The sequence below is a fragment of the Hibiscus syriacus genome, unplaced genomic scaffold (genome assembly GCF_006381635.1).
Source record: "Hibiscus syriacus cultivar Baekdansim isolate YM2019G1 unplaced genomic scaffold, ASM638163v2 tig00111650_pilon, whole genome shotgun sequence".
Taxonomy (NCBI): Eukaryota; Viridiplantae; Streptophyta; class Magnoliopsida; order Malvales; family Malvaceae; genus Hibiscus; species Hibiscus syriacus.
Window position 1 is genome coordinate 730,273 of NW_024063146.1, and position 72,089 is coordinate 802,361.

The window sequence follows — 72,089 nt, forward strand, 5'->3', positions numbered from 1 at the left end:
TAAGCGATTATACGTCATTTAAATATTGAAATTGGCAAATTCAAATATACATTTAAATTAGATCCTTTTTAGAAAAAAATATAACGGTAGTTATTTTGTAAAAAATTCTCGAAAATACATTCCTTGTTAGTTAAGGGAGCATTTCCATAGATTCCCCATATAAAATAATATTACCCAAATTTTTAGATAAAATACATATATATATTATATAAAAAACAAGTTCATTCGAATATATAAAAGGTATTATTTTGTTCGAACAATTCTTGGAAACACACTCCTTGTCAGTTAAGGCGTGTTTCTATAAATTCCTAGAGTAAAATAATATTTAAAAAAATATTACAAATAGCAAGAAATTAACAAATATGTAAATGATGGGTCAAAATTCATGATGGACAAAGAAATCAATATGAAAATAAATATAAAAATGAAATAAACCAAGGTATACGACTCAAAAATATACACATATTATGCTTTAATCCAAAACACAAAACAATGTATACATAGGCGTAAATAATACTTTATAAATCGAAAGAAAGAAAGTTAAACATAGTTGCGCATATACATGTGAAATCAAGAAAGCATTAATGGGCATAAATATATATACTATAAATGCGCTAAACATGTTACCATATATACATACATAAACCTATATTCAAAGCAAATTACCAAATATAAGAAATGGAATTTACTGTATGCGCAATACATTTAAAAATGACATATAATAATACATAAAGGACATTAATGTAAATATGTACATATGAAAAATCAAAGTTACAAATTACAACAACTAAATAGGCATAAATGCAAATTTAGTTCAAAATAAAAATAAAAGCGTAAACAATAGAAATATGGATACTGAAAACACGAATAATCCATAAATAATAAAGAGGACTAAAATGAAATCATTCAAAATTATATATCAAATGTAAAACAAAAATAAAACAAATGAATAAGTACATAGGACTAAAATATAATACGGATAAAAAAGAAATGCTCGAAGTAAAAGGAATAAAATTTCATTTGGTGGCTAAAGGTAAGGTTACAAGGATAGAGGGACTGAAAATGCTATTAACCCCTTTTCTCAAAACACTCAACTTTACCCTAGGCCAAAACGGCATCGTTTTGGGGGGTTTAAATGCCCCCTTTATGTGATTTTTACTTTAAACCCTTCTCTCTCTTCTTTTTTTTTTCGGTCGCTCTCCCTTCTTCTCCCTCTTATTTATTTTTTCTTTTTCGTTTTCTTCACAAAACCCAACGGCCACCGCCTCTATCGGCCCCGACGATGGGTCGATAACCCCCTAAAACTAAACCAACCTTTCCTAATTCAAAACCGAGACACAAATCACTCGAAATCACACAAACCGACCCTAAAAGTAAAAGAACAATCTACCTTCGATGTTAAACCAAGCCTCCTCGTCGCCGGCGAAGTAAACTCAAGGTAAGCTCCTTCTTTTTTTCTTTATTATTTAGTTTTTTTTCAAAAGCTTTTCAAATGGTTTTTTCTTTTTTCTCCCTTTTTAGGCCAAACCCGAATGCTCCATCTGTTTCTTTTTTTTTCCTTTTTCTGAACCTACTTTTTCTTGCTTTATGGTCATTGCTACACTTTTAAAAATGATGACGTGTTTGGTAAAGATTGGCAGTGAAAAATCGGCCATGGTTCCTGTGATTTGAGTAGGTAAAAATCTTGAAAAATTGGGGTTTCTCTTATTTTTTTAATGGGTTTCTAATTTTCTTGGATTTTTATTTCTTTGGATTATTTTTTGCCACTATTTGGTCGGATTAATGACGACGGTGGTATCTCACGTGGCTGGGGAAGTGACCAGTGAAGCTAACACGCCGGTTGGGAGATGAAAAGTTGGGCGCGTGTACCACACGCGCAAGATCGGACGACCAAACTTCTTTTCGGCGACGACTAATTACACATTAGGAGCTAAGGTTTTGAAACCCTAGCTGAATGGATTAGGTCGGTTGCAACCGGTTCAGATCTATTGGGTTGAGTTATTTGGGTTTGTTGATTGGGCCTCTGGTCTTGGGTTGGTAATTGTTGGGCCTGGTTCTACTGGGGCGATTGGGTTACTTGGGGCAGGTTGTATGTGGGCCCAATTTGGGTAACTGTAGGGTCTGTAAAAAAGATAATAATAATTAATAATAATAATATTTTTATTATTAAATATTAATAATAACCCAAAGAAAAATGGGTATCTACAGCTGCATCTCTTGCCCATGCTTGAGTTAACAAGAATAGGGCAAAGATAAAAAGACTACACATTTTTGTCTAGTTTCGTCCTGACTCTGTCTCAAGTGAGACCGAAAAATAATTTGAAGGATTTAATCATCATGCTCGAAAGACTTACTGATGGTCCGAAGGACTTACTAACTTTGGAAATAATTTACTAGGTAAGAAACTTTGGAAATCGCTTTCTTACTTTTTCAAAAATTTCATTTTCAGAAAAGATTTAAATGAGAAACTTTGGAAATCGCTTTCTCATTTTCAAAACAACTTAATGGTCGGGTAACATGCCCCTCTTCAAAGTAATGCTTCTTCTGTGGATTGGGCACACCTGTTCTTCAAGTTTTATCTACCTAAACATGATTCCCTGCATTTGAGGTTTGAATTCTAGCTTCTACTTTTTGGGATTTTGACATTATGAATCTTCTCTTTTTCATTGGAAGATCTGTAAAAATTACACGTTTATGTGTGAAATGTGAATGCAATTAAATGTATCAACGTAATGCCTTTTCTTTTATGCAAATGATGTTCTCATGAATGCATAAATGTTGATTCAAACTTCATTTGACTCCAAAGTGGAGAAGTCGGTCTTCTTCCACTTAATCACTCTTCTCTATGGTTTACTCAAATATCAGTGTAACAACTTATTATTTCAAGCTTGCAACTTTGAATAGCCATGTGATCATCTTCTTTATTTCCATCTTCTTTGCCTCTCATCTGCGTTAAACTCACAGAATAGTTGTTTCCTGAATTCTTGCTATAGTCAGTAATATGATCTTGATGCCCGTTTCTATCCTTGACTTATTTACTGTCAGAGTTGTTCTTCTAAGACCTTACAGTTGATTGATACTCGGCTGGTTTGATTTTCAAGGTAAGCTCTACATAAAATCATGGTCTGCCTCTGACACTCTAAGTCATGAGACTCACTCTCAATGCTTTGGTCTAAATTTTGTTATCTTAACGTGATCTGGGTTTTTGGTCATGCCCCAAGGTGGGTAGTTTCATGGCTCATCCCTACTTTGGTGCAAAAATTCATCATTGACTGGTCACATTCTTGCATTTTTGCTATGCGCTGATATATGTGCCCCTTTCAAATAGGGTGATTATATGCTTCTCGACAGGATACCGAGAACGACACATGGAAGTGTTACAAGTTCTATCCTCTATCCCTTCTTGTAGTATTCCAAATATCAAGTTAGTGACTATATTGAAAGGATTTAAATTTTTGGACGATTTAATTGAATAAATGGTTAAGTATAAGAAAATGATTTAGAAATTGTGATTCAGACCAATTAATAAGAATGGAAGAATGAAAGGGTATTTTGGTACTTTAGAGGGAAATGGGTTTAAAATTCATTTTTTTAATTTATAATATTTAAGAAGAGGAAAAAGGAGAAAAGTGAGAAAACAAGTTAAGTTCTCTTCTTCTTCCCCGTGACTGTGCTCTCCCCATATCCAAATATGAGTTTCTTCCAAGCTGATTTTTCCTTTAGTGTAATGTTGGTATTGAAACCTTGAATGTTATAGAGGCTTAAGGAAGGGTTAAGCAGGATTAAAAATAAGAAATGGATTATTTATTTGAGATTGAAGAAAATCGATTTTTGGGTGATATATTGGAATATGAGTTTTTATTTATGTTTACAAGTATATTTGACTTGTCAAAAAAGTAAATAAGAGATTAGAAACATTTGATGTGATTAAAAACATGTATGAAAAGTAGTATGATTTTTAGTTTGGGAAGTTCTTTGGAGATTGTAGATGTTATAAACAGCTTAATCAAGGAAAGTTAGTTGGGATAAGTGATCGCTTGTAAATGTATATGCTAAGGTAAGCAATTATGTGCAAGTATACACAATTGATTCAAGTAATATAGGATAAGTGAGTATCGTCTCCTCATGGATTGGTTTAGAAATTTAATTTCACCACAACTAGAACTAGTGTCACAAACTAATTCCTACTAGGTTGTCAACTTAAAATTTACTAGTAATAAAACAAAGAAATGATATAATGATTGCAGAAAAGTTTAGTCGAGGCAAAATAAGTATGTAGAATGCTGGAATAAATTAAAACAAGTGTTGATTTAAATATAATGCAAACAACCTCACATATTCAGGCTTATCACACAGAACTTATGCTAAACTTCTGTATTGACAACAATTATTCTAAGTCTAGAATGCATTATTATGACTTACTTAAGCCGCCCGACAGGATTACTAGGTTAGACGGTTGCTATGGCAATACTCCTCAGTGTTATCTACAACCCTTTGTTTGTTAGACTGTTTACGTAGTAATACCTCTCAGTGTGAACTGTAGGTGTTATCTATCATACTCTAGCATTTATCCCTTTTAGTCGATTGAAACTCACTCCTTATCTCTAAGGTAAAAAATGTTAGACCTTCACCATCCCAGATTCATTCTATTGCTCACTTGGATCTATCTTAATTCTCTCGAATCTAAGAATCACTATCTAGACAAAAGGTGATATCTCGATGCTCTTACATTGCCAAGACATATTTTACCAAAACCCCAATCGATCTCTCGATTCTCTTACAATGTCGAGGTAAAATATACATACAATAAACAAAACAGTCATGAGCAAAAGCATAATTCATAAAACATAAAGTAATTGTTTAGGCAAAACAAAGTTTAACACCAAGTAAGACAGTCATCGTGCTATAAAAAATCATCCAAGTTCAACGTTTAATACAACCCCAAACATATAAAGAGATTAAGAACAAAGGAAGAACGACTCCCAAAAACCAGGAGCTCTATCACGAAAATTATGATCAACACCACGCCTGTCTTGGTGATCAGCCTCTCTCGAGACCTGATCACCGCTCTGCTACAGCCTGGCTATGGAGGACACCAAGGAAGGTTGGTTGGTAAATGGTGAGAAAGCACTGTAGTTGCTCGGTCACAGCTTGGGTAAAGTTTTTATCTCTTCTTCCTTGCCTCCTCTTTTTGGCGGCTACGGCTGGTTATTTATAAAGAAGGATCTCCTAGGGCTTTTGCATAATTTGGAGATTCCTTAAATAAATGTTATATTTCCCATGCTTAAAAAGGAAAGGCGGCTGGTGGCTGTCAGAATGTTTAAGGCTTGCTTGCACGTGAAGTAGGTCATCCAGCTGGTGTGAGACATAGGCAATTTTTTCATACCCGCTTTAGACTCCTTAGATAAACCTTGCCTCGTCGAGATAAATCTACTCCTCACGTTCTTATTTGTTCCGTTGGCCCTTGCAAATTTCATTATCGCGACTTAAATGTTCTTCCTCTGTAAGTTTCCTACACAAACATAATCTACATAACCCTTCCTCCTTAGCAGCATCAGTCATACCAAATAAATCTTACCTAAGCAGAACTTATCCACAACAAGCTAACATAACCTATATGCAACTAAATGCAACAAAAATGTTGTGCATACTTGTTTTAGACAAGCAATAACTTAAGTGAAAAGACTAGAAATTGAGTCTTTTTACGGAGTTATCAATAAGTAAATAAGAGTTTAATAGTATTGTTGGAGGTAAAATTAAGGGAATTTGAAGAAATTTGGGTGAAAATCAAGTTGAAAAGTGGGAAATCTAGGTAAGGGTATTTGTATTGAAAGAACATTACTAATATTATAGTTTTAAATTTAAAGAAATTCGATGAACAATAGTGATACTGATGCAATTAGCATCGATACTGATGTGGGTATTGATACCATGGATTCTAGAATACAGAAATGGTATCGATACTGCAAGGGAGTATCGGTACCATAGTATAGAAGTATCGATACCATAAGAGGGGTGTCGATACCAGTCGACCCGAAATTTTAAGATACAATGGAATTTAATAGAATTTGGAAATAATAGTATTTTTGAGTATTATTAAAGTATAAATGTTAGAAAGTATAATGACATTTGTATTATGTGTGTAATTATGGATGCTTGTGTAGATCAAAATCAAGCTCCTGAATATAGTAAGAAAAAGGACAAAGATAAAGTTGTCAATTAGTCGGACGTCAGTAAGGCATTCTATTGAGGCACACAAGGTGAGTGCATTTCTTATGTACTTATATGTTATGAAAATCGTAGATGCATTTTTGCTTAATGTATGTATTATATTTACCGAATAACAAGGTGAGTGCATTTCTTATTTACTTAAGAAATTAATAATAAGTTTATGAATTTCCATATTGGCACTATGTGTGCAACCTAATAAATTCATAATAAGTTTATGAATTTCCGTTTGGCACTATGTGTGCAACCTAAGAAATTCATTATAAGTTTATGAATTTTCGTATTGACACTATGTGTGCAACCTAAGAAATTCATAATAAGTTTATGAATTTCCGGATTGGCACTATGTGTGCAACCTAAGAAATTCATAATTAGTTTATGAATTTTCGTATTGGCACTATGTGCGCAACCTAAGAAATTCATAATTAGTTTATGATTTTTGTATTGGCACTATGTGTGCAACTTAAGAAATTCATAATAAGCTTATGAATTTCCGTATTGGCACTATGTGTACAACCCACGTAGTTCATAATAAGTTATTAATTACTGTATTTGCACTATGTGTGAGAAACCCATTGAATTTATAGAAAGTTGAAATATCAATTTATATTTGATAGTTATGGTATATTTATGTTTTATAAGAACATTTACCTCATTGTTATTACGCCTCACTAAGTGATTACTTAGCGTGTGTTGATTTCATGCGTAGGTTAGCTCGAGTGGAGTAAGAAGTGCATCTGACATCGCAAAGCAAGGGTCGCATCATCAGTAACTGTACGACAACCATATCTACTTTTGATGTATTTAGTTGGCATGTAATAGACATATGCATATGCTCTGAAAAGTATTTTGACATATGATGATGTAATAATTAAAGATGTTCAAGCCTTTAAGATTTGTTTACATATTATAATTAAATGAATGCTTTGTTTTTATTAAATTAAAAGATTTATGATTTGAAACGAAAATATTTAATGGATTTTCAAAAATGGAAAGCTTTTAAAAGTGATGTGACATTTATGACTCGTGTACGTAAACGTATACGGGAATTGAGTGTTATATTTATTGGTATCATAGCTATAGGTTTAGCCAATTCTTGGCTGAAACCAGGTGTATTATTATTGTAAAAAGGGTTTACATGCCACTAAGATGTCAATGTTACTTATATGGTGTAGATAGAATATGATTGATGTCACTCCTTACTAACTTGAGTGTTATCATTATGTATGTTCTATTAGATGTCGGATTCTACGAATACGCAGAGAGTGACTGTTCAAGAAATTATAGAAGGGTCGGGAAGCGAGACCTATGAAGCTAATAGTGAGCTCCTGGTTTCGTCAGAAAATGCTAGTGCACCGATACATCAGGGTATGCCAGTGCCAGAGTTTGGAGCTTTCATGCAGGCACTCGATGCAATCTTGACTCGTTTTCAACCTCCTTCGCCTCCCCTATTCCACCAGCCCCGCAGATGTTAATCCTAAAAGAGTTGAGAAGTTTTGGAGCTCCTGAGTTCCGGGGAGAATAGGAAAAAGGTCTGATGGATGCTGATTTATGGTTAAACGACATTATGGTGATGCTGGAAAATCTACAGTGCTCAGATTCTGAAAAGCTGGGCGGAGCTGTATCTTTACTTCGAGAATTAGCTCGGGTGTGGTGGATAAACACTACAATGTATGCTCCACCTGAATAGGTGACATGAAAATTCTTTCAAGACGAGTTTAAGAACAAGTACATCGGGGAGCAATTTATGAGGGTGATGTTGTTAAAGTTTCCTGATATAAAACAAGGTGATCGAGCAGTACATGAGTACAAGGTTGAGTAAAACAAGCTTAGTTGTTTTACTACTAAGGTAGTTTCCAATGACAAAGCTCGACGTGATTGGTTTATCAAGAGCTTGAGACCTAAATTAAAAGAAATGATGTTGGCTTTAAATTTTCCTAGCATACAAGAAGTTATTAACCGAGTTAAGGCCATTGAAAGAGCTCAAGAGGAGACTCTAGCAGCGGAGCAAGGTTTGCAGACGGGAAAAAGAGTTGGAATCTCTTCAACTTCCCATTAGGCAAAGAGGGGTAAGGGTTCAAGTTCCCGATATACTGACAGAGTTTGTTCTGCTGCAGCTTCGCAGAAAACTAAACAATCCCAGTCTTTTTCTGCTAGCTCAGATAGAGCATTTGGAGAGAGAACTCCATGCCAGACATGTGGCAACACCGGGGAGTATGTAGAGTGCTCTCTGGCGGTTGTTTTCATTGTGGTGAATCTGGTCACTATGCTCGAAATTGTCCAAAGAGATATGGAGATAGATCAATGAAAACTAAGAGATCAGTAGTAGCATCTAATAGAATAAGAGTAAGAGGAAGATCCGGCGGACAATCTGAGTCAAACCAGCGATAAGAGATCCAGGGAGTCGCCAGAATTTACAACATTAAGACCAATGAAGATCGGGATGACCCGGAGATCATAACAGGTACATTTCATTTTTTTGATAAGTCTGTATTTGTTTTAGTTAACCCTGGTTATACACACTCATACATTAGTACATAGTTGGTTAGAGCTAGAGGAAATCCTTTAGAACCAGTTTTTAGTGAGATGATAGCGATAAACCCTATGGGTCATAGTGCGAGAATAACGCGGGTATGTACAAATGCCTGATAAAGATTCAGGGGATGGTGTTTCTGGCAAACTTAATGGAATTGCATTTCGAGGAGTTTGAAATCATTTTGGGCATGGATCGGTTGTCTCCACATCAAGGATGGGTCGATTACCGCAAGAAGTGATTATTTTTGAAGGATGCGGAAGGCTCCGAATTAGTAGTGATTGGCGAAAAACCGAAATCACCATCTAAAGTAATATCAGCCATGATTACAAAGAATATGATGTCAAAATGATGTATAGGTTTCCTAGCTAATGTAATAGACACTCGAGTACCGGAAGCGAGATTGAATGATATCCCAACAGTTAATGAGTTTCTAGAGGTTTTTTCGGAAGAATTATCGGGTTTACCTCCAGGCCGTGTAGTAGAATTCAAGATTGAGGTTTACCTGGGTATCGAACCTGTTTCTATGGCTCCATATCAAATGGCTTCAATGGATTTAAGAGAATTAAAAGCCCAATTGCAAGAGCTACTCGATAAGGGATTTGTGAGACCCCGTGTTTCTCCTTGGGAACACCTGTGTTGTTTGTGAAAAAGAATGATGGGTCTATGCGATTATGCATCGACTACCATCAGTTAAATAAAGTAACGATAAAGAATAAGTATCCTCTTCTGAGGATTGATGATCTATTCGATCAACTGAAAGGCGCAACAGTGTTCTCTAAGGTAGACCTGAGGTCGGGGTACCACTAATTAAAGATAAATGAGGATGACATTTCAAAGACAGCGTAAATAATACTTTATACATCGACTAAATATATTATTTACCCCAAAACGACGTCGTTTTGGTGAAGGGTGTCTGTGTAAATTCGAGAATGGGTAAACTATGTTCGTAGTCCCTCTGAGTCCTGTAATCTTTCAATTTCGTCACTAAAATCAATTTATGTTCCTTCTAATTTAGTCTTCAAATTTTGTTTTATTTTTTTAGTCCCTCCAGTATGTTCATATATTTTGGGGTAAATAACATATATAGTCCTTTTAATTTTAATAATATTTTAATCTTGAATAATTAATTATCGTTAAATTACACTAATAGAACTTATATTTCATAATATTTCAAATTAGGGCTATTAATTTAGATATTTTGCAATTTAATCCTATAGTTTTAATTTTCTTTATTTGGTCACTGTTTAATTGCAATTTTATTTTATTATTACCTTTTATGTTTCAATATTTTAACACTTTAATTAATACTTTTTATTTTATTTTAGTCATATTAATATTTATATGAAATATTTATCGGAATAACTTGACCTATTTTATAATTTGAGTAAAATAATAATAATATTTATTTATTTTTAAATATTAAAGAAGTGATTGTCTTAAAGTAACTCGATGTCCTATTCTGATATTTTAAAATAAATAAATATCATGTTTATAACAACCTAAAAATATACTTACTTTAGTTTTGGTTATATCAAATTATTTCTTGGGAAGAATTAGCACATTCTTATTATTTCAGTCGGAAAGAGAAATATTCGTCCTAAAACATTTTAGGGATTAGTTTCTCTTTGATTAGAAATATTGGAATATTTTGTATTTTCCTTAGAATTTGCTTTAAATAAAATTATGCAATTGAATCTGAAATAATAGGATCGTAAATTAGATTTATATTTGAATTCTTAGACTTTCACTACCAGAGACAATTTATAATCGACATGTACTAATTTTAGGCGTTGTGGGGGTGCTAATCCTTCCCCAAATGTAATCGACCACAAATCCCTTTTTATTACTAAAAAAATGAACTTTTAGTTACAAACAGACTGGTTTATCTTTTAAATAGTTTTTTCTTAAAAACTCTTTTAAAAGATGAATTTTAGGTATTCAACCTACCTAACCCAAAAGGTCGATGGCAAATCCAAAACATTTCCTTTCAATAAAAACCATTTATTTATTCACTTACTTTTCCGCCAAGGAAATTCGTACCCGGGCGAAAACCGGTTACGACATCTTGACGACTCCGCTGGGGATACTGGTCAACCTTAAATCGATTATATATTGTCTCTATAATTAGAAATTGAGAATTCAGTTTTATTTAATTTATGATACTTTTGATTTCTTTTAATTTTTTATATTATATCCTTGTATATTAATGTTTATATTTGATTGATTTTCAGATATTAGGTTTCATTTTTTTTAAAGTGGTTGTTTGTCAAAGGTTTGAGAATTTCTCCTCACACACAATACTTGCATTGCATAACATAAGGAACTGAAACCATCTCGAATTGAACTCGATCCATTTAAGTCTATAATGAGCCATGATTGAGGGTTTGGTAGCCTAAAGGGGGCACCAACAAGGTCAATTCGAGTACCTTTACTCCTAGAACTGAAACCCTACATATAATAAATCGTAGAAATTAACCTGATCTAAGACAATGCTGAAACTATGTCCATAGATACCCAAATAGGTGTACACAAAGGAGAAATAAACTCTAACTTTCGTCTTTTAATTTATTTGATTTTTTTCTAAATAAATGTATGTGAACTAGTAATCATGCAGTTAGGTTTATTTTTCCAAATAAAGCATGAAACTAGAAAACATGAGGTTAGGATATATATATACCATGATGAATAAGATTTTTTCTTTCCATTAATTGTTACTAACCATTTTATTGTTTTCTTATTTTTTATTTATTTTTTATATGCATTTTATTTTGTTCTAACTTTTTTATATTGATTTCTTTTGTTTGCATTGCATGATCATGACATGATTAGAAGGTATTGATTCGAGAGTGGTCATCAAAATAAAAGGTTTTTCATATATGGACAAATTGTTTTATGATCAAGTAAACTATGACGTAGCCAAGGAATGGCATCTCGAGGAAGCTCTTAAAATAGTGGAAAACTATGCACACAAAGATCCTGTTAGATTGATACCAAAAGTATTCAACGGTAAGAGTATTAGTATGGGCATTCAGAATGAAGGAGGTTTTAATAAAGCTCAAACACTTTATTTTAAGGATGAAAACAAGAAATTGAGTACAAAGATGAAAACCATGCATGAGGATTTCCAAAAGATCAGTCAAGCCTTTCAAAATGCTGGCATAAGAAACACCCAGAAGAATGGATAACAGGGGTCATTAAATTGAAAAATAATGCCGAGCAATGGAAAATAAATGTCAAAATACATAAAGGTCGAGCCAAGAAGTTTTCTCATGATTTAAGGGTTGCAGAAGAAAAGCACAATATAACCATCATCAATTTGGAAAAATATCAAGATGAAAATTAAATGTTAAGTAGGGTTATAGCCAATATGGAAGCCTCATATCAGATCCAACATGAGTTTGATACTGAATTAAAAGTCACTAAAGCCAAGAATAATACATTGATGAAGATGGTAGATGATTATGGAGATCTTGTACAAGAACTTCTTGAACACAAAGGTTCTCTTACAAGGGAGAATGAGCAACATTGTCTTCAACTCCGAAAGATGGCATATAAGATACAGGAAAAAGACAAAGTCATGGAAGGAGCTGATGCCCAAGCAAATAATGTGGCTCATAAGATGGTTGACTTAACTGGCTTTACAAGGGAATTGAAGCAGATTGACAACTCAACTCTTGAGCATGAATGGAAATTAACTTGGCTTTTTAAGGAGATAGAGAAGTTAGGAGTGAAAGCTATCCCTTATATGTAGAGTTTTGTTTGATGTATCAAAACTTTTGTGTTCAATGAAAGTTGTTTTAAGATGATCACTCTTGATTAACACCTTTTTCATACATACATTTGCATTGCACAATTTTCATTCTTATTTTTGCATTTCTGCATTTTTTGAATTTACATTTTTAACATTCACGTTTATAAGTCATACATTGCATAACATATTAACATCATGAAAATGTGGGAATAACCTGTGGAGGATTCCATGACAGAATTTTTGAAATCAAATTGGAGCTAACTTGGTCTTCCTAGAGAAGGATAAGAGGCATGAATGAGATTTTAGCAAGGATTGGTAGAATCGAGAAACTCCAAGAACAACTCATAAAGACCCAACAAGAGATGATTGATCAAGCAAACAAATTTCAGGATGATTCAAAAGAGAAAATGACCAAATTTATGGACATGGTGAATGTTGTGATCCATGAAGAGAACCCCTTAGAGGATCCTGATGTAAAAGATTTGGATGAGATTATGAATATTAGTGGTGTAGCCGATGCAATAAAAACAAATGACCAAGAACTTGTCAGGGAATATGGAAATACAATAAGGCTCCAAAAATCGGATATGATCCCAGAAAAGGAGACAGAGATCAAGTTGAAGAGAAGTATGGAAGAGGTTCAAGTGCCATTGAAGAAAGCTAAAAAAAGCAAAGGATATCTCTCATTCCAATTCCAATCTCATATTCAGACTTATTACCCTTTCCTTTTAAAAGTGACCACATAATGCCAATTCCTCCAGGGCCTAATACTTATTTGCATCCAGATTGGAAAGGTGTCAAAAGATCATGCAGCTATCATTCTGAATATTTTAGTCAGTCTACGGAGAATTGTACGGCTATAAAATTAAAAGTTTAATATCTTATCACAGAAGGGTTGTTATACTTTGAAGATGGAAAACCTAAGATCAATAGAACCTCAAAACTTGTCGAGGAAGAGAGATCTTCAAATCATTGTCTCTCTCATGACAGTGGTTAAAGAAAAAATCTAGATGATCATTCACAAGGTTTTCAAGAGGATGGAAAGGAGAAAATTAGGTCAAAAGAATTTCTACCCAATTTTCCTTTTGTTTTGTACATCAAGTTATATCACAAGTTACTCCAAGCCCAGCTTATTGCTCCATGTTGGGCTAAGCCTTTGTTGCTTCCTTACCTAAATTGGTATAATGAGAAAGTTTCTTGTGAATATCATGCTGGAGCCCGAGGACACTTCATCGAGAATTGTGATAATTTCAAACAACGTGTTCAATACCTTTTGGTTCGTGGAATCATAGAAATGGATGTTAATAATTTGTCTGTTTTGGTCAAACAATTAGGATTCAAACCCTAAAATAGAGTTGATAGTATCAAAACAAGTGAAGTACATAAAACAGATGATGTTAAAAGAGAAAACGGTAAAATCAAGGAAAGCAAGGTATGTGCGCCAAAGATAAAAGATTCAACTCCCAATACCTCTCTGATTATAAATGATAAAAAAGTAAAAGGAGAGGTAATTTGAGACTGACCAATAGGTTTAAGAATAAATGGGGCAGATACAACCCTGAAGAAACCTCAAACACCTACAATTTTTCTAAGGACAAGTAAGACAGTGGGCATTTTAGAGAATCTAGTGAATACTAAGCCAATCACAGCTACAACATGTGTTCAAAATCAGGACAAAACTATCATCCCCAAGGAAAGTTATTCTGGATCTAAATTTGTGCCCAATTTCTAGTTAAGAAAAAAAAGATGATGATGGAATTTTACCAATAAACTGCTAAGGAGGAAGCAGTGATTTGTGCATCTGAAGGTTTATCCAAAGAAGTTACCCAAGAAATAATCAAGAATGATAGGATAAGTGGCTCTGACAGTACTAACGTCGAGATCAATACAATGAGGTCTTATTCAGCTAATCATGGGACCAAGCCTTATAGAATGACCGGAGAGAAGACTCCTACCGGTGAAATTCCAATTATACACCCCATATTCTAGAAGTAATGGGGCAAGCTAAATAAACAAGTGGAAGTTGTTATATACCACTATAGTACCTTTCATTTTCAATATCTTGTTTGAACTTGTTTTTTGTTCCTTTCTCCGCCTTTTTTGTAATAAATAATTTATGTTGCTTTTAAGGTTATGAGCATTGAATCAATTTTACAATCTTGTAGTTCTTTAAATATCAACGAGATTAAAAACTCTTTATGATTAGGGTTACAAATCTTTGACAAAGTATCAAGATTGAAAACTGGTAAAACACGGACCCTTGACCTTACCTCGGAAGAAATACACTCATACCATCCTCTTACAAATATGAGATAGCCTTCCCCTATTGCAAGGAATTAAACAAAAGGCTTGGTATTTATATATGGGAGCGTAGAACATGGGGCATCATTTGTGTATTACATTACAAAACCAACTAGACTACTTTTCTATTGATGACGTTCAATGATAAACTTAATCTTCATAAATAGGTAAATCTAGTTTAAGTCAGTTGCTCGAGTATTGAACTCTAACGAAGAATTTTTTTTCTAACTTCCACCAAAACACCTAGACTATAACAGGTTCTTCATAACAAGCTTAAGAGGTTGAAGATGTATACCCAAGCTTGAGTTGTCCCTCTAGAGCAATTGGTTAATCGCCCTGGCTTTATGGATAATATTCAGCTAGCCTATTATACTATTATATGCAATAAAGCTTGAGTTGTCCCTCTAAAGCAATCGGTTAATAGCCCCAGCTTTATGGATAAGTTTCAAATAGTAAAAAAAAGAGGTAAATTGTAATAAAGTTGAATTCAGCTAGCCAAAATGGCAAAGAAGTTGTTGTAAAGATGGACTAAGGGAGTTAAGGAACACATGTTATAGTCAAACTCACACAAGAACTCAGAAATTTCATTTTTAGACCAATATTTTCGCATTGTCTTAGTTAAAGGAGTTTAAATGGAAGATTCCAAAGAACTGAAATAGAGGTATTCTAGAAAGTCTAAGTAATTGGCTATGCTAGTTGTGTCATTTTGTTCGCATCCGGTTAAAATACCAAGCTAAGAAATTGAGGCATGTAGCAAAGTTCACAAAGAGCGAGAGAGGAGTGACATCTTAAATAGATGTAACCATAGAAAATTGGAAAGTTATCCTGAAACCAACCCAAATTTTGATACTTGTCAAAGAGCTATAACTCTAAAACATTAAAGCGTTGTTGATTCTTTGATATTCTTTGAATTCATACTTATTATTTGATTCTATTGTGAACCTAAATTAAGTAATACTTTACAAAATTATTTCATTCTTTGATAAAGAAATGAGGAAAAACATTTTCAAATAGGACAGTCTCAAATGAAGAAGGTCATTGAAGCAAGTTGTTACATATTCTACCTCGATTGTAGAAAAAGAATAAGTGATGATAAAATGATGAAGCATTTTATATTCTTGAAGGTAAGTGGTCCGAGAGCCAGAAAGTCTGGAGAATTGAACTTGTAACACTCTCTTGTGACATTATCAAAAACTCATCAAGAAGGATTACCTTGTTCTAAAGGGGCATGCTAAAGCCCATTTCAACTAGAAATGATCCATGTGGGCATTTTGAAAGCTCACATCAATATGAATATTTGAGCATTTTTAAGGCTCATATCAGCAAGAAACAATGTTTAACGCATTTTAAACGTTCATATCAGCAAATGTTGGGGTATTTTTGGAGGCTCATATCATCATGTGTCAAGATCATTGATTTGAGAAAATATTTCCAATGAGACATAAAGATATGAAGAGTGAAAATGGTGAAGTAGTGACAGTGGAGTTGACTATAGATGGTCATTTTGTTTATCATACAGTTGCATTATTCTGGTGATGTCACCTACATTGATGCTAGTAAGCCAAAGCATCCTATTTGTATTCCCAATGAGCTTGATCCTTTGGTGTCCTTTTAACGCCATACAAAAGCTCTGAACACTATGCAAAGAGTTCCCTGGTTGAGAAATCTAGGTAGAAACCACAAGAAATGATGAATGTGTTGTCAAATGTTTTACGAACCAGTTATGATGTTGAACCAATGTTGCGATCATATGGTGTTTCCATTTATTGATATGAGATGAAGTTTCTCTTCTTCAACCCCAAGGTTAGAAGTAAGAAATGATGAAAATTTCTTTCCACAAAAAGGGTGCTGAAATTTTAACAATAAGATAGAGCCAACTAAGGTTGAACGATAGATTGTTGTTAAACATCTCGACATGATATGGTCTAAATAGCCTATTTCGAGATCCGATTAGATATGGAGACATGAAAGAAATTAGGATAAATCTTCCTTGTGATGTGTTTCAAGAGTCAAATCAGAACAGATGATGCTCTCCTAAATAATCTCTATTGAGTTTGGCATATTTACATCTTCATTCTTCAAAGATGATAGATTCTCTTTTCAAAGATAAGAGCTTTATTGAATTTCCACACAAGTTCAGGAAAAGAAAGCTGGTTTTATCAAAGACAAAATGGGGGCATCAAGGTCATAATTCTAACTGCAACAAGAGTTCCATAGATGAAACATTTATTTTGAGACATTAATCAAGCAAAAAAGACACAAAGATACAAGTAGATCAGATGGCTCTTCAGAAATGAAAGCTTGAAAGCATAAGTTGCTAAACTGAAATCTGAAGTAAACCCTAAAAAGAAATGATCAAGTGGAAGAAGATCAAATTCGCCACTTTGGAGTCAAATAAAGATGGACTCAACATTCATGCATTCATAAGAACATCATTTGCATAATAGAAAATGCATTACATTGATACCTTTGATTGCATTCAAACATGAGGTTTTTACAGATATTCGTATGGAAAAAAAAGATTAATGATGAAAAAATACCTTACAAGTAGAAGGTAGAATTCAAACCTCAAATGCAGGAATCACGTTAGGAGAGGCAAACATCTAAAGAATAGATGGACGCAATCCACAAAAGAAGCATTATTTTAAAGTGGGGCATGTTACCCAATCAACAAGTTATTTTGAAAAAAAAGAAAATGATTTCCAAAGTTTCTCATTTAATCTTTTCTGAAAATGAAATTGTTGAATAGTAAGGAAGCGATTTCCAAAGTTTCTTACTTAGTAAATTATTTCCCTAATTTGTAAGTCCTTTGGGCCATTAGTAAGTCTTTCGAGCATGATGTTTAAATCCTTTGGTTCTTCTATAAGCCTTTCAAGCAAGATGATAAGTCATTTGGGCCATCCATAAGTCCTTCGGGCATGATGTTTTCAAATGAGATTTTAGAAACTAAGCCTAATTTTAGGGGTTTTCTTAATTATCTCAAAAGAGTTGTTAAAGGAAGCTAAACCTAATTTTAAGGGGTTCCTTGACAACTAAGAAACTAAGCTTGATTTTCAAGGGTTTCTTGATTTGTAAATCCTTCGGGTCATCAGTAAGTCTTTCGAGCATGATGTTTAAATCCTTCGGGTCATCTGTAAGCCTTTCGATGAAGATGATAAGACCTTCGGGTCATCCATAAGTCCTTCGAGCATGATGTTTTTAAATGAAATTTTAGAAACTAAGACTGGTTTTCATGGGTTTTTTATAATTATCTCAAGAGAGTTGTTAAAGGAAGCTAAGCCTAATTTTAAGGGGCTCCTTGACAACTAAGAAACTAAGCTTGATTTTCAAGGGTTTCTTGATTTATAAATCCTTCGGGTCATCAGTAAGTCTTTCGAGCATGATGTTTAAATCCTTCGGGTCATCTGTAAGCCTTTCGAGCAAGATGATAAAACCTTCGGGCCATCTATAAGACCTTCGGGCAGGATGTTTTCAAATGAGATTTTAGAAACTAAGCCTAATTTTAAGGGGTTTCTTAATTATCTCAAGAGAGTTGTTAAAGGAAACTAAGCCTAATTTTAAGGGGTTCCTTGACAACTAAGAAACTAAGCTTGATTTTCAATGGTTTCTTGATTTGTAAATCCTTCGGGTCATCAGTAAGTCTTTCGAGCATGATGCTTAAATCCTTGGGGTCATCTGTAAGTCTTTCGAGCATGATGATAAGTCCTTTGGGCCATCCATAAGACCTTCAGGCCATCCATAAGACCTTCGTGCATAATGTTTTCAACATTTCCGTTGCTTGATTTATGACATTTCGAATCAGCGACGTAAAAAAATTTATCTCACTTGAGATAGTTCCTATTCGAACATATTTCTTTGCATTCATTTAATGTCATTTCACATTTTTATCCAGATATTGAATATTTGACAGGAATTCCAAAGATTAGCAACAATTTCAGCAAAGAATTACCATACTTTTCAAGCTTTAAAAATATAGATTTCGGCAAAGATTTGAATTCATCACTTGAGGGTTCAACAACTCCGTCTTAATCAAGAGAAGTCAACTGGACAAAAACTTATTATCTTTTCGTCTTTGCTTCATTCTTGTTAACATAAGAATAAACAAAGAGGGGCAGTTGTAGACACTAATTTTTTGTCCAGTTTTATTTTATTTTATTTTATTATTAGTTTTATTATTATTATTATTATTATTATTATTATATTATTATTATTATTAAATAATAATAATTACAAATATTACAGGCCCATTACAACCCAGAGGCCCAACATGAATCAACCCAAAACCCAGTTGAAGTAGGCCCAGATCTGGTCCAGACAACTTGATCCAAACCCTAATACATCTAGGGTTTCATCATCTCAGCTTCCAGGCCCCAATCACACTCTCAGCCGTCCGATCCAGAGGAAGATCCACGGTCCAGATTTCTTCTAGAAGAAACCTTAGTGTTTCATTATACCCTAGGGTCTACGCCGGCCGCCGCCAGCAGCTCCACGCTCCAGCCATTGCCACGCCGCCACCGCCTCAACCGAAGGCTCCAAAAGAAGCAACATTGGTTGCACACGTCACAGCTCCAGGGTAAGTCACCACCATAACTTAGATGACTCACCGAACTTAGCTCTATTAATTGGTCCAAGAGAGGCATCGTGGTGACCTATAAATAAGGACACCGAACCTGCAAAATGAATACACCAATAGCAACGAAAAACACACAGAAAACAACAACCATTTTGGAACTAGAAAGAAACCAAAATAGCAAGCAACGAAGCAAAAACAAAGAGAAAAGGAGGAAAGATAGACTTACCCTTGAAGCCTCGTCCGTTGTCAAAAGCAACAAACGTCACTGGAGAAATTTCTTTTCGAAGGTAAAATTTGTATATCTACGTCGCTAGGTTGGTTTTCGGTTGAAAACAAAGTCAGATTTATGTTCAGGGAGACAGAGTTTTATTCTGAGTGTATTCTTAAATTGGTGGCGGAAAATGTCGTTAAACGGCAGCCAGAGGTGGCCAACTAGCCCTCCGGTGATGGTTTTTAGAGAGATGCCAGAGCATCTCATCCTTCTCTCTTTTTAGAGAGAGAAGGAAATTGAAAAGTGAGAAGGGTTAAAACCTTTAATGGCTGCATTCGGGTATAAATAACCTCTCCCATACGGCGTCGTTTTGGGGGAAGAGTGTATGTGTAATTTCGAGAAAGGGGAAACCTCGTCCGCAGTCCCTCGAGGTTTTGTAATCTTTCAATTTGGTCATTGAAATCAATTTATGTGCCTTTTAATTCAGTCTTTTAGTTTTGTTTTATTTCTTTTTTGTTTATGTCAGTATGTTCATATATTTTAGGGTAAATAATATATTTAGTCCATAAATTTTAATAATTTTTATTTTAATTCTGATTAGTTAATTATAATGAAATTACACTTTTAATACCTATACTAAATGATATTTCGAATTAGGGTTATTTATTTATATATTTTTTAATTTAATCCTATAGTTTTTTTTGTCACTGTTTAATTGTAATTTTATTTTATTTTTATTATTGCCCTTTATGTTTCAATACTTTAAATATATTCCTTTAATTATTACTTTTTATTTTATTTTAATTTCATTTTAGTCATATTAATATTTATATAAAAAATTTATAGGTATAACTTGACCTATTTTATAATTTGAGTAAAATAATAATATTTATTTATTTTTAAATATTAAATAAATGGCTATCTTAAAGTAACTAGATGTCCTATTCTGGTATTTTAAAATAAATAAATATCCTGTTTATAACAACCTAAAAAATATATTTACTTTAGTTTTGGTTATATCAAATTATTTCTTGGGAAGAATTATCATATTCTTATTATTTCAGTTGGAAAGAGAAATATTCGTCCCAAAATAATTTAGGGATTACTTTTTCTTCGATTGGAAATATTGGAATATTTTATATTTTTCCTTAGAATTTTCTTTAAATAAAATTATGCGATTGAATATGGAATAATAGGATTGTAAATTAAATTCATATTCGATTTCTTAAATTTCTATTATTAGAGACAACTTATAATCGACAAGTACCAATTTTTGGCGTTGTGAGGGTGCTAATCCCTCCCCAAACGTAACCGACCACCAATCCATTTTTATTACTAAAAATAATGAATTTTTGGTTATATGCAGATCGATTTATCTTTTAAATGATGTTTTCTTAAAATCTCTTTTAAAAGATGATTTTTAGGTATTCGACTTGCCTAACCCAAAAAGTCGATGGCGACTCCAAAACATTTCATTAAAAATCATTTATTTATTCCCATGCTTTTTCCGCCAAAAAACAATCGTGATCCGGGCGAAAATCGGTTATGATAGTGCGTATACATAATACATTTAAAAATGACATATAGTAATACATAAAGGACATTAATGCAAATATGTACATATGAAAAATCAAAGTTACAAATTACAGCAACTAAATAGGTATAAATGGAAATTTAGCTCAGAATAAAAATAAAAGCGTAAACAATAGAAGTATGGGTACTGAAATCACCAATAATCCATAAATACTAAAGAGGACTAAAATGAAATCATTCAAAATTATATATCAAATGTAAAACAAAAATAAAACAAATGAATAAGTAAATAGGACTAAAATATAATATGAATAAAAAAGAAATGCTCGAAGTAAAAGGAATAAAATTTCATTTTGTGACTAAAGGTAAGGTTACAAAGATAAAGGGATTGAAACTGCCATTAACCCCTTTTCTCAAAACACGCAACTTTACCCTAGGCCAAAATGGCATCGTTTTGGGGGGTTTAAATACCCCCTTTATGTGATTTTGACTTAAAATCCTTCTCTCTCTTCTTTTTTTCTTTTCGGTCGCTCTCCCTTCTTCTCCCTCTCATTTCGTTTCCCTCTCATTTCTTTTTTATTTTTCGTTTTCTTCATAAAACCCTCCGGCCACCACCTCTACCGGCCCCGACGATGGGACGATGACCCCCTAAAACTAAAAACAACCTTTCCTAACCCAAAATCGAGACATAAATCACCTGAAATCACACAAACTGACCCCAAAAATAAAAGAACATTCTACCTTCGATGCTAAACCAAGTCTCTTCCTCGCCGGCGAAGTAAACTCAATGTAAGCTCCTCTCTTTTTTTTCTTTATTATTTAGTTTTTTTTTTCAAAAGTTTTCCAAATGGTTTTTCACTTTTCTCTCTTTTTAGGCCAAAACTGAATGCTCCCTCTGTTTCTTTTTTCCCTTTTTTTGAACCCTCTTTTCTACACTATTAAAAATAATGGTGTGTTTGGTGAAGATTGGCAGTGAGAAAATCGAGCATGGTTCCTCTAATTTGAGCATGTAAAAATCCAAAAAAATTGGGGTTTCTCTTATTTTTTTTAATGCGTTTATGATTTTCTTGGATTCTGATTGCTTTGGATTATTTTTGGCCACTGTTTGGTCAGATTGACGACGACGTCGGCATCTCACGCGACTGGGGAGATGACCAGTGAAGCTCACGCGCCGGTTGGGAGCTGAAACGTTGGGTACACGCGCAAGATCGAACGGCCAAACTTCTTGCGGCGGCAGCTAATTAAACGTTAGGAGCTAGGGTTTTGAAACTAGTTGAACGGGTCGGGTCGGCTGCAACTAGGTCGAATATGTTGGGTTAAGTCATTTGGGTTTGCTGATTGGGCCTCTGGTCTTGGGTTGTGCTTGTTGGGTTTCGGTTTTTGGGCCTAGTTTTGCTGGGCCGATTGGGTTTCTTGGGGTAGGTTGTATTTAGGCCCAATCTGAGCAACTGTTGGGTATGTAAAAAAAGACAATAATAATAATAAATAATAATAATAAATATTAATAATAACCCGGACAAAAACGGGTATCTACAGTTTAAAGTACGCATATAGTACCTCAACTATCAGTTTTGATCCATTTTAGTACCTAAACTTTCAATTCTTTTAAAATCATACCAAAAGTTTAGTTTTTGTTTCATTTATAGTACCAAAACTTAAGTGTTGAAAAAATTAAAAGTTTAGGTACCAAAACACGTTTAATACCTAAATCACACTTAATTTTTGAAAAAAATAAAAGTTTAGGTACTAAAACAGACCAAAACTGATGGTTTAGGTACTAAATGAGTTAGGTTTTTAATGATGGGTACTAAAATGAAATAAAAACTAAACGTTAAGTGTGATTTTGAAAAAAAATGAAAGTTTAGTAACTAAAATGGGACAAAACTAATAATTTAGGTACTAAACACGTAATTTACCCATTAAAAAATAACAAACACTAAAACTAAACTATATTTCAACAAACCATACTTTATATCATATATATATATAAAACATAAAATTCCAAACCATAATCAAATAAACTTAAAAACTAATATTCATATTATATTTTTTAAAATTTTAATTTTAGGGTAACCTACACATTTAGTACCTAAATTATTACTTTTGCTCTGTTTTGGTACCTAAACTTTATTTTTTTCAAAATCAAACTAACATTTAGTTTATATTTCATTTTGGTACCCGTCGTTAAAATCTTAACGGTGATGTTGACATGTCACCATAAGGAAATGTTACATCATCATTGAAAAAAGTAAAAATTGGAAGTTTTTAAAGTTTAGTGAGCAAAATAGGAGAGAGAAAATATTATTTTTCACATAAAAATAAAAAAAAGTAAATTACATAAGAACTATGAATGTTTAAGTAAGTTTTTGTTTTCGTCATTAAAATTTTAAAAATAACAAATTGATCACTAAAGTTATCGATTTATTTAGCTACAACATGATCAATGGTATATACTCAAGGTTCATAACAAACTAAGCAGAAAAAAGAATGTGTATTACCCTAAAAACAGATTGATCCTTCTCTTGTTTCTGAGATGTTCTTAGAGAAAAGAAGTTCCCAGATTACAAGTTTACATTGAGCCAACTTTACAAAATATAAAAAAGATGCAATTTTTAATAATGAACTCCTCTGACCTTGAGCAAGCTTGCCAGAGAGTTCTTGAGCTTTGGCATGTGCTTCTCTGTAGATCTCTCGAAGATGCTTTAAAGCGTCTTCTGCTGCAGTTCGTGTTTGCTTTTCCACATAAAGTTCTCTGCTCAAAGATTCTATTTTCTCAAGCAGTTCTTTTACGTAGGTCGGATGCGGTGTTGGTGACCGGAGCGACTGGTTTCATCGGTGCACACGTTTCGCTCACCCTTAAAAAATGCGGAGATGGTGTTTTGGTTGTGGAAGGTGATTTGAACGATGTCAAGCTTTTGGCTAAGCTCTTCGACGTGGTGGCTTTTACTCACGTACAAGGGGAACTAGGATGAAAGTATATGGGAGGGACCAAGTTGCTTATCTGTCAAATTAACAAGGTTCTAAAAGGTAATTAAACCACAAAATTAAAGGATTGAGACTTAATTTCAAAATTAAAATGTCTTAAAAAATAATTAAATCATAAATGTTAGAGACAAGACTTAATTTTAACTTTAAAACTGATTATGTCTTAAAAATAATTAAACTATAAAAGTTTAAGAGTGTCATGACTTAATTTTAATGATTTTAAAAATTTTAAAGGTTTAAAATACAATTAAACCATAAAAGTTTGGATGGACCATTTCCCCTTCTGTCCCCACATGGTTTCGTCACTGCTCACATATGCATTTGGAGGCTCGAGCCGGAGTCAATGACTATTCTATTTTTAATTTTGAAAATCTTTAGAATAAATTAGATATAAAATTATTGTTCAATAACTTATTTAACATTTTAACAGTAGTGTATAGGTAAAACTAAATATTAACCTTTTCTTAACATTATCACTTCATCAATTTAACAACATAATAATGGTGTGACCATTTTATTACAAATCAATAATATTAGTGATCAATTTATTATTTTTGAAACTTTAAAAATAAATAATGAAAAATTATATAATATTAGTGATCATTTGTGTAGTTTACCCTAAAAAATAAAAATCATAATCAATTTTCACCCTTTTTAAGAATTATTGTATGCGAGTGGAATATTAGAGGGGATAAAGATAAATGGTGCGAACTCCAGCGGAAGCCTAGTTGAATTAGAACCAACATGGGAGCTTCGATAATCCCTTCTCCCAACCTCCCACCGGCACCGGCACAGGCACCGGCACCGCCTCAGTTCGAGCCAAACACCGAAACCATCAAACGAAAGCTCCTCCGGAAAGGCGTTCACCCAACTCCCAAACTTATTCGAACTCTCACCAAAAGGGAAATTCTTAAACACAACCGCAAAACTAAACAACAATCTCAATCCGAAACCCCTTCGCTCACCGCTTCCGACCTCCAGTCTCTAGCGGAACAATCCCACTTTTTAACCCTGAAACGCGAGTACAAACGCTTCTCCAAAGCGCTCAATTCCAAAACGGAGCGCCAGGGTCCTTCTTTGGTGGGAAACCCATGGGAGAGAATCGAGGGAGCCAAACTTCGGGACCTCGCTTCAGAAAATGAAGAATTCCACGGAGAGCGCTTGAAGAGACAGAACCTTAAGGAGCTCCGGGAAATGTTCGAAGAGGATCTCCGTTGGGTCCTGGAGGATGATGTCGAGGTGGAAGAAGATGATTGGCTGCTACCCGCTGAGAAGCAAGAGCGGGACTTGGACCCTTCAAAACGTTGGCGTAACGAGAAAGAAGCGATTCGGTTTCTTGTTGATAGGTTTTGATTTCTGAACTTCATTTTCTTTTTAGGGTAAACTATGCCAGTGGTTACTAATGTTTGGTTAAATGTTTGTTTTCACCACTAATGTTTGAAAAGCTACAAATCGGTCATTAACGTTATCGATTGTTATAAAATGATCTCTCGACGTTAGCCGTAGTTAACAAATCGTTGCTACAGTAATGGGATGCTGACATGACATGTTAAACTGGCTGACCGACCTTTTAATTCCTCTCCGCCTCCAACATAAAAGTATGTGATTTCTGTAATCAAAATGGTTTTCATTTAGTTTCTATTTGCTGTTAGAATGAGGTTAGGCCTTTTCGATGGAAATCCTGAGCAACTTCCTTTCAGCAATATAGGAAATCTGCTCTCCCGATCACCATATTCTAGCACTTGAAGCTGCTCGTAATGGCATTGTCCTTTTAAAGAACGATGCGAAAGTACTCCTTCCACTTCCGAAATCTATGTCACTTGCTGTAATAGGTCCGAATGCTGATTTTCCGCAAACACTTATCGGAAACTATGCAGGCCCTCCATGCAAATCCGTTGCTCCTTTGCTAGCTTTGAAGAGCTACGTTAAGAACACTGTTTATCACCCTGGTTGCAATATGGTTTCTCGTTCTACTACTGCAATTGACAAAGCAGTCGAGATTACAAAACGGGCAGATTATGATGTGTTGATAATGGGATTAGATCAAACTCGAGAAAGAGAGGCGCTTGATCACACCGATTTATTTCTTCCCTAGAGGCAACAAGAACTCATTACCAGCGTTGCAAAGTCTCTGCAAAAAGACCGGTTGTTTTAGTGCTTCTTTCTAGATGTCCTATTGATGTATCTTTCACTAAGGATGATCCGAGAATCGGTGGCATTTTGTGGGCTGGTTTAATGTGTCATGTCAGCATTCCGTTACTGTAGTAACGATTTGTTAACGATTGTTAACATCAAGTGACCATTTTGTAACAAACAATAACGTTAGTGACCATTTTGTAACAAACGATAACGTTAATGATTGATTTGTGACTTTTCAAACATCAGTGGTGAAAATGAACACTTACCCAAACATTAGTGACTATTAGCGTAGTTTACCCTTCTTTTTATCATCAATTTCCTGTCATTTCACTTTTGTTCTTAATCAATCAATGACAGGTTAAGCGAGCGAGAAATAACGGAAAGGCATTGGAAATTTGTAAGGATAATGAAGCAATCAGGGCTGCAGTTTACAGAGTGGCAGTTACTTAGGATTGTTGAAGGACTTGGAAAGAAAGGGAACTGGAGGCAGGCAATGGCCGTTGTCCAATGGCTATACGGTAATAAGGAGTGTAAAGATTTTAAAAGCAGGTGATTGCTCTTCCCTTTTGCATTGAGTTCAATCAATTTGTAAAGGTTTTTGACTGTTAGTTAGAATTTTCTATCAAAAAAAAAATGTTAGTTAGAATCGAAGTTACTGGGCAACTAGGTAATTTGATGTTTGATATTGATGTCTCAATATTGCGCAGTATGTCCGATGAACTTATTAATGCTTTTTGTAGGTTTGTTTACACAAAACTGTTGTCAGTTCTTGGGAAGGCTAGACGGCCTCGGGAAGCTCTTGGGATTTTCAAGTTGATGCTTGTGAGTATCCACTATTTTATTACTATGTGCAATAGGGGATCTTTTTGCGTATTTATGCAATGCTGCTGGCTTAATAATTACTCTTGAATTATTCAGGGAGACTGCCTTATATATCCCGATTTAGCTGCATATCACAGTATTGCTGTTACACTGGGACAAGCTGGCCTTTTGAAGGAACTTCTGAACACAATTGAGTGCATGAGGCAGAAACCTTCAAAAAGAATTAAAAACATGCGGCACAAGAAGTGGGAGCCAATGCTTGAACCTGATCTTGTTGTATATAATGCTGTATGTGAGCATTCCTCATTTTTTTCATTATTTTTTACTGTCCCCGACATCTTTCAATCCATTAATAAGTTTCTTTTGGAAAATGCTTGCCAGGTTCTGAATGCTTGTGTCTCACTACATCAGTGGAAAGGGGTTTTGTGGGCGTTTGAACAGTTGAGAAAGAGTGGTCTGAGACCTAATGGAGCAACGTATGGACTTGCAATGGAGGTACTTATAATCCTTGATATCTGGACTGATACTATGTTTCAGGCTTCTTAGTTCTTACTTTCAGTCCAAAGCAACAAATGCAATTTAGTATTGTTTTATGCTGCCATCATGGTTGTTTGATTGCTACTGTGTGTTTTAAGTTCATGTGCTACCTTTTATGAGTTACTTTTCCTGCTACAAAATGCTGATTACCTCAGCTTTCAAAGGTTTAAATGTCAGGCAATGCATTGAAGTGAGCATTTCTATTTATCTCTACATTATTTCCAGTGAAGCTTATAGAATTAATGGGGTATAACTTTAGAAGTCCTCTCAAGGACACTATTTTAGTGATATTGCAAATGTCTTGATGTGTGTTGGCAGAGGAATAATTTATAAGCATATGAGTCCAAAATAATTAGTTTTTGGTGTGTCATCCCACTTTACTACCTTAGTGGGGATGCTTCATGCTCTGATTGATGGAAATTATATCTACTGGCAAATATTGTTTATCCTCGAGTTATATTTCAATTCGAGTCTTACAGGAGGTGCTTATTGAAAGGTAATGCTGCATTCTGGGAAGTATGATTTGGTTCACGAGTTTTTTAGAAAAATGAAAAGAAGCGGAGAAGCTCTAACAGCACTTACTTACAAAGGTATCTTATTTCCTTTTCTCGTTTTTTAGCATGCATGTTTCTGTTGAAAAGTTGGTTTTGTTTCCAACTCAATACAAGCTTGATCTGTGGCTTTCCAGTCCTTGTCAAAGCTTTTTGGGAGGAAGGAAAGATTAATAAGGCTGTGGAAGCAGTCCGTGATATGGAACAGAGGGGAGTAGTTGGAACAGCCAGTGTCTATTATGAACTAGCTTGCTGTCTTTGCAAAAATGGAAGGTGGCAAGATGCTATGATAGAGGTTAATTTCATTCTCTATAGATTCTGGATCATGACTGGATCTGAGTTGATTGAATATTTGCATATTTGTGTCGTGCATTCTCTTTAGGGGAAACTAAAGTGGTTCTTGCCTCAATGGTGAGTGGGGAGGATGCAGCACAAAGAGATCGATTTATGGATAATAACTTTAGTGTGCATATATCTGCTCTAATTTTAGAATTGATGTTCCCTTGTTCTTCGGATTTTTGCAAACTACAGTGACTTCAAGCAGCCATTGCCATTGTTAATGGATGTTTTTGTTGTCTGTAGCACTAGTATAGGAGCTGAATATATATATATATATATGTGTGTGTGTGTGTGTGTGTGTGTGTGTATGTATGTTATCCACATTATAATAAGAGGGTTAACCTGAGGAAAGCATATGAAATAAAAATCCTTTAAGCTTTGACAATTTAGGAGCTTGTTTGAAATGTTACATGGTATTCAATCAGTCTTCTCATTTTAGGTATTTGTATGGGATAATGTCAGATTTTGTACCTGTACTTTGACAAAATGTCCAATATGGTACTTATTCTTTTAAAATGTCACATTGGATATTTTGTTAAAATACAGATACCAAACGTGCTGTTATCTGTATTATTTTACTTTTGGTGGATTGAGATAGAAAGCTTGGAATGAAGTCTAATAGTATTTCATGTTTCTTTTAGTGTATGCATCTCTGCATCAATTTTGCATTGATGACCATAGACCTAGGAACTTCAAATTCAGCTAAACTATGTTTGCAGGTGGACAAGATTAAAAAACTCTCTACTAGGAAACCTTTGGAGATAACCTTCACTGGTTTGATAATGGCATCCCTGGATGGTGGATATGTTGATGATTGCATTTCCATATTCCAATACATGAAAGACCATTGCGCACCCAACATTGGAACCGTAAATGCAATGCTTAGAGTTTATGGGCAAAATGATATGTTTTCTAAAGCCAAGGAGTTGTTTGAAAAAACCAATATAGCCAGATCTGGTCCTTGCGGTTCCCTGAATGGCAAGTTTGGCAACCTTACGCCAGATGGGTTCACATATAGCTTAATGCTGGAGGCATCTGCTAGTGCTCACCAATGGGAATATTTTGACTATGTCTACAGGGAGATGGCTCTCTGTGGATATCAGCTAGATCAAAGTAAACATCCGATTCTACTTGTGGAAGCATCTAGAGCTGGGAAGGTTAGCTATACATATATTTTCTTTTATTCAAAGTTACAAAGGTGTTAAATTTTAGTTGTACCTTGAATATTTTCTGAAGCTGTTAATTCCCCATTGGACGAAAAAAAAGCTAATTATCGGGTGTCCTGCTGCTGCTGAGCGGACATTATTTTGTTTCGACTGAATGTTTTGAGAATCACATTTTTGTTGAAGTTGCTAATGTACAGAAGATCTGGATGACTTAAGTGTCTAGTTTGCTTTGATATTTGCAGTGGCATCTATTAGAACATGCATTTGAAGCCTTTTTGGAAGGTGGAGAGATTCCACATCCACTGATATTCACTGAAATGTTAATCCAAGCTACTTTGAAAGGTAATTATGAGAAGGCTGTCACCTTGGTCAACACCATGGCTCAAGCCCCATTTCAAGTCAGCGAAAAGCAGTGGACTGAACATTTTGTAAAAAATGGAGACAGGGTTTCTCAAGGTTGTCTGGTGAAACTGTTGGATGCACTCTCCAGTTCCGAGTTGTCATCCGAAGTCACAGCCTTGAACTTGTTAAGATCCTTGCAATCTCTCTGTGGATCTGCCCTGTCAACAAGTTCCATGTCCTTTGGTATCGAAATCACTGGTAAATCTGAGCCTAACTGTAATAATGGAGAAACTTATGGTTGTGAGAGATTAAACATTCCAACTATTCCCGGGAACATAATGGTTGAGAAAGGTAAAGCAGCCACAGGTCCTCCTTCAGAAGCAACTGGCACATCATTTGCTATGTTGGCTCTTACTAATGATGGAAAGAACGAAGAGGATGGCGCCGCTGCAGATTCGGTGAATAGCTTATTAAATTATGATATGGATGACGACACAAGGGATTTTGCTAACGGTGTTACATCTGCTGAGCATATGAATTGTTCAGGCAAGCCGGTCCCTTATTTAAATCTAGATCAATACACCAAAGATTTTGACGAGGCTGAAACCGACCTGCCAGTCAACGATGATGATGCTGAAATAGATTTGCTAGTCGATGAGAATGGTGACTCTCAAACGTCGAAATTGCCTTCTGCACAAGAAATACTGGAATCATGGAAGAAAAACAGGGAAAAAGATGGGATATACTTTCCTTTCCATCAAGGGAAGAAGTGAATGGCACCATTTTCATTGCATTTCCGGAACTCGAGTTTCTGGATTAGAGAACATGCAGGCACCAGAGGCACAGGTGAGGATCCTAGAAAGCAAGAGATTGAAGCAGAAACAGCTCCAAGGGAGGTATGGGCAATGGATTTAACAATATCCTGGAATATTAGGTTGATGTAAAGATTAGGGCATAGACAATGGGAGGGAAGTTGTGTGTGTGGGTAAGAACAAGGCTAATAGTTGAGCTCTTATGGTTCAATTTTAGATTTTTACTTTTTTGGTTTTAAATACGTAGTTGGTATTTTCACATGGGTGTTTAATTTATGCTTTTATTTATTTATTTGGATCGTGTTATTGATTTTTGCAAAAAAAAATATTTGGAAAAATAAGTGACATTTGAATTTTTTGTGTTCATATGGCGCATTTGAATGTCAGTGTTCATATATTATGTAGATGTACACGTATTTTATAAATGTAATTACTTGAACTCAAAATCTCGAACTCGGAACATTTTTATCATTGGAGAGAATAATACTTTCATCACTCGGGGCCAAAACGAAATAAAAATTTATATTTAGCAATTATTTTGAAAAAAAAAGTTGGATAATCAAACTAGAATTACAGCGGAAATAGTTAAGCTTTTGTGTTTTTTAACGGAGTTAATAGGTTGAGATAAATGAAGTAACTATTTAAATTTTAAGAATCAAAACATTTCGAAAAATATTTTACGGATAACTAGGTACGAAGTATATAAAGGGTGATGGTGCGTTTAAATCCTAAAATAATAATTAAATGAAAATCTAAAAGAAAATATTCTTAGGTGGCGTTTGGTTCGCTGTAATGTTTATGAGGAAATTGGAATCTGTGAAAGAATTGAAATATGTAAGAATTTGAATCTAATTCCATATTCTGTTTGGTTCGCAGACATGTCAGATGAATTTGATTTCAGTAATATAAAATGGCAGAATTGCCCTTCTTATTTTTTTTTGTTTTATTTTACAACTTACATGTAGTAATATATTATAAAAAATTAAAAAATATTAAATTTTCATTTTATTGATGGATTATTCATTTCAATAAATTATAAAAATCATGCTAATAAACATTATAAGTTAAAATCATCGCAATTAAAATATGTTAATAAGTTACCAAAAGATAGAGCAATATTTCGATACATTCAAATCGGAGTATGTTAATTAGTTACCAAAAAATATACCAAAAACTATTTTTATTCAATATATGAATTAGAAACTCGACCCGACACGACTCAAAATAATAAAAAAATTATTTTTATTCAATAAAAACATTGACTTAATTGAAAAAAATTATATATAGAGGGGTATTATTGTAATTATTCCTAAATATATAAGGTAAAATTATATATTTTTTCAGGTCGGTCCGGTTTTTTTCACCCTAAACCCGAACCCGACCTGACCCGAATATCACACTTAAAAAAACCCAACCCAACCCGACTCAACTCGAATATCACATTTAAAAAACCCGACCCGACAAAATAAAGTTTCATCCGACCCGATCTGACTCGAAATAATAAAAAAATATTTTTATTTAATAAAAATAGTGACTTAATCTGACCCGACCCGAATTATATATATTTTCGGGTCGGTCCGGTTTTTTTCACCCTAAACCTGAATCCGACCCGACCCAACCCGAATATCACACTTAAAAAACTCGACCCGTCCCGAACAAAATAAAGTTTCATCCGACCCGAATATATGAATTAGAAATCCAACCCGACCCGAAATAATAAAAAAATATTTTTATTTAATAAAAACAGTGACTTAATCCGACCCGACCTGAATTATATATATTTTCGGGTCGGTCCGTTTTTTTTTCACCCTAAACCCGACCCGACCCGACCCGAATATCACACTTAAAAAAACCCGATCCGACCCGACCAAAATAAAGTTTCACCCGACCCGACCTGACCCGAATATATGAATTAGAAACCCGACCCGAAATAATAAAAAAAATTTTTATTCAATATATGAATAAGTTACCAAAAGATTGATGAGGGTAGTATGATAAAATTTCAATTCCCTCCAACAAGGGAATTGAATATCATCAGAGATTCCAATTCCCTTGAAAAATTTGAACCAAACATGGGAAAGTGATAGAATTGGATTCCAATTCCCACCAATTTCAAGGGATTCAATCCAACCAAACTCCACCTTAATTTTTAAGCAAAAGCAATCAACTATGCACATTTAAACCTCATTTGACAATATTAAAAAAAAGAACTCATTTAAGAATGGAAACGGGATAATCATGGTGAGTCTTTTTTCCTGATCATAATTCAAGTTCAAATATAGTTCTATTTGGCTCAAACGGGATAATCTGACTTGATTTAACATAATTTTTATATTTTTTTAAATCAAATTTTAATGAAATAAAATATTAATTTATTCAAGTTAATAACATAAAGTTAAATTTAATATCAAAATTTTAACACCTTGTATATAAGTTTTTATATTTTTATTGAAACTTAATTATAATATATAAATAATATCTTCATAGTCATCTCATGTCAAAAAGGGACATATACTCCCTAAACTCAAACATCTTTTTTATTTAAAAAAAATTGAACTTATTGGTTCAAAACCCTTTGTTTTTTTCATCCCTAAATTTATACGAAAATTTATATTCACATGTCCTTCAATAAATCGACATTAGCTTGAATTTTCAAAATCATTCGACTTTATCACATCCATGCATAAATCATTATATCTTTTGAATTAGAAATTTGTCATAATTAGACTTGTCCCCAACGAATATAGGGGGACTTAAATTGTCTCGCATAAGAACAGCATCAACAAGTCAAGTCAAGGGATCATGCATAGACAGCTTGCTAAAGCTATCACCTTTGACCCACCGACGGAACTACGATTCTAATTCAAGAGGGTAAGATATAATTAATAATAGAAAATGAGAGGAGAGAAATCCAAATAAACCACAATTTGAAGGACTAAATAAATATTTATCCATATATATTTTTTACAACCCAACACATTGTTCCGTTCCCTGTTTCGACCTCCTCAAAAAAATCTGCTACAATATTCGCTTCACGCTGGATGAATTTAAAATCAAGTACGATTAAATAACATCATTATCTCACGAACTAAGGAGCATGGATTGTCCGAGGATGCATTTTAACGCAATCCATAAGCATTCAAGCTATCCGTCTGAAGTTGAACCTTTTCAAAACTATTACTCCACGTCAACTTTAATTAAGAATGGGTACGGGATCTGAATCTGACGGGTTTCGACTTGACCTGATCCGATCGATCCTTTTTTTAAAAAAAATTAGATTCGGATCATGTTGAGCTTTTTAGAGGTTATGTTCGGAATGAGTTTGAATTAAGGGTGAAAAATACTCGACCCGACCAAAAATATATAATTTTACCGTATATATTTAAAGATAATTACAATAATACTCTCTATATATTATTTTTTTCAATTAAATTCTCTATTTTTATTGAATAAAAATAATATTTTTTAATAATATATTATTTCAAGTAGAGTCAAATTTGAATTTTAGCTCAAAAAATTAGGCCATGTTTGGATAAGATTGAGTGTATATAATTTTCGGATCGGATTGATCGAAAATCCGACCCAACCCGACCTATATTCATCTCTAAGTCTTTAAACCTTCAAGAATTCCCCAAAGACGGAGTTCTGTAAATTATCCATCCGAGCTATCCATAAATTCACCTTGTATCATTTTCTTCACCGTCTTACAACTTTTGTATCGTAAAGACGACGTTTTGTTAGTTTGAATTCACTTTTTTAATAAAGTGAATACTGACTAGGGGTAAATATTTGACAGAATCAAATTGAGTCAAAATATTTTGATTTAATCTAATTAATGAATCTCATTTTATAACTCGAATTTTACTTGAAAATTTTCAAATCGACTCAAGTAGAATTATTCGAATTTCTATCTGAATTTAATTATAAATATTTATAATATTATAATACTATTTAATTTCAATTTAAACGATTTTTCTATAACCACATATACATGTATAGTTCATATTTTTTTCATAAATATCATGTAAAATTAAAGGACTCGACTCGAACCTAAAAATCAATCTATTAATCATTAAAAAATTCAAGTTATTCAAGTTTTACTTTATAATTCGGCTTGAATTTAAAAGTTTTTTATGAGTCAAGTTAATAAAATTACGAGCGTGTCGAGTTTTTGCTCTAATCTCAAAGTGTGCCACATAAATGTCTTATCTCTATTTCTTTTGCTACATTGTACCCTTTTACTTGATGATAAAAAGCAGCAGCACTTGATGAATTTTTCTCACTCTCTCTTCTTTACATGCCTAATATATTTACAGTTATAGGTAAGAGCGTGGTTGGTTTACCAGGCCGGCATGATGTCCAGTCCGGTGCATCGTTCCAGCAATGAACTAAGACCGCATGGTGAATATCCGTTTATGCCATCTGCACGAGTTCGCGACTGATATCAAGAAGATGAACAACAAAAGGAATCGCATTCGGGGTCAAATTCTGGTAAACATTAAGATATCAAAATATAGAGCTCTATGATTTGAGTTCACAAGAGAAAAGCATATACGAAGATGAGAAAACTGATGAAATGAAGTGAAAGTAACTGCCTGTTTGCTGGAAATTCTAAAATGCAACTAGTTAATATAAGGCTAAAAAATGGCAGATATCGATTAAAGCTGAAAATCTTGGACAGAGAAAGTATCATTTTCAGTTGCAACCGAAAATGTTACTTTCTTCATAATATTTTCGGTTGTAAGTTCTAAATCCCCGCAATGTAACTTTTCGGTTACAAAAAAAAATATTACAAATTTGTATAACTTTTTAGGTTGAACGTGATAACATTTTAGGTTGAAAACGTCTTAAATTAGGCTGCTGTACAATAGAACTAACCCCTGATTACAATGGGATTCTTTTAGTGAAAGAAGTTTAATGATAAAGCTCTTCCTTCCTACATCTTTGTTTCAGAAACTTTTCAACCATATAGAAGAAAGGTTGAAGTAGGCCCACAGAAATAAGAAAAATAAAATTTGTTCAATGGATGTCAAGTTATTGCAATGAAGGTTTGTAGATTGGCAGAGCTGCAGGAGGTAATATCACGGCTATCACTCTTAAACAACCAACTCGAGCATCGACTAAGAAAACCTTTGTTTTCAAATCTATGAACACAGTTCAATAAGAAGAAAAATTAAGAACTGATTAAAGAGGGTTTACCAGGTATCTAGCATCTTAGACTTCAATGCTTTCTCGGCTGCTTTAGCAAAAATTTTTGCTGCCTCTGCTTCAGCTTCTGCCACTTCTGCCTCTCTTGCTGCCTTTTCAGCCTCTGCGATTGCAACTTCTGCCTCTGCAACTGCTTGTGCTGCAGCTGCAGCAGCTTCTTCTGCAGTCATGCTCCTCATTTTCAACAAATCTGCATGAACTTGGGTTTTAGTAAGAATGCTGATGCCTTTCTTCTTTGCTTTCACAGAATCCTTCTGCCTGCCTTCCAAAAGAAGCAGATGAGATTTCCTTGCTTCAGAAATAGTTGAACGTGGTGCAATCGTGTACTTGTGCTTTACCTATCAACATACACATAATAAATATGAACCAGTCCCAACTAATGAACATTAGTCTTGATCTTCTTTTAGAAACATGTTTCCCGTTTATGGGAAGATATGCCGATAACTTTTTGCATGTAGATCAGAAAAACCAAAATCAACATTCATCCAATTGATGAGGAAGAAAAGTCCCAGAGTGTTGGATATATTTTCCAAATAGAAAGCAGCCCTTCCAATCAGTCTTTCTTTAAATCTAATATTACGATTGGACATGCCATATAAGCTACCTTAATATTGTTTTAGGGAACATCAATGGCATAAAAGTATGTTACCATGGAACACCGTTGTTGAATTTTTAAACGTGACATTGATACTGGAGCACCAGTAATCAACAGTATGTTACCTTTATCAATGTCCCATTTGCTACCAACAGCTTTAATTTAGTTGATAATAACTTCATGAGGTTTGGTGGAGCAGCATATTTCTCCTATAATGTCAAAGATAAAACAGCTCAAATTAATTTAGATGTTTTGGAGAAAACATTTGCAACAGTTTCAAAGCTGAGCTTTTAGGTAAGAACCTTGAAAACAGAAATTGAACAAGAAAAAAGGAGAAAGAGAAAGAGAAAGCATAAGTCCACACCCACAGGAGAACAAGACAGAAGGAAAATCGTTGACATATAAATCATTACAAAAACCGAAAGCCACCATCAGTTTAATTAAATGGGTATTGTTGTTTTCATAAGGGTACTCAGAATTCATGAAAGATTCAAGAAAGAAAAGCACCTCTATGTATACAGCAATTGATGCTCTGTCAGAACCGCCTGGTTCTTTCAAACTGGTGATAGCCTCTAGCAAAATATTGTCTAACCTACAACATTGAGAGTACATCACTTAAGCAGCAATGATGCCTGTACAAAAACAGAATAGCATGCCTCCAACACAAGATTGTTTTGGCCTATAACAACCAAGACGTTGGATAATTTTGGTTTTCATCAGTCAAACGTATTTACAGCCAGTTTAAAGTATCTAGGATGTAAACTAATATGTTTTGCCTTCTGCATCTTAAAATGTTGTATGTGAGCACTCATTACCCAAGTTCAACTAAAAGTAACGTCAATATGATACAAATATGTGTAATGAACAACATTGAAATTAGATTAAAAAAATAACTTAAATTTGGTTTTTTAGGAGCACTTGCTCTTGTTCCAAAAGTCATGATCAAATATCACGGCACTCATGTACCAAGTTCAACTACAACTAAATTCAATGTTTATACGAAAATATGTAATAAATAACCTTGGAAATTTTTTTTTGGAACCTGTTGTCCTCGGTATTCTACTAGAAACTGCAAGCAGCTTAGCATCAACGACCTCTTCTCTAGGAGGTACAGTTATTAGAGCCATGGGGTTATCATCATGTTTAGTGGCCAGCTGATTTCTTTTAAGAGCAAGCTTGGCCTTTTGCCTTGATCCCCATATGGCCGTAGCATTTATATTTCTCCATTTATCCTGGTCACATTGAAACGATACACATTAGTTCACCTCTATGCATGACAGAACACTGGCAATCAAAATAACAGAAAGCAGTACTTCAATAACTTAGCAGCAATTAGTAAAGGCAGTGTTAGGACACAGCAACCTCTGGTCACTAAACCAGAAAATTAAAACACTCATTCCAACTGTACTTAGTGAATCATGCTTGAGGCTCAGCTACATACCTTGAGATCCACATTTGAGCGTGAATGCAAGACTGAGCTAAACCCAGGATCTGAAAGGATATTGCGCCATTTTCCAGTACCATGCTTAAGAACTCCTGCCTTGAGTGCAGCTTCTTCTTCCGCCGTCCATTTCTGCTTAGGGGCACCCATTAACAAATTCCTGAAACCCCCAATGAAAGAAAATATAAACACTAGGAATCTGAAAATATCAAACACTTATACCAATCAATCCTATGTGCTATGCACCAATCCATCAAAGTTTAGACAACTAGCAAAAAGCATTGCAATTGAAGAAAAATAGGAGCCAAAATTGAATAGCATAACCCGACATTCATAGTATCTTTTTCCCCAAAATTTTCCCAATAATCTGGGGCTCCAATTCTCAACCATAGTGAAATTCCAGTAGAGATAAATTTAAAACATCACAATAAAAGCATACCGAATAATGAGAAATTAGAAACAAAACAGAAAACAAAATCCTTGATTCAAATGAGTTTAGAAATTTGGACAAAGTTCTACAAATCCAAAGGCCCACAAAGCATAAAATAACTTTCAACATCTCTCGACTCAAATTATACATATCTTTAGACTAAAACCATCACAGCAAGCATTTACAGCTTAAGAAATGTACGTATAACCATGAATATTTAATTTCCTTTCAAAATACAAAAATTAGATTCCGGAAAAGGCAGATTTATGAACATTCAAAAATCTAGTAATTTGATATCCAACCTTTTCCTCCTATGTAGAGCAATATTAACAACGATGAAACAACAAGAAATCAGATTAATGCATTCTCATCCAAATCTTAGACTTCGACAAAGCTTCAAAGGGATCAAGTTCTCTAGAAAAAATCGAAACCAAAAAGAAAAAATTGCATTAAATACTGAATTTCGAATTATGAGTGAAGTGAGGATGATTATAAGAGTACCTGATCGGAGAAAAGCGCGGAACATCGGACCTTTTGTCGAGAAATTATTCCTACACGACAAAGAATTGCAGAGGAGAATGAAATGGAGAATTCTTTTCCCCAAAATAATAATAAATTAAAATGGAAATTTGGAAATGTTGTGTTTCACTAATACTACTACCTTTCTTTTTGAGGCATTTATTATCTTTGGCTTATTATTGGATGAATGATTTTATGATGCTAAAACTTTCGTAAAATTAGCACGAAACAATTCTGCTAACCGGGTAAGGAATTTGTTCCCATAAGATAATAAGAGTAAAATCTATAAATAATTTCTCAATGATAAAACATTTTTTTATTAAATTCCAATTATGAAAATTTACAAAATGATGTATAATTTAGGCACCTAAATAGGAAAGTTTAGTCAACAAAATTGAAAAAAAATGTATAATTTAGGTATTTTGTAGGGTAAAGTACACAAATGGTCTCTCAACTATAAGTTGATGCTTTGATGAGTCTCTCGATTCTAGGATGATGCCCTGTGTGGAGTCTACTGATTATTAAAAGTAACAAAATAATCCATCAACTATAAGATGTCGCTTTGTCGATTTCTATGATTATTAAAAGTTACAAAATTATCACACAAATATTCATATTTCGTTAAAAAATTAACAATCGTCTAAGTTGAACAATAACTTGTCGACTATGATATGATAAAAATCATATTAATAATGTCTACTGACACCGCTATTACTTACAAGCACTGGCTAAACAATATAATCTTTCAAACACTACCTCGACAGTAATTAAACGGAGAGTCGATCCATAAAATACAACTCAAACGATTCTTATACCAAATTTTATCATATCGCATCCAACTTATTAATGTTCAGCTTAGATGACCGTAAATTTTTAACGAAAGAAAACGAGTTTAGAACATATGAATAATCGAATAGTCATTTTGTAATTTTAAATAATCGGAGATCCAACAAAGCAATTTCATGTAGATAGGGGACCATTGGTATATTTTACTCTTTATATATATAAAGCCTTCATTTAATATCTTTTTATCATGCTTGAAATAAATTTGCTTACATGCAATTCATGTAAGGCTTATGTCTGCCATGAATATAAAATATACTCGACATGATCTACTTGGTTTCAGGAAGTAAATCCTACAATTTAATTAACACAAACTACCACGGGATTACAATACAAATTCACTGTTGCACAGTGAAACCAACCAAATAATACCAAGTTTGATCAAGAACACATTGCAGTAACATCATGGTATCCATGTCTAAAGAATGTTAATAAAGTAACATGATAATGAAAATCCTTCAACCATACCAGAAAGAGCCATCAGTCCTGCATGGTATTGGCATCGGCATCCCCACCATCGACCATTGATGCTTCATTGAACATGTATTCTTTTTGGTACTCCATCAAGTATTGTGTTGATCTCCTTACATCCAGAAACAGACTGTAAACGCGAGTTATGTTCTGTACCTCCACAACCATTCCCTTCCGCTTCTGGCAATTCAATGCAGATGCTGTTATCAGATGAATAGCATATCTCAAGGATGTTTCGTGCCCGATTTTGGTCAACAGTTGTTTTGCATCTTTAGACATCTCTACATCTTCCTCTTGGCACCTGATGTCTAGAATCTTGTGAATTTCATCCTCAGAATAAGGTTGAGTGGTGATGATTAGTAATCGATCGAGAAGATCAATCGGAATCCCATGAGGGGATTTGTAGTTCGTGCCACGGATTGAGGTTATTCCTCTGTTTGTAGCAACTACTAATATCGGAGCCATCTCATTCTCAAGAGCACGGTTCAGGAAAGAAAAGCACTCAATATCAAGCATGTGAACCTCATCAATAAAGAGAACACCGGGAACAATTTCCGCCTTCCCTTCCTCCCTCCACTCTGCCACCTTTGTGTCAATTTGTTCTCTCACCTCAGCTCGGATTTCACCGGTATCCCCAGTGAAAAGAGCAAGAAATCCCTGTGTTCTAAACTTGAAAATAATGAAACATGAGATGATAACTAAGAACAGATGAACCTCTATAGTAGAACGACACAAAACATCATAAAGTCCATTATCCAAAAAGGCAGACTTGCACCAGATATGCATACATTGAGCTTAGGATGAATTTTTCTAGGGATTGATCAATTCCTTACTAGTGAGATATATTCGAACAAGGTACGATGTTCGAATCAAACAACTGCCATACACCAATTCTTCCCTAATAGTCACAAAATAATAGTATAATCATATTTGCTTTAACAACATTACAAAACATATGTAGTGATGGTATAAAGAATGCTACATATGTTGAGTTCATAAATATAGGAAGAAGCTAACCCACAGCCATAGCAAAGAATCAACGACTTATGAGCTGATTGAGTTTAACCTTCTTCAACCATACATAGAGCTCTTACCTTGCAGAATCCTCCAAAGTACAATCATTACTAATTCGGATTAAATATGCAAAACACCTAACATGCAAATTCTACCAAAATGTTTTAGTTTTCTTTTCCATCCAGACATACTTTTTGTTAATCTATGTAAAATTTGTTAATCCAATTGTTAGAATTTACCTGCTGTTAATGACATCGATCTCATGAAGGGTAACACAATGTACTACTTCTTTCCTCTTCTGCAACTCTCCATCTGGACATTGAACGAACTTTGTTTGCGGCCCCATTGCATCGTAATCCCTCGACCTCGAAAACGACCTTCCAAGCTTCGTTATTTTCCCTGAAGCTTTATCAATAGCTATCACATCCCCACTCTGCACTTTCTCTTTCCCTAATGCCTCTATCATCTTCGCCCCCAAATCGTAAACGGTCTCCATATCCGTCGTTTTCAGCGTCAATTTCCCAGTTTTTGAAGCCGCCCCAGAAACTGCCGGACGGTCGATTTGGATTTCAACGACCTCACCTTCGATCACTTCCGTTTCTTCCTTGATTCTAACTCCAATGGACTTTCGAAACGCTTGCATCAGAGCTTCTGTTTTCGACATTTCCAGGGAGAAGATTTCGCTGCCAGAGAGCATAGAGAAAGGGGTTTCCAGGCCAAGGGATTTCGCCATGCCCATGGCGATGGCGGTTTTGCCGGTTCCAGGTTGGCCCGCTAACAAGATAGCTCGGCCGGCAATTTTACCTTCCTTAATCATTTGGAGGATGACACCGGCGGCTTTACGAGCTTGTTCCTGCCCCACCATCCCTTCGGAGACGCCACGAGGCTCCAGAGAGGAGTCAAGGCCGAGGCCCCGTATGTGTGAGTGAGCCCCAATTCGTTCGATTCGGGTCAGGTCTCGGCTCTCTGAGAGTTTTAGCTCCGCCATTGCAAGAGTGAGGAAGGGAAAGGCAGGGTTTAGGGTTTTGCGTTAGACTGATAATTATATTTGGAACGAGTGGAGACGAAACGGGCAACGCTTGTTTAAACCCTACAAAATTCGTCCTGGGTAAACTACACTCAAGGTTTCTCAATTATTTGTTGGAAAACAAACGGATCAATTTGTTTTCTAAAAGTTACAAACAAATCACTCAAATATAATTCCTAAATCCAAATTGCTCATTTTGTCATTAAAATTAAGGGTAAAGTACACAAATGGTCCCTCAACTACAGGTTACTACTTTTTTTGATTCACTTGACTATTAAAAATTATAAAATGATCCCTCAACTATAGGCATTATTTTTTTGAGTCCCTCAATTATTAAAAGTTACAAAATGATCATTCGACTATTCATTATGTTCCAAACTCGTACTTTTCCGTTAAAAATTAACGTTCATTTTAGGGAAAATGAGCCGTCAATTTTTTTAACAGAAAATGACGAGTTTAGAATATAATGAATAGTTGGGTGATCATTTTGTAACTTTTAATAGTCGAGCGGTTCAACGAAACAACGTCTTATAGTTAGAGGATAATTTTGTAACATTTAATAGTCGAAAACTCAACAAAGCATTATCTTATAGTCGGGACCATTTGTATACTTTATCCTAAAATTAAAAGGAATATCTAATATAGTTTGGTATGATAATATTTTTACTCCTTAAAACTTATACATTCTATTAATTTCAACTTAATTTGAAACAATTCAATGAATTTAATAGTTCATAATTAAAAATTCTATTAATTTAATTTTTTTTACAATATTGTTAAATTAAGTGAGCCCTTCGAATTAAATTAGTAGTTGGATAATTATATATTGTCATGAAATAACAATAAAATATTATCGTTGACTCAATGTTAAAAGGGAATGTTGTTCTCCCTAAAAGTTTAGAATTCGAGCAGCTACACTTACAAAGTGTGTGCTCGTTGTCAATTGATTAAGAAAATTTTGAACAAATTCTATCTTATAACCAAAATAACAAGATAAAATCCACTTGATAAAATTGTAAAGGAGCAAATAAATTTTTATGCGTAAAAAGAAGAATAAGTTTAATATTTTGCAGGGAAAATCATAAAAATTAATAAATAAGATAAATGTGGTTATCAGAAAATCTCAATCGCTTCAAAAAGTTTTAAATTTTAAAACAAATCTTATTTAAAAATAATAATTTCTTTTATTTATTTACGTTATCCAAGAGCATGAACCCACTAGCGAACCGACTACTAAACCCACAAAAAGGGGCATCTCGTAGCCAAGAATATGACTAAAGAGGAGGCGGAACACTCTACTCAGGAGCATGGATTTTAGTTTGATCCAAATCAGACTGAAATTCATGTCGAGTACAAGAGAAAAGACCAACTACATTTGAAAAGAAGGGAAAAATTAGGATTGCAATCTTTTTAGTATTGAACCGACTTGAATCTAAACTACGATTCTTCTTAAGTCTTACTGAAATCGAATTTTCTTTTTGTGCCATATGCACTTATACTTTACTTACTCCCCTTACTTAATTCTTCCCTGTTCACTATTTTTGCCCCTCACCTCCTCTATGAGGATGATCCACTGGATTGCTTACAACACCACGAATAATGCTTTCGCCTCTGAAAGTGTCCTTCCTTCTCAATGCTCGAGCATCCATTCAATGCATTCTTTTCGATCTTATACCTAATATGTGGTATACATGGGCGGATGCACTAAGCCCTAGGGATCAAGTGCATCTCCATTTTTTAGAAAAAAAAAGTAAAATTTAGTATAATATGTTAAGAAAAATGGAAGAAATTGTTTTTTGCACCCCATTTTTTTTAAGGAAAAAAATTAAAATTTTGAACCCTTATTTATAAATTTCTGGATCCGCGACTTGTCAGTACACTAAACACCAACCCAATCTCTATAGCATGTGGGATACTATAATACCTCTCCATCTTTGTCTCCGTCTCCGTCTCCGTCTTTGTCCAGCATTTCTAAGCATACGTGCATCGTGGTTGGGATTGCAAACTATACCAATTCAATAGTAGTCCGACATCATGAATCTATGAGTTTTTCAACACCCGAAGGTAGGTAGGGTAGCCGCACAAGCTTAAGAGAAAGTGTGGGGAGTGCTGTTTCCTTCATTATTTTAGCAAAAGTTCCTGCCGCTCGAGCCAGCTGACTGCCCCCTTCCACTCGGCCTTTCTTCGCTGTGTGAATAAGGTCTTAGTATGGATGAGCATTCTGTGTGGGTCGCAATAAGTCGCTGGTTGAAGGTTTGGACCAATCGCAATTCATCACCATTTTTTCTGTTTCTAATTGATGACTGGCTATTATATAAGTGACAGGTGCACGATCGACTTTGCACGCTCTATCATTTGGCCTTTCGCCTATCGGCTTGGCAGGCAGGCTACCTTGATCCGTCTTCGGCTTCGATTCGTTATGCTCAGCAGCTCCAACAAGCCTTAAAGTATCTTACCGCTTAAAGCTCTGCCAAGAAAGCGTTGCTTTACGTTTGATCCCATGTGCCCAGAGAATGCTATGCATTCTCCCCTTTTGGACCTCACAAAGAGAGAACGTGTTTTTTCCTCTGAGCTTCTCTCTCATTCATGAAGCGAAGAAAGTGGGCTTTGCCCCAGCTACCGCTACCCTTGGGAAACCAAAAGAGCTACCGAAGGAAAGGGATACAGTCTCCCCCTTGGCCTTTGGAGAGGAGAGGGTAGAGAAGAAGACATCCTTTGCGCAAGTTTTTTTGCTTCCTGCACCTTTACTATACAAGACGCTCTTCGACCAAGGGGACATTCTGGTAGGAGGGTCGACCACTACATAAGTCGCCATCAGTCCAGGAGAGAACCAAGCTACCTTTCTTTGATCCACATTCCCGGGCAGAGAAGAGAACGAAAATAGGTCGTGGATGGTGGTCGTGGTACGTTCGAGGATCTTATGTGGCGGAGCGAATTCCTCTATCGTTTTCAATTTCCTCTGGCAGACCCAGACCCCCTTGATCCATCGTACTGGAGCAATCCGAGAAGAACTATTAGGGTCATATTCTATCCTTTCTACAATGCCCATAGATGAAGTGTTTCGTTTCAAATCAATTATTCTCTACAATCGCTTCGATCCACCCCCTCAGTGAAAAGCCGTAATACACCCTAAGGAACGTCAAAACACATCAAAATTTTAATCGAAACACTGCTTAAATTATGGGTAAACTATGCGAATAGTCCCCTTTGTTTTTGGTCTGACTGACTTTGGTCATCAATTTAAAAATTAAGGATAAATAGTCCATAATGTTACCAATCCATTTGATTTTATTCCATCAACCGTTAACTTCCGTTTGATTTTAGTCCCTCAGCTATGTCACTTATTCGATAAGGGTTAACAGCGGAGAGACTTAAACCAGATGAACCGATAATATTATAGACCATTTACATTTAATATTTAAATTGATGACTACCGTCGAACAGACCCTAAATAAAAGAGCTTAAATTATTTAGTTCTGGTTTTGAGATCGATACAACATATTGGGTTGAGCCCGACATTTGCTATGCACTTTGTGAATATACCTGCTTCGATTCATTGAGTTGCAGATTTTGTTAAAGTAAAAAAAATTGAAACATAAAAAAAAATGTTTTCATTAAAATTGTTTTGGAAATTTGAAGTATAAGAAAATATAAGATCTAGATTTTTAACTTAACTTACATGAGTTCAAATCATTCTAACATTTCTTTGACTTAATGGTATCTAAAACCCTTAAATTTTTGTAAAAAATCAGTATGGTCCCTAAATTTTTTACACTTAATGTGCTCCTTAAACTGATTTTTTAATAATTTATATATTTAATGTATTGAATATCTTAATAATTGTTTATATTTTAAAGTTAAATAATTTCTTATTTTTTTCTAAAAAGTTAAATAAGTCCTAAAACTTTCTAAAAAGATCAAATATACCCTTGAACTTAGCCAAAAAATAATTAAGCTCATTTATCACATAATCGTCACCGATTATTGTCATAATAGTATCATGAACTATAACATTAATATTGTATATTGTCATGCAAGCTTCGTGAATTGTCACGTAAGTGGTGTGACAATTAACTCTTGATTCCGTTGGTTAAAATGTTGGACTGATTTTTTCTCTCAATTTAAGAGTTACATTGAGTGCAAAAAACGTTTAGGGACTACACTAGTTTTTTCCCAAAAGTTTGAGGACCTCAATTACCATTAAACATATTTTTTTATTTTAATGACACTTTTGTGTGCTCTTTCTTATAATAATATTTTTGTTTAATTTTTAAATTTAATAGATGTCCAATATGCATCAACATTATATTCTTATTATAAACTAAAATAATTTTTGTGTTATAAAATTTCTTATCAACTTTATTGATTTATATTTGTATAACTCGCATATTAAATTTATGTAATGATTTTTTTAATAATTATAGTTTAATTTAAGTATTTAATAACTATTTGTTTATTTTTATTTAATATTTTTTATTATTTTTATTTAAATTTTTATATATTAACCAAACATGTTTTCTATATATTTTTTTAAAAAAAACTAAAGATGAAAACCATTTTTTAAAAACAAAAACAGAAAATATTTCTTAAAACCAATCCGACCTTTAGTTTGATGTAAAAATATATAATGAATGTTGTAAAAGTTAACTAGAAAAAGGTCTTGGTTTGGTGCTTAGGTGCTTGCAGATATTCCTTCATGGTAAAGTTGAGTACCTCCTAGCGCACATTTTCTCTTCAATTGATTTTCTCTTCAATTGATTTTCTCTTTAATATAAGAGTAACACGTGTAACCACCTTCCTTTTAGAGGAAAAATAAACTGAATTAAATAAATAAAAATTATGAAAATATTAGTGACACATGTCACCATCTAATTAGATATTAAAATTATTTTAATTGAATTAATTATGTCCAAATTGATAGAATGTAAAAATATTAAGTACCAAACATACTGAATTGAATAAATAAAAAGTATGAAAATATTAGTGACACATGTCACTATCTAATTAGAGATTAAATTTATTTATTTAATTAAATTAAATTATGACTAAATTGATATAATGTAAAAATATTAAATACCAAATATGTAATTATACCAAATTTTTTAACTGTCACATCATTTCCTAAATTAAAAGTTAACTGCCAATGACTTAATTGAAACATTTAAATAGTTGAATGATCTAATTAATTAAATCGAAACATCTATGATCAAAATAAAAGTGAGCAACTCATAAAAATATGATATTTTACTCTAACTTTTATATGATCAAAGATAATTTATATTTAAAATTCAAATTCAAATTCATGAGATATTTTGAGTGGCTTCCCTTAACTTTTACTCACTCATTCAATTATTTAGTTTTATCCTCTCTTTTTTACTCTCGGTTCTAGGACTCCGTCCTAATTAATTTTGATCGATTTACATCATACATCTGATTTTTGATGAGTGAGTATACTAGTGAGGGTTTTCTGGATACACCAGACCTTGAACTAAAAATTTGCCAAAAAAGATATTAAGCTTTACTTTTTTTCTTCTGAAAAATGAACAATACTACTCGAAGTTCCACTTCCTTATTTTAGATGTAATTTTGGGACAAAACATTTAATCCAGTGATTACACCGACTTAAATGAAATTACATTAGCGACTATACAACACAATAAATTTATTTTTTTAATTATTTTATTAGTTAATATGAACTTCTTTAGTTTGTAACAATGTTTTTATTAACCTACATCGATTTTCAGTTTGTAATCCAACAACATTGGAGCTCTGGCCCATGCAACTACCTATTTCTTCACAACAAGAATGCCATGATTCTTAATCACAACTACCCGCGTTAAAGGACTTCAATTATTATTGTTTTTGGTTGCTCATCCGATTTTCAAGGTGTGTTCTGATTAATCTAGATCGATTCGGGCCACGTACCTTACTTGTAATTCGAGACTTGCTTAAGCAATTCTCTTTTACTAGATTACTTTCCGCTCTTTACCTCCATCAGAATTCTCACTTTTATTGGATTCTAGTCCATCCTTAGCCAACCTCTTAGCTATCCTCCTGTGTTTCAACTTGTTCTTGCTACTACAATCACCTTGCTGATCGGCTACTCAAAGAAAATTCTTCAGTTTAGAAGCAAATTTCCCAAGCTTATCAACCATTTTACACAAAAATTGATGCAAAAAGACCAAGTTGAAATCTTACCCGGTTTGTCACTTGAAGCAACTTGTTCGTCTCGGGCATTTTGTCGAACACCTTCAGGCTCACCTTGCAATGAATCAACTCCGTCATATTGGCGTGATGGTAACAAAGGTCCGATTATCTTTCCACGGCGGCAAGCATCTTCTTTGAGCTTTTTCCTTCTAAGTCGTTTCCTTTGAGCTCTACTCAGCTTATGAGTCTCAGGTTGACATCCGTCATCTTCGTCACCAGTCTTTGGGGAACTGCCTTTGCTCGCTTCAAAATCATCTGCCACCCAAAATTGATTACATTTTCTACCATTTCATCAAACAATTAGAACTTGATTTGCTTCATTAATTTTTTATTTAAAAAAACCTGGATTTTCAAGCCCGAAGTTGAGAGGCCTGTCTGATGCGATCACCTGCTTCTTTTCCTCTTCCTCCTCCGATTCCGGCGGAGACGGCGGTGGATAGAGTGTCTTGAGAACTGCCTCATGAAACCGTTTTCGTTTCTCTTCACGTGGCATTGTAGATCACTCCTTTGCAGCAGCCGATGTGTATCAAAACTTTATTTGTTCTTCGCTTACGGTTAAGGAATATTTTTGCTAAATTCTATGTTGGTCAATTCGGGAGGAGGATCAGATTGATTTTTGATGAGATTAATAATAAGAATAGTGATTAGTAAGATATTAAATTATTTGAATTTGAAAGATTTTAATTTATAATTAAAAAAAATTAAGTTTAGATTGAGTTTAGGTTTTTTTAAATGAAAATATTAAATTAAGTGAAGTAAAATTAGAATAAAAATATCATATTTAATCTAATTCAATTAGAATTGTTATTGTCGAAACGATTTTTCTTAAAAAAATAAATTTAACTTTTAAAACCTGATTTTTAAAAGATCTTGTCTCGAATAATTTAGTGACATTTTTAATCATAAGATGTGATTCGAGGAGTCGCCACCAATCTTTGATTAGGATGTGATTGGGCACCAAAAAATATATTTGTTAATTTAATAAAAATATTAATTTTAATTAAAACAACAAATTTACTATCTGCATTACCAAAAATTTGAGTTTGGGAGTCGGTTACGCGTGATGAAAGATTAACACCCCACAACGTTATAAATTGGTACCTAATTGATTAATTAGTTGTCTTTGCAATGAAATTTACGAATTTCAGTTTAATTTAATTTAAGATCAAATATAAATAATATAATTTGAATTTTAATATGAAACACAATAATATTTAATTATTTCTATCGAGCAGAATCGACCTCTTATACCTTAAAGCATTCAATCCCTACTCGAATCGAAATAAATAAATATTATAATTTCGTTCCTAAAGTTCGTTAGTTTTAAATTCAAATGTATAAATAACAATAAAATAAAATAAATTTTAAACTTTCTTTTTAAAACATATACTTTAAATTTTATGAGGGAAAACGATAACATTTAATTATTTTCAATCGAAAATAAATGATCTCTCATGCCTTAAAGCGATCATTTATTACTCCAATGGAAATAAAGAGATATTACGAATTCATCCTAAAAATCAATATTAATTCGAATGTGATTTATTTTTGAAACCATATTAAAACATGCATAAAAATAAAATGAAAGTTAAACACATATCAAACAAATACGATTAAATATTTATTTTACCAACCTTTAATGAGAATAAGGATGTTTAGTTATTTGAATACATCGAGACTATATGAATTTAGTTAAACACATATCTAACAATATTTTCTCGATGAATTTATTTAAAAGAACATGATATTTTTCTCAGTTTCCAAATTTTAAATGTAATCAATTTTATTCATCTCACTTAACGGGATACACTTTCATTTTAAAATTATCGAAAACAACTTTCTTATACATTAAGACAGTCAGTTCACAACAATCTTAAAATGAACGAATATTACCCTTAGTTAAATTATTTCATTTCGAGTAAAGAAATGCTTATGAGGGTTACATTAAAATAAAACCTAGACCTATATGTATTTAGTTACACACATATAACATGCATAAAATTTAATACAATTAACATATTTATATAAATATTCATTATTATACTATATTATATCTAGTATGCATAGTTTAATAATATAACAAATATGTATAATTATTTCAACAAAACAACATACAAAATATTTACCATGAACACATACGCTTTGACATGAACTAAAAACATACACATATATATCTAATTGAAATATTAACCAACTAAAAGTAGAATACCTAAAGGCTTAATACACCAACTTTAGTATTAACATCTAAGGCAAATAACAAACATAAATTATAAACAATAATTAAACAAAGTATTTACATATTAATTACCAAATAATAAACAACACAAAAAATAAAAAATGAAGTTAAAATACAACAATTTTAAAATTACAAAATCAAATCATAAATGAGCAAACGTATTTAAGGAAGAAAATTAAATAATTACGACATTCATAGCTCAAATTAATAAGAACAAGATTCAAATAAGGACTAAAATGAGAGTTTTCAGAATTATAAGCATGAAATTAAAATAAATAAAAGTAAATAACTGAAAGTGACCTAATTGTAACACACGTGAAATAAAAGTCTAAAATCATAATCTCTAAAAACCTTCAAATAGGGACTAAAATGAAATCTAACAAACCATAGACCCTCATCGTGTAATTTACCCATGCACAAAAATAAAAGTTACCCTAGAGCCAAAGCTATGTCGTTTTGGCTTCCCATTATATATCTTATTATAGGTTTTGGGGAAAACCTAAACCCATTTCATTTCATTCGGCCGCTCAAACTCCTCTCCTCTCCCCTTTTTCATTTCCTCTCAACCGAGAGAGAAGAAAGTTTCTCCACCGGCCGCCTCCCTTCACGTCTCCGATGAGGGACCGATGAGGGACCGATGACCTTATATTTTCCCCAAAAAACCACCCTATCCAACCCTTAAACTACCTATCCTCAAACCCAACTCGAAACATCACCATTTCTAAAGTTTAAACCCAAAAAAATAAAAAGGGAACTACCTATGAGGTTCAGAGATACGATGACAAAAGGCTCGGATTCGACGGTAAGATTTCCTCTTTTTTCCTTTCCTTTTCTCTTTTTTCTCTTTTTTTGTTTTGTTTTTTCAATTTTTCTTCTTCTTTTCTTTTTTTACTCTCTTTCCCCCTAAAAAACCGAAACCCCCCCATTTTCTTTAGATTTCCTCTCATATATTTTTTTCTCCAAGAACGAACTCCCCCTAATTTGCTCATGCTTAGTCATTTTTAATGGGGAGAGTGACTGATTTGGTGAGGCCTTCGACATAGGGGAAGGATTTCCCTAAAACCAAATCCTGTTTTTTTTGGGATTTTTTTCGGGATTTTTTTCATTTGTTTAATGGGTTTGGTGTTTGATTAGGTAAACTGATTTGTTTAATGGGATTTCCCTATTGATGTGAGTTGATGATGATGATATGTTGAAACGACAGAGGCCAGATGATGAAAATCAGTGGCTAAAACAGTGGCAGCTGCATGGTCTTCTCGGTTGGCAGTGAAGGTGGCGATGACACATGTGGCTAGGGTTAGGCTAAGGTTTCAACAAACCCTAATCTCAGTGGACTTGGACATACTGTTTGGTTTTTGGTTTGGGTTCGTTAGGTCACTTAGGCTGGTTGTATTTGGGCTCAATTTGGGTTTGTAATTTGGCCTGCCATAGAAATAAAATAAATATAAAATGATAATAATAATAATAATAACAGTCTCCGGACGAAAATGGATGTCGACAGTTGCCCTCTTTGCCTATTCTTGTTAACACAAGAATAGGGTAAAGACGATGAGACAACGAGTTTTCATCCGGTCAAATATGTGCTTTTGGAATTTGATATAGTCTCGAGTGAGACTGTAAATGGACAATATCCCAAGAGAGATTCTTGGATACGAAATCTAGAAAGGGATCTGGTCCACAGCTTCTTCAAGGTAAATCATATATGGAAATGTTGATTCATTCCACTATTCTTTTGGGAATATTGAATGGAGAAAGATTTGTTCCACTGCTTCTTCAGGGAAATTAAATCTGGAAAAAGGGATGTGCTCCGCTGCTTCTTCAGGGTAGATCAAATCTGAAAATGTTTATTCATTCCACTATTCTTTAGGGAATACTGAATCGAGGCAGATTTGTTCCACTACTTCTTCAGGAAAGATCAAATCTGGAAAAAGGGGACATGCTCTGCTGCTTCTTCAGGGTATATCAGATTTAGAAATGTTGATTCATTCCACTGTTCTTCAGGGAATATTGAATCGAGGCAGATTTGTGCCACTACTTCTTCAGGGAAGATCAAATATGGATATTAAACATTACCACTTGTTAGTATATGTTTGAGAATTTGATAACGTCATAACTGAAAGTTTAGAATTCCATATAATCTTTGAAAATCAATTTCTCTTGTGAAAACTTGTCTCGCAACCACCAGATATGAGAATCTACCTTGACTTTGAGTGTCATTTGAACCTCTCCCATTTTGGGACTTTAAATTGGTTAATGAGTTCTTCTTGTCATAAATCTTTAGTTAATTTCTAGAGACACAGTCTTATGGAAGACAAGGTTGAGGTTTCTAGGGAAATGATCTCAAGAAAGACTAAATTGAGGCTTCTAAAGAAACGAGCCTAAAAAAATCAAGAATAAGGTTCCTTGAGGAACAATCTTTAGGAAGACTAAATTGAACTTTCTAGGACACAAGTCCTAAGATAGTCATGATTGAAGATAACATTATTGAAAGATTGACTCATATATACGAGAAAGTCAAGTTGAGGAAGGATAGTATTGAAAAATTGACTCCTTTATGCGAGAAAGTCAAGAATGACAACACTAAAAAGTTGACTCTTCTTCACGAGAAAGTCAAGAATGACAAAAATGAAAGATCGAGAATTACAAAAATGAATTTCTATAAAAACTATCCTAAGAATGATTATATTGAGGTTTTTATTGAGACAGTCTTAAGAGAAACAAAATGGTTTCTCAAATAAAATTTTCAACCATCATTATGAGAGAAACAATCAAAATTTATCATTTTTGTATGAAATAATGAATGTATGATGCAATGATGCAAGTTCATGAAACATATATATTTTCTTGATCTGTGTTGGGAATGGTTGCCTAAGTAGTCTTCATTCTCTTCCTGATTGGGTTATCTTCACTCTTCGTTTGCACTAAAGTGTACCCTTGCAATTCTTGACTTGTGACAACTTGTTTTGCTAACCTCAGCTCATTTTTGCCCCTGATAAGATTGACTTTCTACGGTTGAACTTGTGTAGAAATCTAATAGAGTTTTCATCTTTGAAAAGATTGTAACATCCTAAAATAGGGTTAGTGACTAAAAGTTAAATTTTGAAAACTTTGTGCTCAATTTTTGAAACAAGTTAAAAGTTCAAGGACTTAAGTAAAGAATTTTGATGTTGGATTGATTAGCAAAGTTGGAAATATGAGAGGGTATAATGGTCATTTCATAAGGAATAATTTTTATTTTCCTTTATAAAGGATGTAACACGTGGAGTTAAGAGGGAAAGAAAGAAAACTCTGGAGGGTTGGTTATCTTCTTCCTCTCGTGGCTTCAGTGGTAAGGTGAGTTGGATTTAATTTGATTGTTTCTTTAATTTTGAGGTTTCTTTTGATTCTTAGAGTGATAAGAAAGCTTAAGGAAAGTTTTAAGTGGCTTAAAACTCAAAGATAAACAAGTTATGAAAGATTAAAAAGAAGTTTTTAAGTGAACTATTGAAAAAGAATGAGTAAATAGATTTTGAAGTTGAATTTGACTTGTCCTAAGTTGAAATAAGAAATTCAAAGTGTTAGAAACGAATTTAGAACATGTTGATTTATTGGCTTGATTATTGAATTCAAGTATGTATGTGGGATATTGGATATTAGGATGAGTTAAAGTGATCTAAGTTGGTTATAATAAGTTTAGTTAAGCTTAAAGGACTAAAAAGAGGTTATGGTAGAAGAATTAAGTAAGTTTGGTAAGATTTTCAGGTAAGATAAATGAATTCTGGACAGGGGTATCGATACTGTTAATTAAGTACCGATATTTCAAAGAGAAAATGAGTGATAATTGGTGCTTAGGTATCGATACTAGTTGAATGAGTATTGATACCATAAGGCATAAATTTATATAATTGTTCAAAGAGTATCGACACCAAAGGAGTAGTATCAATACTGGGGGGTATCGATATCATTAAGAAAGTATCAGTACTATTTTTGAAATAAGGATTTCAAAATTGAAAATGGGTATCAATACCATGGAAGGTTATTGATACTACAAGCATATGGGTGTCGGTACTGTAATAGTAGTACTGATACTACTTAAGTGGGGATTAAGAAAGTTATGCTTTATTTAGTTTATATTTGTAAGAATCATTTCGAGTAATTTGAATCCCAATATTTATTAGATTTTGTATTCATGTAGATATCGATGGAAAACGAGTATCTGATGAGTCGACGAGATAAGATCGAGCAAGAAAGAAATAAACTTATGACATGGACTAGTGAGACTAAGGTGAGTGCATACTAGTTGATATATGATAATTAAAGGAAATAAGACTTGTGACGAGTTTATTTCCTACATTATAATGCGTGAATTAATAAATATAAGCATGTGTTTGATATGAGTATATGTGTTATTGGTTATTGTATATATTACATGATATATATATGAAAATAAGTGATGTGTTTTTATATGATCACAAGACATGAGACATTATATGAGATATGAGGAAAAGTATTTGTGATATGTGACTGTGAATCATATGAAAAGGTTTTACACGTAATTGAATTGAACCATGTGCTTATATGAATATGTGATATAACATAAAAGATAATGCCCATGTTATGTGACATGAGAGCTAGAGGTATAATTGGCATGCCAAGAGTCGAGGGTTACATAGGTTCTTCGGGACATACATGAGGTCCTTCTAGACAGATTTCATATGCCACTCAGTGGACCCTTATACAAGCTGTGGTGACAATATATGTGCACAACCTCTATGTACTCACATATCTTTGGTTCACACATGTGTACATGGGCTAATAAAAAGATAACAATAAATATGCTATATGTGATATGAAATGTGGTACAAGAATCATATGATGATGTGTGTATTGTTTGGTTAAGAATGTTAGGTATAAGAGCATATGACTAAGAATGTAAATGATGATATATTTGTAAGTATGTAATTGTTTTGTGAAATGATATAGTATATGAGTTTGTATGATGTGATAGTATAAATTATGCATGCATTGTTAGGAATTAAAAATTATATTATATGTTTTATATGCCTCACTAAGTCATCGACTTAGCGTGTGAATGTTTCACACGTAGGTTTTGAGAATATGAAAAGGATCAAAGATAAGCAAGTCAGGTCAGCTTCTCCTTCCTAAAGATCATATCAGAAAAGACTCAAATCATATGTATTTTGTTTATTTAAAGTAGTTGTCATGTACTAAGAAATTTGAGTTGAATATGATCTGATATGTTTTGTAAAGTCAATTATTTTAATGTAAATTATTCATTTTTCTTGAAATGTAAAATCAAACTTTTAGTTATTTTGTAACAGAAAATGATTTGAAAAGTCAATGTGACACATCGAATTCGGATCCAATTCGGATACGGGTCGAGGTGTTACAAAGATGATCTGTTATTTCAATCTTTGGAGACTGTGTATGTGTTGTTACCCTGTAGTGGGAAATCAAATGCCACTACCTAGAGCTGCCCACCACAATAATTGATGGAATATCATACTGCCCATGAGAGCCATGAGACACATCCATGCCAAGGATAATGGTTGGAACCTTAGAAATAACTCGAATTAAAGGTGTTTGCTCAATTGCTAACATCGAATTCAGTCATCCAAGCTTTACATTTATTTTTAGAAGCAAATTTTTAAGGTACTGCAATACACTTGTATGACTATGCCAAACTCGACAAGATTCATAAAGATCAGAATATTTTCTTATCAAGTAAAATGCAAAGGAAGAACTGTAGAGCTCGAGTAAGTTTAGATTGGATGTCCTCAAACATTTTATCCACTATATCAATAGGTGATCATCATCTATTCTGATTTGACTCTTGAAACACATTAAAGGGAGGGTCTATCCTAATTCCTTTCATGTCTTCACATCTAATCAGATCTCGAACAAGGCTATTTATATCACATCGTGTCGAGAAGTTTAACAACAACCCATCATTCAATCTTAGTTGGCTCCACTAGTTTCCTACTATTAAAATTCCATCGCCCACTCCATGGAAAGAAATCTTCACCATTCTTGACTTTTAACCTCGGGGGTTGTAGAAGACAACATTCATCTTGGGTCAAATTAGAATTTATGGAAACACCACATGATCGCAACATTGATTCAGCGCTATAATTATTGGTTCGTAAAATATTCAACAACTTATTCATCCTTTCATGTAGCTTCTGCCTAGATTTTTCAAGAAGGGAAGCTCTTTACATGGTGTTCAGAGCTTTTGTATAGCGTTGCAAGAAAACCAAAGAACAAAGCTCAGTGGGAATATAAGTGGGATGCTTTGGCTTTCCAACATTAATGCATGGAAAATCACTAGAATAATGCAACTGTATGTTGTAACGATGGACAAAACAATCATATATAGTAAGCTCCGTTGTCATTGTTTCACCATTTTCAATCTTCACACCTTTCTTTCTTATTGAAAATTCAATATCTTCTCAATTCAATAATCTTGTATTCCTGGATGATATGGGCCTTAAAAAATGCCACAACATTTATCATTTCCGGATGATTTGGGCTTTCAAAAATGCCCTAACATTTATCATTTCTTTTTCCAGCATTGATTCTAAGCATAAGCTCTGTGTCTGATAGACACATGTCAACTACCAAGATCTACTCCAGAGAGATTGTCCTGTTTGAAAATGTTTTTCTTCTTCATTTTATTTTCAAATTTTGAAAAAGAATTTTGACAAAAGTTTAATAAAAAATTTTGAAAAAATATTACCCTTTTCTAGGTTTCACAATTGAGACAAATCATAAAATAAGATTTCATCGGTTATCAAAGAATCAATTACTCTTTTTGATTCTTCTAGAATTATATCCCTTTAACAAGTGTCATATTGATTACAAGTTTTAGGTATAGGTTGATCTGGAAAGATAAGGTATCTCAGGTTGGCCTTTTTATTATAGCATATCTAGGATGAAGTTGTTGTTATGTTCATCTTCTAAAGATACTCACAGGTTCCAAACTCTCATGATCAAATTTGGGATGTGCGATGCTTCATCAAGAGATTTGTAAGACCTCCTTTTATGTCGTAGTTGAACAATTTATTTTCGAGTCGCCCTGTCAGGTTTTCAACTCGAATCCTCATTTGGCTTCAAGACGTTATTCAAAATTTTACGTCTTGAACCCCCTTTATTTTTCCCTATCATGCATTAAATATTTTAGAAAACCATTTTTTCCAAATAAAAAATTAATCCTGAGAAGGAGAATGAAATCTGAAATAGTCATTTCACTTAGAAATCCATGTATGATTAAAATGGACTTTTCAGGCATGTAACGTAGGCCAGGGCTCATGGTTATGAAAGAATGAAATAAATAGGCCCAAAAAAGTGTTTAAGGGTAATTTAACCAAGGATCAATTCATTCTGATGCCTTCAATATTGCCTTGCTTGACTTGGATCTTCTTGTTACTTGTCTTTTATTTTCTTTTACTTTTTCTGGATCACTCTAGATTGCCCATTTTTAGGTTTTCACCTTAGAGTTCATCTTCATTTTCTTATATCTTCATCATTTCTCGTTCTTGTTTTTGAATCTGAATCTTTGAAACGATTACATTTGATCAACCTTGTGGCTTGAGGCTCAATGAGTCGCTCATCTTGAAATACTTGTTCTATTTTCTATTTTCTTTCTTCTTTTTCTTTTTTTCTTTTTTCTTTTTTCTTTCATATTTCCATCTTTTTCTATCTTTTCTTTTTTTTCTCTTTTTTTCTTTTTTCTATAATTTTTTTATATTTTCTTTCTCTTTTTAATATGAATTTATTGGATGAGTATAAGACTCCAATTGCTTTGAGCACCTTCTTGTCATCTTTATTTATTGTATTTGGACCTTGTTTCTTTTTTATCATCTGGATTTGTTCTCTGAGCACTTTGCATTTGATCTACCTTGTGGTTCCTTGTTATTTTTCACTTTATTTCACGAGGGTTTGCCCCTGTAATAAAACCTAGATTGACAATCTTTACTCCTACGGGCAGATATCCTTCACTTTTCCCCCCAATATGGAGGGTGATCATTGGTTAGGGTTGAATCGAAAGAAAAATAATTCAAGCTTAAATGGGGATAACAAGGGATATATTTTCTCTTTTTGTAAAGTGATAAATGAAATAAGGTCGTTCATCATTTCATGCACAGAATCATTTGCTAAAAGAGGTATCCCCGGGGAAATGAATATTCAGGATTAACTTTTATTCACATGAAAATAATGTAACTAATGCATGATAGAATTATTTCAATCATTCCATTTATTTCCTCTTCTTCTTTCTTCGAGCATGACCTAATTATTTAAGTTTCTCTTCAAAAAGTTGATACATGATGTCCCATATCGTCTCTTCTTGCAGGAAGATTCACTGACAAATAAAAATTTTGCACCTAAGGCCTTCCAGTTTTATTGGTATAAAAAATGAGGGTTTTATGTCTAAGAAGACGATGTGACTTTGAAGTCGTGTATATGGAGAAAGGTAGTGTTATAAAAAGATCGACTCTACCCGATAAGGTAAAAATATTAATTTGGTGTCTTTGGAGTCTCAGATAAATGTAGTGTCAACATTTGGTTTTGGTAGTGACCATGAATTATTTAAGGTAAAAAAATCGAGTAATTGTGTTTTTGGATTTAGAAGGGACATGAAATGTTTAATTTTTCCACTTGCCAAAGATTTATAATTCTTGAAAAATTAAAAGAATCTTTAATTCATTTGATACTCAAAGAACTAATAGATTAAAATTTGATTCATTGCTCATAGCCTTAAAAGTAGCATAAGTTCAATCACCAAACATGTTTACAAAATATTTAGGTAAATCAAGAAAAAAAGAATTAAAACAAACTCAAACAAGACAATACAAGTGAAACAAAGCTTCATGATGGATGAAATGATCTTTTCCTAATTAGGATGCCCCATTACTCATCAGACATATGGGTGCTCTAATGGATCTTCTGGTTGTTACAATCTAATGCCCTACTTGCTCATTAAAAGACTAGGCCCCTAAATGATCAGATTATATAACTTGCTCTTCGATACTCTACAGTTCTTAGTGGCATGCCCCATTACTCATCAGACATATGGGTTCTCATGGATCGTTTGAACATCTTTGGATCTCATAGTTTTGACTACATGGCTAATAATTTCTTATCTCATTATGAACAGTCTTCTTACTTAGTCAATCATTTGTGAATTAACACCTTTGGATGACATGAAGATGCAAATGCAACAAAATAAAATCAAAATAAAATAGACACAAAACAAAAACGGGTTAGTTACACATAGGACAAACGACAAGATATTAATCACAATAAGCATCAAATAAAACCTACCCTCACAGGTTGAATACCCATACATGGTATAATAAAACCTACCCAAACATGCTTTTTACCCCATGCTTTGTTTAATATAAAAATCCTAATCTCATGCCATCTAGTTCCCATGTTTATTCAAAAAATAAACCTAACCTTACGATTTCTAGTTGCCTTCATTTACTCAAAAAAAAAACAAAATTAAACTAGAAAAATTAAAAGGACTCAAAAGAGCTTTTTCTTGTGTACTCTCCTCATGGGACCCTTAAGGTTTGGGTAAAGCTCTATATGGTTCTAGGTTCACTAAATGTTGGGTTCGGATCTAAAGTAAAAGGTTCTTGAATTGTCCTTGTCGGTGCCCCCTTGGACTACCAGACCCTCAATCCTGGCCCATCACAGGCTTTCGGATCGACTTCAATTCGAGGGGATACACCTCTTATGTCCATACAGAGGTGAAAACCATCACGAGGACCATAAGGCATGAGCCCCAGGAGTGATCCACTATCCCATACAGAGGTGAAAACCACACGAGGGAGTAATTTCTCACTCCTACTTAAATAGGATGGAGCGAGGTTTTAGCTCATGTTATGCAAATGTAGTTGTGTAGTGTGTGAAGAAAAGAGAAAACAAAACAAACAACATAAAACAAAACAGAGTTCTCAATCCTTTTAAGACCTATTTAATCTGAAAATATTAACAAACAAATCAGCACAACTATTTATTGGTTAATCAAATTATAAACATAAAATTTATTTAAACCAAACAAGAGATCAAAAACTAAATTAAAATGAACTTGTAATTTTCATTTGCAAAAACAATTAACTAATTGACTATCGATCTGACTCTCTAAAAAACGTCCCCAGCAGAGTCGATAAGCTGTCGAAACGATTTTTCTTAAAAAACAAATTTATTTTTTAAAATCTGATTTTTAAAAGATCTCATCTTGAATAATTTAGTGACCTTTTTAATCATAAGATGTTATTCAAGGAGTCGCCACCAATATTTGATTAGGGTTTGATTGGGCACCCAAAAAACATATTTTTCATTTTAATAAAAAATATTAAAACAACAAATTTACGGTCTGCATTACCAAAAAATTGAGTTCGGGAGTCGGTTACATGTGAGGAAGGATTAGCACCCCCACATCGTTCTAAATCGGTACCTAATCGATTAATTAGTCATCTTTGCAATGAAATTTACGAATTCTAGTTTAATTTAATTTAAGTTCCCATATAAATAATATTCTTTGAATTTTAAGATTAAACACAATAATATTTAATTATTTCCTATCGAGCAAAATCGACCTCTCATACTTTAAAGTAGTCAATCTCTACTCCAATCGAAATAAATAAATATTATAATTTCATTCCTAAAGTTTGTTAATTTTAAATTCAAATGTATGAATAAAAATAAAATAAAATAAATTTTAGACTTTCTTTTTAAAACATATACTTTGAATTTTAAGAGGGAAAAAGATAACATCTAATTATTTCCAATCGAGAATAAATGACCTCTCATGCCTTAAAGCAGTCATTTATTATTTCAATAGAAATAAAGAGATATTACTAATTCATCCAAAAATTCAATATTAATTTGAATGTGATTTATTTTTGAAACCATATTAAAACATAAACAAAAATAAAACGAAAGTTAAACACATATCAAACAAATACGATTAATTATTTATTATACCAATCTTTAATGAGAATAAGGATGTTGAATTATTTAAATACATCGAGACGAGACCTTAGATTCGATCTAACAGTCTTTTCTAGGTGGATTTAATTAAAAGAACATGATTTTTTTCTCAGTTCCCAAATTTTAAATGTAATCAATTTTATTCATTTTACTTAACGGGATACATTTTCATTTTAAAATTATCAAAAACAATTTTCTTATACGTTAAGACAGTCACTTCACAATAATCTTAAAATGAATGAATATTACCCTTAGTAAAATTATTTTTGTTTGATTCAAGAAATGCTTATAGGGGTTACATTAAAATAAAACCTAGACCTATATGTTTTAGTTACACATATATATACATAACATGCATAAAATTTAATACAATTAACATATTTATATAAATATTCATTATTATACTATATTATATCTAGTATGCATAGTTTAATAATCTAAAACATATGTATAATTATTTCAAGGATATTTACTCTTTAATATAGACAACTTTTATCGAATTGATCATCTTCAGAATCATCACTGAATGGGTCTTAGAGAGACAAACATATATTCAGTCATTTCATGACTTAGGGCTATCTTAGGTCATTTACACTCCAGGGGTATTTTGGTTATTTTACAGTTCAAGGGTATTCAATTATTTTCTTCGATTCAAACATATGCATCATTCTAGTAATTTATTTATCAGGTGGTTTTGTCCAAACACCACAAATTCTAAATCTTTTACCATCTTGGAGGTTAGAAATCGATTATCCAGATTTTCTAAGCAAAACTAGCAATTTCTATGTACAACAGTAGTTTCATCGGATCATTATGTATTTTTGGAGCTATTTTTCAACTTTCAGGGACAATTATTGTCATTTTACAATATAAGTGTATTTTCATAATTTTACCATATAAGGGTATTTTCGTAATTATACCTAACTAAAGTATTGTCATGATTTCTCATCCAAGTACATTTGGCATTTAACCTTTAATGAGATTAATCAAAATTTACAGATAAAATATTGATTGTTTTAACACTTACTCTCGAAACTTGTAATTTAATTCCTATCGGACCCCCAATTTCCTATACGAGTCATCTGAGTTATATTCAGTTATCGACTTTTTACCGTATTCAGATCGAGTTTAGAAATAATTTACTATATAGATGAGACCAAACATATTCATCTATGTATTTACCAATTCCAACATGTTCCATAAAGCATGTATAAGGTAGCAATGTATTACCTCGATTTTTGTGCTCTACCGATCGAACTTTTAAACTCCATTCCTTCACTCTCGAACTTGAATTCAACGTCCAATAATTCCTCGGATGCATAGCAAGCGAATATTTGTCAGAAACTGAACTTAATTGAGAAACCAAATTGAATCCGAAGGTAAAATACTAAAAAATGGGTTAACGAGTCCGAATTTGGCAAACATACTTCAGATTCAAACTCATGACGTCAAAAAACATAAAATAGGACTTTTCTAAAATTTTAATTTTTTGTCAAAGCCAACGGTCAAACTGGTCAAAGTCAATGGTCAGACCAGTTAACAAGTAAGGTCAAATTCAACGAGTCGGTCAAATTCAACGAGTTTGGTTAGGTTGACTCGGTTTGGGTCAAACATACCAGTTCAGAATGGGTCATGCCGGTTCGGGCTAGTCTAGACCGACTGGATCGGTTCTAGAAGGAACCAGAAATGGGGACGAGACCCACACGCATGCGGCGGCGCGTAGAGGAAGCAATGAGGTTAGGGTGACCGACCGAGCATCTCATAATCAAACTCGAACCAATTAATACCCAATTTAACATCAAAACAAGCCAAGACCACATTAAAATTAACCGAAAAACTATCGAAGCTCACCTAAGACGGCGATCGGCAACAGGATGATTTTTGATCGATAAAGCTGATCGGGTTTTGGTTTCACGGAGCTGGGGATTCCGATGCTTGGGGAGGTGAGGCGAGCTAACGCTCGAGGTGGTCGGAATCAATGAAAATCGGGGCGACGATGGCGTTTTTGATGAATCTTCTATCGTTCGGTCCCGTCGATTGGCGATCGATTAGAAGCCTTTGACGGTTTAGGTTTGGTCGGGGTGGACGCCGGTTCGATTGAAACGGTCAGAATATTGTAACGGCGTTCGGAACAGGGTGAATCAATATAGGGGTACGACAGCTAGGATTGGGGTATGGAAAATTGGGGATTTCTACTGTTCGACCGAGGGTTTATTTTTCACTTTAACAAAAAAATGGGATAATTCAAAACTAGGTCCCCAAATTTCCTCTAACTTTCTAAAGCTGTCTATAAGTTTCAAAGACTTATAATTTGACCCCTAAATTGGGATGTGACAATTCTCCTCCCATTAAAAAAATTTGGTTCTCGAAATTCACTCAAGTCATAGAAATGCATAAGTGAAGCTTTCATAAATTTTTCATTACCTTCATGTAGCTTTTACAGAAGTACGAGTCCTTTACTAATCCTTAACCAGTTGAATGTACATTCTCGTCAAAACTCTCCTTCATCCCAATAAAAGAATTTGAACAAAATTATTCTAGTGGAATCAATTCAACCTTGACTACGAGGCTAGGTTCATAGAGCGGTAATATGTTCCAAATTTTATTTCTAGAGTCATGTCAGAATTTCTTGATGAGTAACTCTCACATTACTCGTGAGGCATTTTACAGAATTTGGACAAACATTACTTGTATTCTTTTATGCATAGGTCGAGCCCTAACATATAGAAAACTTAGGTTAGCTTATTACAGAGAGGACTCGACCGTGAAGTTCCAGCTTATAGAAGTATGGTTATAGTCTAGGGGCATGTACAGACTAGGCATCCTATGACATTCGACCGACCAGTCTACCAAAAAAAAACTCAACTCAACCTAAGCTTTGATACCACTAAATGTAACACTCAGACCGATGCAGGACTGATCTGATCCGAGGTGCCACAATAGGGCCATCGGATTGACCCACAGTAAAATTTCGAAAAGATTTTAAAATTTTTGTTAAAATGTGTAAAATCATAAAAAAATTATAATTAAAATACAAGTTTAGAAAATCATTCATATACTATAATATAATTAAAATCATACACGTGTCAGACTCGGTTATAAAAAAAGAATACCACCTACATGCCCTCTAAATACATGCATTGTACTCCACAAGCAACGCCAGTAGAACTCCTTTACTGATGTCGATAGTTACACTGGTTCAATCCTTTTAACCTAAAATAGTAACATAGTGAGCTTTGGAAAGCTTAGTAATATAATACTACCAAATGATGTTGAAGGACATGCAGATAATGAGCAAGCATAATTTTCCTTAATTGATTCAGACGTCTACATATTTTTGTGATGAGCTAAGGGTTCCACAGATATTTCAGGTACTAAAAGACATGAAGCAGTTCAGAGGAAATGTTAAGAGAACTAGGTTCAGGAGATCAAAATAGGGTGTCTAGTGTGTTCCCATAAAACCAGTGAAAAATATAGAATTTTCTAAAACAGTAACGGTTTAAAACATATTTTAAAACCGTAGTAAAACCCTCCAATTGAATGTCAATATACAATTCACTGGAACTACATCCATAAGGGCTTACCCTAGGCCTATTGGGCGTAGGTGCCAATCTAAAGGAACACCTTGGGTCCATAAGGTCTTACCCTAGCCGAAGTGTAGGTGCCCACCTGAGGGGAGTGCTCTTAGGTCCATAAGGACTTACCCAAAGCACATAGCAGATGTACCACCCTTACTTAAGGTCCATAAGGTCTTAACACTAGGCCCATTAGGCCTAGGAGCCCACCAAAGGGTCACCGTAGATCTGTAAAGAATTACCAGCTCGATCGATCTAAACCTATATAAGGAATTACCAATTTGAGCGAGTTGAACCTGACGTAAGGAATTACCAGTTCGATCGGTCTGAACCTATATAAGGAATTATCAGTTTGATCGAATTGAACCTGTAGAGACTTAATACCAGATCCCATAATACCCCAAAGAAAAACATTTTCCAGACAGAAATCAGTGGTAGGAGAAAATAAAAGTTTAAACATATTAATTCAGTAGAAACGATATCCAGAGATCTTGAATCAGATAGGTAGACTTAAACTTCAGTAATTCAGAAATCTAGGTAAAACATATTTCAGAACGGGTAAAACCGATCATATAACATATAGGGAACACACTAGAGGATTCAGTTATTTTTTGAAGGTGTTTGGTATTTATCATATAGGGTGTCATGAAACTTCTGTAAAATGATTAAATTTATAAACGATATCCCTATAAAAGGGTTTGATAGCTGATAGATTCATCAGTTATTCAGAACGTGGTTTATCAAGATCATATAGTATTTGAATACTTTTCAGAGGCACTATGTAATCCAAAAGGTATTCAGAATCCTTTGCAACAGAGTTACTCGTGTTTTCATATATGATATGAGTGATTCCATTATTCAGGAAATCAGAGGCATTTTGGGCATTAGGTTCTTAGAGAATTTTTAGTGATTTGATCTAATAAGGGAGAAATTAAAATTCAGGTCATTTAAGATTTGTGTTGATCTATCGGAATATCGAGTTAACTCGAACTGAACAAATTCTAACACTGATACATGTCAACCGGTCAAATCGTTGCACTTCAAGGGTAATCACTCTTTAATACAGACAACTCTTGTCGAATTGATCATCTTCAGAATCATCGCTGAATGGATCTTAGGGAGACGAACAAAAATTAAATCATTCTATGACTTGGGGTTACCATAGGTCATTTACACTCTAGGGACATTTTGGTCATGTTATTGTTCAAGGGTATTCAATTATTTTCTTTGATTCAAACATTTGCATCATTCTAGTAATTTATTTATCAAGTGGTTTTGTCCAAACACCATAAATTTTAAATCTTTTTCCATCTTGGAGTTTAGAAATTGATTATCCAGATTTTCTAAGAAAGACTAGCATTTTCTATGTACATCAGTAGTTTTATCGGATCAATATATCTTTTCGGGGTTATTTTTCAACTTCCAAGGAAAATTATTGTCTTTTTACAACATAGGAGTATTTTCGTAATTTTACCCCATAAGGGTATTTTCATAATTTTACATAACCGAAGTATTGTCATAATTTTTCATCGAAGTACCTTTGGCATTTAACCTTCAAGATAAATCAGAATTAACAGATCCAGAGATTGATTGCTTTACCACTTACTCTCAGAACTTGTAATTTAATTCCTATCGGTCCCCCAATATCCTATACGAGTCATCTGAGTCATATTCAGTTATCGACTTTTTACCGTATCCGAATCGAGTTTAGAAATAATTTACTATATAGATGAGACCAAACATATACATCCATGTATTTACCAATTCCAACATGTTTCATAAAGCATGCATAAGGTAGTAATGTATTACCTCGATTTCCATGCTCCACCGACTGAACATTTAAACTCCATTCGATCACTCTCGAACTTGAATTCAATATCCAATAATTCCTCGGATACATAGCAAATGAATTTACGTCAGAAATTGAACTTAATTGAGAAACCAAATTGAATCTGAAGGTAAAATACTAAAAAATGGCTTACCGAATACGAATTTGGCAAAAACAGACTTCAGATTCGGACTCAGGATGTCGAAAAACATAAAATATGACTTTTTTGGAAAATTTGACTTTTTGTCAAAGTCAACGGTCAAATCGGTCAAAGTCATCAGTTAGACCAGTCAAAGTCAACAGGTCGGGTTAAAGTCATTGAGTCAGGTCAATGTCGACGGATTTGGTCGGGTTGCCTCGGTTTGAGTTAAATAGATTGGTTCAGACCGGGTCAGGCCATTTCAGACTGGACCAGACCGACTGGATCGGTTCTAGAAGGAACTAGAATTGGGGATGAGCCCCACGCGCATACAGTGGTGGGAACGAGGTTGGGGTGACCGGCTGAGCATCAAGCCAAGACCACGTTGAAATTAACCAAAAAATGATCAAAGATTACCCAAGACGGCGGTCGGTGACATGACGATTTTCGACCGAAAAACCCGATCGAGTTTTGGTCTCACGGAGCTGGGGATTCCGATTCTCGGGAGTTTTCGATGAACCTTCTATCGTTCCATCCTAGGGATTAGCAGTAGATCAGGAGACTTCGAGTTGGGGTTTGGTCAGGGTGGGACACCGGTTCGATTGGGACGGTCAGAATACCGCGACGACGGTCGGAGTGGGGTGAATCGTCAGAAGGGCGCGGCGGCTAGGGTTGGGGTAGGGAAATTGGGGATTTTAGATGTTTGATCGGGGGTTATTTTTCACTTTACCAAAAAAATGGGATAATTCAAACCTGGGTCCCCGAATTTCCCGTAACTTTCTAAAATTGCTTATAAGTTTTAAAAACTTATAATTTAACTCCTAATTTGGGGTGTGACATGCCGAATGACGAATACCGATGGTTGAAATAGTATCGGATACATAGTCTTCTCGGTTGGCAGTGGAGGCGGCGACGGTGCGGGAGGCTAGGGTTTCAACAAGCCCTAATCTCAGTGGGCTTGGGCTTGTTATTTGGGTTTCAGTTTGGGCCCACTGGGTTACTTGGACCGGTTGTATTTGGGCCCAATTTGAGTTTGCAATTTGGCATGCCACATAAATAAAATAAGTAATAATAATAATAATAATAATAATAATGATAACGGTCTTCGGACGAAAACGTATGTCGACAATTATATCTCTGAAGATGGTTTCTAGAAGTTTTCAAATTTACGAAATGGAAATATCAGTGATCAAAATGATAATAGTTTGATAATCACTCGTATAATTTATCCTAAAAATATTAATTGTCAATTGACTATCAATTAATGATTAATCATCCAATATGAGCTTGTTTAAAAATAAAAAATATTAAATTATTAAAAAAACACTTTAAAGATACAATTAAAAAAATGAATCATTGAAAGTTTTTTTTTCCATTATATTCTAAAAACTAGAAATATATTTTTATATGATGTAATGTCATATATATTTCAAATAGATATATAAAGTAAGATTCTCATATATTTGTGCATTATAGGACATGTTTAATATTATTTTTAATTGGTAATGGGTGAACATAAGGTAGTAATTGTTCGAAAATTCTTTATTATTTTATAATAAATGTTCATACATCCTTGCATATACATTGCTCGAACTTGAAATCTCTAAAGGATAACAACAACTCCTTAACAATTGAAGTTTAAGTCATGATGTTGGGAGGTTAGAATTTAGATTCTAATAGATTGATTGCAGGGATGGATGCATAATTTTGTATTAGATGACGAATTTATAAAGTTTCAGAGAGGAGTGAACTTATAAAATTTTAGGAGATGTGAAAATAAATTATCAATAGAAAATAGATAAAAAAATTTAAAATACAATAGAATTTAAAATTTTCAAGAGGATAATCCCTCGATCCATCACTCGTTGATGATGTACTAGATTATTCAAAACTCTGGTATGTACACCTCTCTCTTCTACGATCTACGAGGAAAAAAGTTAAACTACTACAATTTGTATATAGCTTATGGACTAGATTTTATATCACTCGTTATGTTAGTGAAAAATATTTTAGGCTTAATACTTAAATAAGTACCCAAATTATACATTTTTCCTAAATAGGAGGCAACAATATTTTTTTGGCTCATCTAAGTGCCTAACGTTACCACTTTAGGTACCCAGGCCTTCAACGACATTAACTTCCGTCGTTAAGTGACACGTGTCACAATCTAATAATTTTAAAAATTTATATGAAAATTAAAAAATAGAATTATATGTTTTCTTTACAAAGAAAACACATAATTTTTGAAATAACCCCAAAACTTTAAAAACTTTTATTTCAACCCCTAAACCCACACCTACTGTCACCCTTTGTCGTTGACGAAGCTCTACCCAATCTCACCTCTTCTCGATGACCAAAACCCCTATGAAATCGTGACCGATTGACAGTCGATAAATGACGAATCAAGGTTTTATACCTTGTGAAACCTAGGATGAAAATCGTGATCCCACGCGATTTCGACAGCCAATCGACAACAACTATGGCGTCGTATAACTAGGATAATGGTAGGGATTACGTTGGCGGTGGTGGTCATGGCCGGAAAGGGTGACATCGGTGTGTTAGTGTTAGGATTTAGGGACTTTGAGGCTTTTTTATAATTTAAAAGAAATTAGGGGTTTTATAAATATAATAATATTTAAAAATAAATTTCAAAATTAGCAGATTGTGACAAATGTCATTTAACGGAGAAAACTAACGGTCGTTTCGTCCCGGGCACCTAAAGTGGTCACATTTGTAACGTTAGGCACCTGAATGATCTAAAAAATATTGTAGGAACTTATTTGGGGGGAAAATGTATAGTTTGGACACTTATTTGAGTATTAAACAAATATTTTATACAAAAGTATTTATAAAAATGATTTGGTGAATAATCACAAGTAGAATGATAAAATATTTACATATAAAGATACTAATTTTGATTTCAATCATTAAGTAGTGTTTATTAGTTATTTTATTTAAAGACGTGATAAAATTATATATCAAAAGTGAAAAAGCATAATAGAAAAAGAAACCCTCAATGTTTGCTAGTTTATTCAATTGCCCCTTAATGTTTTCATGTCACGTTAATAAAGATATTGATTGTCGTCAATTGATCATCCAATATGGATTTATTTAAAAAATAAAGAAATATTAAATATTAAATTATAAAAAAAAAACACTTTAACGTTACAATAAAAAAATGATACATTGGAAGTTCTTTTTTTGCCATTATGTTTCTAAAATACTAGAAAGATGTTATTTTTTCTGATTAATAGAAAGATATTTCTATATGATGTAATGTCATATTATTTCAAATAGATATATAAAATACCATTCTTATATATTTGTGCTTTATAAGACATGTTTAATATTTGTTTAAAAATTCTATCATTTAACAATAAACACTCATACATATGGATGAATGTATGCTTCGTTTCGGGGCCAATGTACCATATTTTTGTATTATTAAAAAAATATGGGTAAATATTAAATTAGGGTTCCAAATTTTAGTTTATTTTGATTCCCCCCTTATTTTCTATGGTTAATTATAGTTTGTCCCCTCATTTTCTATGATTAATTATATTTTGTCCTCTTAAATTGGAATTCTGACTATGTCCTTGCTCATACACCCTTGCATATGCGGTGCTCAAACCTGAGATCTCAACAAACCTTAATGATTGAGGTTTAAATTATGATGATGGGAGGTTAAGGTTTCAAATTCTAATAGGCTAATTCTGTATTAGATTATTCAAAACCCTAAATTTGTATATAGTTTATATATAATATATACAATTTATTTACATTATTACTTTATTAAGCTTAACATCTCCAACTCTAAATTGCAGGCAGAAGCTTTAGTTTCATAGGAGTATTACAAAAACACATGATTTTCAGGCTCCTAATTTACATTACAACGAAGAAGCTAAAATGCTAAAAATAGAATAGAGATTAAAATGAACATTCGAATAAATGTCGAGGACTAATATCGACATTACAAACCACCTTTTCTGTTTGTAACAGCATAGCTCCTGCTCCTAGGGAAATAAGCAGGCTTCACCTTGATAATATCATCTTCAAATTCACAAGGCTCGTCTTCATCAATCCTCCCAATCCCAACACTCTGACTTCTAGGCATGATTGGAGACTGCCGCCTCGCCTTGTTGTTGTCGAACTTTCTAGCGGAAGCTGCCCTCATAAGTTCCCGATAGTCATCGTCGCCATGTCCCGATCTCGTCGAACCAACACTGTAGCTCCTCGGCAAAGCATGAACTTGACCTGTTGGGCACCCCATAACGGTGCCATATCCAACCCTTTCCGAGTACTCAGTCATGCTTTTAACGTAGAAATCGCCAGCCTTCATCAGAAACCTGATGGGCACCTTTAGATACCTACTTAGTCTGCTCTCTGTGCTTCCCCTCTTGCTCATATTGATGTTTTCACGAACAAATGAAACAATTAGATCGACTGAAAGCTATATGTGTATGAAGAATAAACAGGGTTGGTTTATGAAGGGAAGAGATGGAGTACTACAAAATTGCATTTGGCAATTTGTTTTCATAATTCAGACAAGGAAGAACACGACAAGAGAAACACCAATGTCTTTTCGGCTGCAAAAAGATTGAAATAATCGTCCGACTCGGAGCTTCAAACTCAGGGTTTGAGTCAAATCATTGATTTACCTCTTTCTTTTTCTTGTACTCAAATTTTGTCCATTATAATTAGATTGAGTGAGTATTCAAATAATATTGAATGC

The 72,089-nt window shown here is 33.7% G+C and overlaps 6 protein-coding genes and 1 pseudogene across 8 annotated transcripts; 1 reads left to right on the forward strand and 6 right to left on the reverse strand.

Annotated features, from left to right (window-relative positions):
* Positions 1–24,816: 24,816 nt before the first annotated feature.
* On the forward strand, positions 24,817–31,082 carry LOC120166956 (pentatricopeptide repeat-containing protein At5g67570, chloroplastic). 2 transcript variants are annotated; one of them, XM_039176109.1, is made up of 10 exons: positions 24,817–25,464; positions 26,615–26,806; positions 26,998–27,079; positions 27,176–27,367; positions 27,461–27,574; positions 28,113–28,206; positions 28,305–28,462; positions 29,226–29,663; positions 29,915–30,638; positions 30,675–31,082. In XM_039176109.1, exons 1-10 carry the CDS (start codon positions 24,863–24,865, stop codon positions 30,785–30,787), a joined length of 2,709 nt encoding a protein of 902 aa, XP_039032040.1. In that variant the 5' UTR covers positions 24,817–24,862; the 3' UTR covers positions 30,788–31,082. The 2 variants fall into 2 exon arrangements, with proteins under 2 accessions (XP_039032040.1, XP_039032039.1); XM_039176108.1 differs by having other exon boundaries at positions 29,915–31,082.
* A 3,963-nt stretch (positions 31,083–35,045) lies between these two features.
* Positions 35,046–39,112, reverse strand: LOC120166957 (telomere repeat-binding factor 2-like). 2 transcript variants are annotated; one of them, XM_039176110.1, is made up of 7 exons: positions 39,002–39,112; positions 38,071–38,230; positions 37,650–37,861; positions 37,137–37,221; positions 36,755–36,838; positions 36,026–36,372; positions 35,046–35,264 (listed from the first exon to the last, which is right to left on the reverse strand). In XM_039176110.1, the coding sequence occupies exons 2-7, from the start codon at positions 38,218–38,220 to the stop codon at positions 35,240–35,242; spliced, it is 903 nt and encodes a 300-aa protein (XP_039032041.1). In that variant the 5' UTR covers positions 38,221–38,230; positions 39,002–39,112; the 3' UTR covers positions 35,046–35,239. The 2 variants fall into 2 exon arrangements, with proteins under 2 accessions (XP_039032041.1, XP_039032042.1); XM_039176111.1 differs by having other exon boundaries at positions 35,054–35,248.
* Positions 39,113–40,139: 1,027 nt separating this feature from the next.
* On the reverse strand, positions 40,140–42,385 carry LOC120166912 (ruvB-like 2). The gene is made up of 2 exons (XM_039176078.1): positions 41,587–42,385; positions 40,140–40,997 (listed from the first exon to the last, which is right to left on the reverse strand). The coding sequence occupies exons 1-2, from the start codon at positions 42,333–42,335 to the stop codon at positions 40,343–40,345; spliced, it is 1,404 nt and encodes a 467-aa protein (XP_039032009.1). The 5' UTR covers positions 42,336–42,385; the 3' UTR covers positions 40,140–40,342.
* Positions 42,386–44,321: 1,936 nt separating this feature from the next.
* On the reverse strand, positions 44,322–45,456 carry LOC120166945 (60S ribosomal protein L2, mitochondrial-like). The gene has a single exon (XM_039176096.1). The coding sequence runs from the start codon at positions 45,421–45,423 to the stop codon at positions 44,959–44,961; it is 465 nt and encodes a 154-aa protein (XP_039032027.1). The 5' UTR covers positions 45,424–45,456; the 3' UTR covers positions 44,322–44,958.
* Positions 45,457–48,172: 2,716 nt separating this feature from the next.
* On the reverse strand, positions 48,173–49,157 carry LOC120166942. The gene is made up of 3 exons (XM_039176095.1): positions 48,924–49,157; positions 48,573–48,836; positions 48,173–48,474 (listed from the first exon to the last, which is right to left on the reverse strand). The coding sequence occupies exons 1-3, from the start codon at positions 49,072–49,074 to the stop codon at positions 48,341–48,343; spliced, it is 549 nt and encodes a 182-aa protein (XP_039032026.1). The 5' UTR covers positions 49,075–49,157; the 3' UTR covers positions 48,173–48,340.
* Positions 49,158–56,154: 6,997 nt separating this feature from the next.
* LOC120166921 lies at positions 56,155–57,426 on the reverse strand (annotated as a pseudogene).
* Positions 57,427–71,327: 13,901 nt separating this feature from the next.
* Positions 71,328–71,980, reverse strand: LOC120166922. Its single transcript, XM_039176084.1, has one exon. It carries the CDS (start codon positions 71,760–71,762, stop codon positions 71,328–71,330), a length of 435 nt encoding a protein of 144 aa, XP_039032015.1. The 5' UTR covers positions 71,763–71,980.
* Between the last annotated feature and the right edge of the window lie 109 nt (positions 71,981–72,089).

Excerpts from the sequence above, each read along its gene's own strand:
- LOC120166956 (XM_039176108.1), top strand. The coding sequence starts at position 24,863 with ATGGGAGCTTCGATAATCCCTTCTCCCAACCTCCCACCGGCACCGGCA. Across the intron at positions 26,807-26,997 it reads TGTAAAGATTTTAAAAGCAG|GTTTGTTTACACAAAACTGT; the intron begins GTGATTGCTCTT and ends TGCTTTTTGTAG. Across the intron at positions 28,463-29,225 it reads GGCAAGATGCTATGATAGAG|GTGGACAAGATTAAAAAACT; the intron begins GTTAATTTCATT and ends CTATGTTTGCAG.
- LOC120166957 (XM_039176110.1), bottom strand. The coding sequence starts at position 38,220 with ATGGGTGCCCCTAAGCAGAAATGGACGGCGGAAGAAGAAGCTGCACTC. Across the intron at positions 37,862-38,070 it reads GCTCAAATGTGGATCTCAAG|GATAAATGGAGAAATATAAA; the intron begins GTATGTAGCTGA and ends CAATGTGACCAG. Across the intron at positions 37,222-37,649 it reads TCCAAAAAAAAATTTCCAAG|GTTAGACAATATTTTGCTAG; the intron begins GTTATTTATTAC and ends TCAATGTTGTAG.
- LOC120166912 (XM_039176078.1), bottom strand. The coding sequence starts at position 42,335 with ATGGCGGAGCTAAAACTCTCAGAGAGCCGAGACCTGACCCGAATCGAA. Across the intron at positions 40,998-41,586 it reads ATCGATGTCATTAACAGCAG|AACACAGGGATTTCTTGCTC; the intron begins GTAAATTCTAAC and ends TTTCAAGTTTAG.
- LOC120166945 (XM_039176096.1), bottom strand. The coding sequence starts at position 45,423 with ATGGGCATTGTAGAAAGGATAGAATATGACCCTAATAGTTCTTCTCGG.
- LOC120166942 (XM_039176095.1), bottom strand. The coding sequence starts at position 49,074 with ATGCCACGTGAAGAGAAACGAAAACGGTTTCATGAGGCAGTTCTCAAG. Across the intron at positions 48,837-48,923 it reads CTTCGGGCTTGAAAATCCAG|ATGATTTTGAAGCGAGCAAA; the intron begins GTTTTTTTAAAT and ends TTTGGGTGGCAG. Across the intron at positions 48,475-48,572 it reads TGCTTCAAGTGACAAACCGG|CCGATCAGCAAGGTGATTGT; the intron begins GTAAGATTTCAA and ends TTCTTTGAGTAG.
- LOC120166922 (XM_039176084.1), bottom strand. The coding sequence starts at position 71,762 with ATGAGCAAGAGGGGAAGCACAGAGAGCAGACTAAGTAGGTATCTAAAG.